We start from the raw sequence: 72,089 nt of genomic DNA, 5'->3' as shown, positions 1-72,089 counted from the left end.
TTCTTCTGATGGCACTGGCCTAGTGCCAGGACTTTGAGTCAACAGGTAATGAAGAATCTGGCCTAAGTTCTCTGCCCAATAAAAACCAATGAGCCAGCTGGCCAGCCAGCCACTGGACAAATGTTTATTGCACATGAACTCTGATCCAAGCCCTAGACTACACACAACTCACGTTGGCCCTGCACCTTGGAGTGTTATGCTCTTAGGGGAGGTAGATGTTGAGTCTAATCACACAATGGTACAAAATCCCAGTGCACCCACAGCAGGAACAATCTGTGCTGAAGGAGTCAGAAGAGGCTTCTCCAGAAAGTGCTAACTCACCCGAGATCTAGAAGATGAGGAATTAAACAAGAGAAAGGACATTCTCGAGAGTTTACACAGAGCATGTGCAAAGGCCCTGAGGTGAGAGAGCATGTGGGTTGAGATGGCAGTTGCCAGAATGAGCTAAATGTGTGAGTCTCAATTAGGGAGCTTCACCTTTAAGAGTGATGGCAGCCAGGCCCTGGACAGTGGCTCAGTTGGTTAGGGCATCATCACATACACTAAAAGTTTGCAGGCTCGATTCCCATTCAGGGCACAAACCTCAGTCCTGAATGGGAACAACACCCACTCAAAGGGCAAATAAGAGGCAACTGATCAGTGGTTCTCACATTGATGTTCTTTCTTTCTCCCTCTAAAATTAATAAAAAAACAAATAAACATATCCTTGGGTGAGGATTTAAAAAAAAACTGAAGGCAGCCAGGTATGGGCTTAGAGCAAGGGTGAAATGGAGACTCTCCCCTTCAAAGTCTAACTCCCGTCTACCTCCTGTTCCCATTCTTCTCACCAAGACTTGGGCTTCCACCATCCCACCAGGAACAGCAGCCTCCACCCATCCCTTCTGCCTTCCGCTAATCTCACGCCCACGCTCCAATTTTCTATGCAGCAGCCAGAATGATCTTTCAGATACAACCATTTCTAATGAAGACATTACTCATGACACCAATTAACACAGTAAGGCAGACTTTATTCAGGGCCGTCACCATAGGGGTAAGGAGCCCAACAATGGGGTTTTGCAGTAAGGGACAGAAATTGCACTCAGCTCCAAGTGCAACAAGGGAAAGTGGGAATTTAGATCCATGGAGCAGGGTACAGGGGGATTACTAAGCCCCCCCCCCTTAGTAATGGTCAGGGAGCATCAATGGTCAGGGAAGATTCTGGCTGAACTGGCCTAACAGGATTCTTGCAGAAGGCAGGTCAGAGTGATCAGACATCACCTGGGGGTTGGTGGAGATGAGGCATTTGGTCAAATGTCGAGGGTGAGGTGATCAGATACTGAAGGTGAGGGATTCTGGCCAAACCAACTTGATAGGATTCCTGCTAAAACTGGATTCAGCAAGGACAAAGACAGGAGCCCAAGGCCAAATCCAGTCAAGCAAAGGATTTGGAAGAGACTGCCTAAAGTTCAGTCACACAGAAAAAGAAAATCTTTGTCACCATGTCACTCCCATGCTCAAACCACCATTGACTCCTTATTGCTTTTTAAATAATATCCCCAGTCTTCTGCTTGTAATACTTCAGATTTGGCTTCACTGAATAGAAGAAAATCCAACAAGAAGCTTATGCAAGTTGGAGGTTTATATCTCTGTCATGTAAGAAAAAAAAAAGCCTGGGGTTGCCATGTCTGGGGTTGATGCAGCAGGTTGACAATCCTCAATGACTTGGATGCCTCCTATATCCTTGCTCCATCATACTGTAACAGTTGGCTTCTAGCCTCAGGGTTGTCTTATAGGCTAAAACAGCTGCCTGAGCTCCAGCCATCACACATCAGTGTGTTTATTTAGTGAGGAGAGGCAAAGAGCACCTTCCCATCTCTCAAGTCTCCACACTGTTATCTAGAGGAGCCCCACCACTCTCTGGGTGCCCCTTAGAGTTCTTACTTAAACCTCTCATTTTCTCTACCAGTTAATTTTCACTAGACCATAACTCTGGGAACACAAAACACTGTCTATTGGGCTTAGCAGGTACCTCCAGTGGCTAGCCCTGCACAGAGTCCCCGTAAGCAGTCTTGAAGAGTGACTGAGTACACAGATGTGTGCATAAAGTTGTTTCTTGCAGAGCTCCTTCCCTCATCTTCTCCAAACACAGAAATGCTGACCTGGGGAAATTCAGCAAATCTCTTCCTAGGTCCTTCCCCAGGAAATGTCCCTGTTGGAAATGTCAACTGGAGTCTTGACAGGTGGGAAAAGCATTCCAGGCAGGGCATCAGCATCACTGAAGGCCATTCCTCCTCCCTCCATTCCTCCCAGCTTAGGGAAGTGCTGCCATCCCCAAAGAGGTGTTTTGGGGATGTGGTACTGTCTCCAGACTCAGCCAAATAACTCAGGGACACTCCCTGCATGGAGAAAAAGAGACCATGGTTATGCAGGTGATGCAGTGCTGAGCAGTCTTACTTACTAGAGAATCCCCCACATATAAACAGCTCCCAGCACCCCTTCTTACACTTGTCAGTGGAACATCCCTGGCATTGTCCCCCTGCCCCCTTGCAGACACAGGTTCCCATACAATCAAACATCCCCACCAGGTGGGAACAGGTTACAAGGGTGAACCCTCACAGACACATCATTACCACCCACCACCCACAGGCAAGCCCACCTGCTCCATCTGTCCCTGCTCAGCTTCTAGGGTTATGGCCCTGCTGCTAGGTCAAGCAAATATTGTGTGGCATTCTCTGTTTCATTCTAACTCTTTCTCCATTTTGAGAAGCCACTGTATATCTTCTGGAACATCCTTTGCTGAGTGGGGTGAGGAGGGGCCACACCTGGCTGTGTTGGGCTAGGTGTGCAGACTCTGGGGACAGGTGGTGAGTGACTAGAGTCTGCCGACAGGCAGATCTGGGGGAACTCTTCCCAGGATGCCTCTTTCTGGTCATTGCACCAAATGAGGGGAACCTCTGCCCACCCCGAACAAAAGGTGGTGTCCCTCCAATCAGTCTGTCCCATCCATTCCCTGTCATTGTCATTATACCCTCCCCCCCCCATATGATCTTGTCTGGCTGGCACCTGCTTCCCTCACTAAAATGTGAACTCCCCAGGGCAGGCACCTCATCTGCTTTGCTTGGTTTCCTATGCCCCTGACACATAGTAGGTGCTCAATAAACACATGTTGAAGAAACAAAGGTCTGTCACTGATGAGGGGCCAGGCAGATGACTCAGTTTCCCCTGCTGTAAAATGGTGCTGAAAGAGCATACAGTTTTGAGGGAACTGGAAAGCTTCATCCTGGGCCCAGTGAGGAGGCCAGTGGAGGCAGGGATCCTGTCCTCTGCCCTGCTTTACCAGGGCTGACCCCTCTGGGAAGCTCTTGAACCTGCAACCTGCTCAGGGTGAGTTCCAAGGGCAGTTGGCTGAAAGGGGGAAAGATGGACCCAGGAGCCTGCTCTGTGGACATACCTCACACCCAGATACCCCATCCGCACATCCCTCCCCATGGACGCAGGCAGACACACTGCTCACCAAGTTACACATACATGTACAGATACCTCCATATACATATCTGCATCACAGACAAACATCCTATGCAGAGATGGTGATGAACGCACACACCTGAGCAGACAAGACACACACACAACATCTCCCCACACAGGTACCCACTCCATTCAAGCACCGCAGATGGAAACGTGCATAATCACACACCCTCCCTGTGGGAGGGGCTCTGCCCACAGGGCCCCCCCCCCACCTCTGCCATGGATGAGAATAGGTCTACCAAGACATGATCTGCTTGGGGAGGAAAGATGGCCAATCTCCCAAAGGAGAAGGGCCTTCAGCCTATTCCTTAATAGGCTTTTATTGGGCTCAATTTGCACAGGAATACAGGTAAAGCTGATCAGTCACTGTCAGGCAGGAGTGATCAAGGAATAGGTAGCATTCAAAGAACTATGAGGGCTTATTCTGAGTCAGGGTCAGAGAGCCAAAGGGCCATAAAACTTTGGGAAACTAACTCATTTTATGCTTGGACCCATATCATTTAAATCAAGGGCATTATTAGCAAAGCAGGTTTCATAGGATTTTATGCATGCTTTTCTAGGTCTGATTGCCCCCAGAAACCACCCATTCCAGCACAGGGCCACACCTGCCTCTGGCATTGTTTTAGCTTTAAGTCAGGTGGGGGATTCGGGCAGCCAAGAGATTAGGAGACTTCTTACAGACAGAATGAGGATCGGCCTATGTCAAAGCCAAGGGGTGAGGGTCCATCACCCCCATTTTCTATAGCCCCCTAAGCCCTTCCCTGATGGCCCTTTGGCAACCATGCCTGTCTTAGGTCGTCCCTTTCTTGTGGAATCTTACCTGTCATTGGCTGACCAGTCATCCCCCTGGGGCCAAGCAGGGTGAAGTAAAAGAGGGCAAAGGCTGCACCCCTACCAGGAAGATAAGCTTTGTCTCCTTAGTGGCTTTTGGTCCCAAGGTCTTTTACTCAGCCTTGGCTTGGGGGGGGGAGGGGGGTAGAGCTTCTGAAACCAGGCAGGGCGGTTCCCAACACCACCCATCACACAGTTTCTCAGGTTCTCCCCAGGCCCCAAGAACTTCCTAGTCTAGAAACAGTCCCCCCACTCCTCCAGGGAGGCTTCGGGGGCCCTTCCAAGAGCTCTGAGGGCAGGGGGTAGACAGCAGATGCCGGGAAAGAGGTAACTCTGTCTCCCTCTGCTATCCAGAGTGCCTGCTCTCCAGAGAGATGGCCTCCACTGGACAGTGCCCAGGAGATGAGAACAGCTCCCTTCTCCTTCTCCCTGAGTGAGCAGAGGGGCTTGGATGGGGTGCCTACAGCAGCCCACATGCTTCACACACCTCCACTCCCAGCTCACCAGAAACTCAGAGGAAGAGGAAGCAGACAGGGTGGTTGGCAGAGCTGGAAATTCTACCCAGAGAGATTCGAGGATGTGACCTAGCAGTTCCCCAGCCAGGGCTCCAGGCTCCCCATCACCTGGAACACATGGTCCTCACTGATGAGCAGGGGGAAAGGATGGGTGGGCTCTCAGGAAAGCCCAGGACCCTCGGCAACCCAGCCCCCCTCCCTACACACTTGCTCAATAATTTCTGTTACAATTCATTCTTCTGGATTCCTTCCTCCTCATTATATTGCCCCTCTGGGAGCTGGGCTCTTCTCGGAAGAGAGGTTGATTAAGAAGGAAAAACATGTCCCATCGCATTTTGCCCTAAAGCAGCCCCGGCTTCAGAGTCTTCCTTATTTCTCAAGAAGAAAGTATAGCCCAGAGAGGGTGAATAAAGTGCTCAAAATCACACAGCAGGAAGAATGAGGGGGTGCTGCCTAAGTCCAGGTTCATTCCATTGCCAGGATAGCCTGCCCCCGTCCAAGCTTTCATGACTCTGGTTATTTGTTACTGTCATGTTTATTTCTATTAATTGCTAACTCTTGCAAGCTTTCTACAAGCCAGGCATAGGGCTAAACTCTGCACATGTATTGCTTTCATTCATTGTTCACTCAACATATCTTTATTGAGCATCTTCTCTGTTCCAGGCACTGTGCTAGGTACTGGGGAGAGGGCTATGGACAAAATTGATGAGGATCCTGTCCTCAAGGAGCTGGCGTTCTGAAGGGCAATGGACAGTGACCAAGTAAACTAATAGATGAGCCAGTTGGTTCCACACGGAGGTAACTGTTGTCAAAAGTGGACCAGGTGGTATGGTAGTGTGTAGCTGGCCAAGGGATCTATGGCAGCCCCCCCAGGAGGAATGGCCCGTGAGCTGAGGGTCTGATGATGAAAATGAAAAGGGATATCTCAGGAAAGAGCATTTTGGGTACAGAAACAGAAAGTGCAGATGCCCTGGGGCAGGATGGAATGAAGAGAGAATAGGCACATGTGAAGGATCAGCCAGCAAAGTAAGACTGTCTCACTGCATTTTCATAACATTCTCAGCAGGAAGGATTATTGTTATTAGATCCATTTTGCAGAGGAGGAAACTGAGACCTCCCTGGGGTCACACAGCTGGAAGTGACAGAGCCCATGCTCTGACCACCTTCTCTCTCCTCTATGCCAAGCCTTATTCAGGGGATGCAAAGATTTAATACAATAAACATCAAAACAGACTTCCAGGGATCCTGAGCCTCCAAGAGAACTAATCCTCACAGAAGAAGCCCTGGAAGAGCCCAGCCAGGACTCATGGCTCCCCCAAGGGCCCTGTGTCTGTGTGCAGAGAGACTGGGGTCTCACCTGGCTCCCAGACAGCCCTATGGTGTGGCATGGCATTGCGCTGGCCTCAAGCCCTCTTTTATGACTCCTAACTCCTTCCAGTATGGCCTGAAGGAGAAAGGGTGGGATAGGATTCCTCTGCCTCAGGACACAGTGGGGACACCCTTAAAGGGAGGGTGGCAGGGGTGGCCTTGCTGCCTCGGTTCCTGCCCCAGATAGAACCTCTCAACCCAACAAAGCCCAAAGGGAAGAGACGAGGCTGACTCACACGGGTTGGTGCTGTCCCCTGGTGGTCATGTCTGGTATGGTCAGGGCCCCCTGCACATCGCTCATCAGCCCCTTCTTGTTCACCCTCAGAGTGTCCCATTCAGGCCTGGCAGTCAGGTTCCCAGCCCTGGATTAGCAGGATGGCTGTCCTCAAAATCCCCGAGGAAGGCAGTCTCCCACCCCATCCCAAGATGTGTAACCTCCAGTCTATAGAAAAACCTTGAGTGCTGAGGTGTAATACTCGGGATTTTAAGCTAAATGGGGTGGGGTGTGATGAGTGTGGATCCTGCAGGTCATTCATTCACACACCGCACCTATGTTTATTGAGCACCTCTTCCTGCCAGTGGTGGAGGCTGCAATAGGCACTAAATCTCAGACACCAATATATGTAGGGCTTGGACTCCATGGATTTGGTAAGGACTAGGAGGGGAATGTTAGCCAAGAAGGGTGCTGCTGGGGCCAGGCATTTCATCTGTCCAGGAGGACAGTGCCTTTGTGGGAATCAGGAAAGAGCTTCCTCAGGACACGTTTTTCCCCTTCAGCTGAAAAACAGTTGTAACAGTGCGCAAATCCACAGCGCCCGGAGACCCAAGTAGAACTTGCTAAGTCAGGCACACCTGTCTACACGCTGATTCTTTCCTTTCGCTGATGCACTTTCCCTTCTATCAGATCGCATAGCTTAGCCTGTGCTAGAACTCCTAATGAATGGAAGCACAGAAGATGTGGTCTTTCGGGTCAGGTTTCTTTTGCTTAAAATCATCTTTTGAGATATAGTCATCTTGCTGAGTACATCAACAATTCATTCTGTTTATTGTTGCACAGTAATCTTACCTTTGAATACACACAATCTGTATATTCACCTGTTGACAAATATTTGGATGGTTTCTAAGTTTTGGCTATTATGAATTTTCTCATATGGGTCTGTTTTTGAACATAAGTTTTAAATCTCCTGGGTAAAAATCTGGGAGTGAAATTGGTGGTCACAGGTGAGTGTATGTTTCCCTTTATAAGAAACTGCCAGTTTTCCAAAGCAATTCACTGTTTTACACTCACACCTGCAGTGTATGGGGTGGTACTTGCTCCATACGCTTGTCAACACTTGAAATGATGGGTTTTTTTCCATTTAAACCAGTGGTACCTATGGGTTTTTGTTTCTTTTTGTATATTGGTTATTCCTATGTTTCCTTTGTGAAGTGTATGTTCAGGTGTTTTTCCATGTTAATATTGCATTTTTAAATAACTATTATTGAGTGGAAGAAGCTCTTTTATATCTGGATACAAGTGCTTTGTCACACGTGGACTGCAGATGGTTTCTCCAGCCATGAGTTGCCTTTTGTTTTGTCTTCATGCCTTTTAAAGAGCTGGCCCTCTCAGGTCTGATAAAGTTATTTTTCTTTTTTTTTCAAGTTTAAATTTATTTATTTTAATTTTTGTTCAAGTAGAGTTTTCTGTCTTTTACTCCCATCCCAGCTCACCGCCCCCAGTGCTCCCCACCTCCCTCCCATTTCCACCCCCCCTTAGTTTTTGTCCATGTGTCCTTTATACTTGTTCCTGTAAACCCTTCCCCTTTCGCCCTGAAATTCCCTCCCCTCTCCCCTCTGGTCCCTGTCCCACTGTTCTCTATTTCAGTGTCTTTGGTCATATTTTGCCTGCTTGTTTGTTTTGTTGTTTAGGTTCCTGTTAAAGGTGAGATCATATGGTATTTGTCTTCAACCGCCTAGCTTATTTCACTCAGCATGCTTTCCAGTTCCATCCATGCTGTTGCAAAGGGTAGGAGCTCCTTCTTTCTCTCTGCTGCTTAGAATTCCATTGTGTAAAGATACCATAATTTTTTGATCCATTCATTTACTGATGGGCACCTAGGTTGCTTCCAGCTCTTGGCTATTGTAAATTGCGCTGCTATGGACATTGGGTTGCATAAGTTCTTTTGGATTGGTGTTTTAGGGTTCTTAGGATATAATCCTAGCAGTGGAATTGCTGGGTCAAAAGGCAGATCCATTTTTAGTTTTTCTGAGAAAATTCCACACTGTTTTCCATAGTGGTTCTACCAGTCTGCAATGCCACCAACAGTGAACTAGAGTCCCCTTTTCCCCACAACCTCTCCAACACTTGTTGTTTGTTTCTTTGTTTATGATGGCCATTCTGACCAGTGTAAAGTGGTATCTCATTGTGGTTTTAATTTGCATCTCTCTGATAGCTAGCAATACAGAGCATTTTTTCATGTGTCTCTGGATCCTCTGTATGTCCTCCTTGGAGAAGTGCCTGTTCAAGTCCTTTGCCCACTTTTTAATTGGGTTGCATGTCTTCTTAGAGTGCTCATGTAAGTTCTTTGTATATTTTGGGGATTAAACCCTTGTCTGAGGTACCGTTGACAAATGTTTTCCTATACAGTTGGTTCTCCTTTTATTTTAATACTGTTTTCTTTAGCTGTGCAGAAGCTTTTTATTTTGATGAGATCCCATTTGTTTATTCCTTTCTTTATGTCCCTTGCTGTAGGGGACATATCAGTAAAAATGTTGCTGCTTGAAACATCTGAGATTTCCCTGCCTATGTTCTCCTCTAGGACTTTAATGGTGTCACAGCTTATATTTAAGTCTTTTATTCACCTTGAACTTATTTTGGTGTATGGTGTAAATTGGTGATCGAGTTTCATTTTTTTGCATGTAGCTGTCCAGTTCTCCCAATGCCATTTGTTGAGAGGCTATTTTTACTCCATTTTATGTTGCTGCTCCCTATGTCGAATATTAATTGACCATAGAGTCTTGGCTTTATTTCTGGGTTCTCTGTTCTGTTCCATTGGTCTATGTGCCTCTTTTTATGCCAGTACCAGGCTGTTTTGATTACAGTTTGGTAATACAATTTCGTATGAGATATTGTGATCCCTCCTACTTTGCTCTTCTTTCTCAAACTTGCAGCTGCTATTCGGGGTTGTTTATGATTCCATATAAATTTTTGAAGTGTTTGTTCTATGTCTGTGAAATATGCCATTGGTATTTTAGTAGGTATTGCATTGAATCTGTAAATTGCTTTGGGTAGTATGGACATTTTGATGATGTTAATTCTTCCAATCCATGAGCACAGTATATGTGTCCATTTGTTTGTCTCTTACTTGATTTTTTTTCTTCAGTGTTGTGTAGTTTTCTGCATACAGGTCTTTTACCTCCTTAGGTAAAAGGAGGTAGGTTTTAATTTAATTAAGTGAAAAAACCTCCTTAGGTTTATTTCTAGGTATCTTATTTTTCTTTTTGCTATATCAAATGGGATTTTTTTTTCTTGATTGATAAAGTCATTTTTCAAGTTTTTCTTCTATGGCTTGTCCTTTGTGCCTCCTGTAAGAAATCTTTGGACTTCTGGCCAAGATGGAGATGAGGTAGACACACTGTACCTACTCGCACAATGAAAAGAAGGACAACAACAATTTAAGAACAAAAAACAATTAGAACTGACAGAAAATCAAACTGTATGAAAGTCTGACAGCCAAGGAGTTAAAGAAGAAATATCCATCAAGATCGGTAGGAGGGGCAGAGACAGACAGCTGGGCAGAGAAGACTTGTGGCAAAGTGGCAGTAGAGGACCGGGGCAGGCAAGGCTGCAGCCAACCAGCAATGCAGCAGCTGGTGGACCCGTGAGTTGGTGGCTGGTGGAGTGGGCAGTCTCACATTCACATGCGGATAAACCGGGAGGAACACCTGTGAAGCGAGACAGACCTTGCAACCCAAGGCCCTAGCACGGGGAAAGAAAGCCTCAAACCACTGATTGAAAATGACAGGAGACTTAAGAGTTGGAAAATTTTAGTTTAAGTAATAGCCAATAAGCTTAGTAATCAATGCATATAACAGCTTTTTTCCCAGGAACTGAATTTATGACCCACCCCGACTCCAGGAGACTGTAAGCAGTTCCACCTTTTTTCCTCAGAGGGACTGCAAGTGACTCAGGATGATACCTGAGCCATTGTACTTGAGGGTGAGGTGACGACCACCCAGGAACAGCTAAAAACCACTGCCTGGGGTGCAGCTTAAGACCACAGGACAACAATGCTGAAGTTGTCTTTTTAATCCAATTAACATTTCCCTGAATTTCAAAACCCCTCCCCACACCTTGTTTATTCCCTGGTATAAAAACCTTGGCCTGGAGAGAAAAGACAAGATGGTCTGTTGGGGTATGAATTAGCCACCTTGTCAGATCACTGGCCATCTGAGCAAAGTGGCCATAAAGGTGCAGTCTTTGTCTCTGCTGATTGGGTTTGGTGGTGATAGGCAGCCTGAACTCTGGTGTCTTTGCCAGTTTCAAAAACACCTGTGGGGATTGAGGTGGCAGTTGGAGAAACTCCCAGCCTCACGGGAGAGTTTGCTGGAGAGACACACAGGGTCCTAGAACATACACAAGCCAACCCACCTGGAAATCATTACCAGAAGGGCCCACTTTGCTTGTGGGTATCAGGGGAAGTGACTAAAAACCAGCAGAGACTAGAGGAAGTGCCATTGGTCCCTCTTGGACTCCTTCCCCACATACAGCATCACAACACAGAAACATAGGTTGCCCCACCCTGGTGAACACCTAAGATTCTGCCCCTCATATGTAGCAGGTACACCAAAACAAAAAAAATGGCCCAAATGAAAGAACAGTTCAAAGCTCCAGAAAAAATACAACTAAGTGGTGAACAAATAGCCAACCTATCAGATGTAGAGTTCAAAACACTGGTGATCAGGATGCTCAAAGAATTGGTTGATTTTGGCTACAAATTAAATGAAAAAAATGAAGGCTATGCTAAGTGAAATAAACAAAAATGCACAGGAAACCAATAGTGATGGAAAGGAAACTGGGACTCAAATCAATGGAGTGCACCTAAAGGAAGAAAGAAACAACCAAACAGAAAAGAATGAAGAAACAAGAACTTAAAAAAATGAGGAGAGGCTTAGGAACCTTCAGGACATCTTTAAACGTCCCAACATCTGAATTTTAGGGGTACCAGAAAAAGAAGAGGAAGAGTAAGAAATTGAAAACTTATTTGAACAAATAATGAAGGAAAACGTCCCCAGTCTGGCAAAGGAAATAGAATTCCAGGAAGTCCAGGAAGCTCAGAGAGTCCCAAAGAAGTTGGACCCAAGAAGGAACACACCAAGGCACATCATAATTACATTACCCAAGATTAAAAATAAGGAGAGAATCTTAGAAGCAGCAAGAGAAGTAGTTACCTACAAAGGAGTTCCCATAAAACTGTCGGCTGATTTCTTAAAAGAGACTTATAGGCAAGAAGGGGCTGGAAAGAAGTATTCCAAGTCATGAAAGAACCTACATCCAAGATTGCTCTATCCAGCAAAGCTTTCATTTAGAATGGAAGGGCAGATAAAGTGCTTCTCAGGTAAGGTCAGCATCACCAAACCCTCATTACCATATTTTTGGACTATAAGATGCACCCCCCAAATTCAGAAGGAAAATGGGGGTGCATTATAGTGTGCATATAGCTTACCTGGTTTGCTGAGGTGGGGGGGCAGTGGGTGAGGTCACAGGTTATTAAATATTCTACCACATTTTTTGCTTCAAAAATTTTTTTTCCTATTTTCCTCCTCTAAAACCTAGGTGCATCTTACAGTTAGGTGTGTCTTATAGTCCTAAAATATGGTATATGAAATGTTAAAAGTATTTAACTAAGAAAAAGAAGATAAAAATAAGAACAGTAAAATGACAGCAAATTCACAGTTATTAACAACCACACTTAAAACAAAAACAAAAGCAAACAACCAGAACAGTAACAGAACCACAGAAATGGAGATCACATGGAGGATTATCAACAGGGGAGTGGGAGTGGGAGAGAGGGGGAAAAGGTACAGAGAATAAGTAGCATAAATGGTATGTAGAAAATAGACAGGGGGAGGGCAAGAATAGTATAGAAAATGGAGACGCCAAAGAAGTCATATGTACAGCCCATGGACATGAACTAAAGGGAGTGTGGGTGGGAGGGGGTGTGCAGGGTGGAGGGTAATAAAGGGGGGAGGAATGGGACAACTGTAATAGCATAATCAATAAAATATATTTTAAAATAAAATATAAACAAACTAGCTTTGCTGATTTTCTCTATTGTAAGTTAGTTTTCTTAAAAAAAGAAATCTTGATACATATTCACATTTATTTTTGCCTGCTTTTCATATTTCAGCATTGTTTTTATTTTTTACTTCCTTAGTAATTAGAAATAAATAATGATACAGTTCCTAAGTCAAAGCAATAAAGCAAAGTATACTCAGAGAAAGCCTGCTTTCACCCGTGTCCCTCAATGTCAGCCACTTTATTTCTTTGTGGAAATTATTTAGCTCCATACAGAAAGTGATGAAATACACATCTGTTTTTCTTAACAACATGTCAATATATCCTTCAGAGACTACATTATAGCAATATATGGAGATTTTCCTCTTTTATCTTTTCTTCTCTTCTTTGCTTCCTCTCCCTAACCTCCACCTCTTTCTCCCTTCCTCACTCCCCTCCTTCCCTCTATTTTTCGTAGCTGAAGAGTAGATAAGTGGATGGACATTTGTGTTATGTCTAGTTTTTGCTGCCGCATTGCAGAGCCTTGTGACTACATCATTTGATATTTTTGCTAGACTATCTTGGGCACGGATTCCTAGCAAGAGTAGTGCTGGGTCCACAAGTCCCACATCTGTACCTGTGCTAGATACCACCAAATCCTGTTTCCCGCCAGCCTCGCCATAACTTCTGGGTGCTGCCAGACTGAACGACGAGCAGGCTCTCCTGGATGTTAGCCCAAATTCTGCAGCATCCTGAGAAGCCATACAGAATACTGGCCAGGCACCTGCCCTTGTAGGCAAGATCCTGGCCAGGGCCCCCACTATGGCACTGAGCCTGCCTGCACCCACAGGCCACCCTCTACGTCAGGGGCATCCACTCTGGGTTATTCAGGTGGCTCATCACTTCACAGGGACAATGGTGGCTTCATTTGCTGCACCGGTCTGAACCCCCTGCCTGGGTTATATCATTTGATCTCATAGCAGCCCTCTAAGGTAGCTATTAGTACCCCATTTTACAGATGAGTAAGCCAGGCAATGGAGGGTTAGAGAAAGTGAGGATCTTGCCCAAACTCAAACAGCTACATAAGCAGGAGAGGCAGTTGAACTTGTGATACACATACATCACACAAATGTGTATACACCTGTAGTCCATGTGTTCATATGTGTGTATATACATGTGTTTATGTACATCTGTATTTGCAATCTCCACACATATAGACACATGTGTATATACATATGATGTGTGCTTATACAGCCTGTCCAGAAAGTATCCAGCCATGTACTGAGGAGAATAGAGACATTTATCAAAGAAGATACAAGATATGGGAAACATTGTACATAGGACAATGACACCTCTGTCCCCTTCAAAGTAGGCATCTTGGAACCTCGCGCGGTTCTTCCAGAGTCTCTTCCACTGTTCAAAACACTGCATAATCCCGTGTTGGAATCACTATCAGCTGCCCCATCATATTTTCCTGAATCTCACTGAGGTCTGAAATCTCTTCCCTTTCAAAGGTGATTTTAGTTTTGGGAAAAGTCACAAGTTGCAGGGCACCAAGCTGGAGGGCAAGGTAACCTGGGTGATTTTTCACCAAAAATCTCTGCACAAGATGTGATGTGTGAGCAGGCGTATTGTCATGAGGAAGCTGCGAATCGCCAGTTCCCCATAGCTGCTGCCATTTTTGACTTTTTGCATTGCTCAACCAATAAAGATCATTGAGGTAGTACTCCTTATTAATTGTTCAGCCTGGAGGGATGTACTCATGATAGACAACACCTTCCCAACCATAAAACACAGATAACACAGCCTGACTTCTTCAGGCGTGGAGAACCAGGCGACTTCTTTGGGATGACTGGGCCTTTGTTTCTGAATCATAGCCATAGACCCATGATTTATCTTGGGTTATAAGCTTCTGGAGGAAATCTGGTTCATTGGTAGCTATTTGAATCAAATCATTAGCAACTGCAGCACGATGTTCCTTCTGGTCTGGTGGCAGAAGCCATGGAACAAATTTTGCAGCAACATGTTTCATGCACAGATCCTGTGTCAAAATGTGGGACATGGTTGTTTTGGGAATCCCCAGATCAGCTTCTAGTTCTCGCACTGTCAGTCACCAGTCTTTATTGATTGCAGCCCATACGCATTCCACATTCTCAGGTGTTCTGCTTGTTGCAGGCCTTCCAGAATGTAGATCACTTTCAGCAGATTCTTGACCATCTTTAAAGCATTTACACCACACTTTCATGCACACTGCACTCATGGCATCATCCCTGAAAGCCTTGTGACCCATCTGAATACTTTCTACAGGGGAATGTTCAAGCTCAATGCAAGATTTGATGCAGATTTTCTGCTCTCCTCAGTCAGTCATTTTGATGTGACAGCCACACAGTACAGATGCTCACTCAGTACCATCCCCACTGACTAGTACAGTGAAGTCACCATTGTTCACGCATGTGCATTCCAGTCTACTGACTTGGCTTCCAGGTTACTTGATGTTGTGCATTCCATACTTGTTTTATTAATAAAGGCTGGACTTTTCTTAGAAAAACCTCATACATATATACATGTGTAAATGTATAAACACCCACCTACAAATAAGAGACATGAACATCCTCACAGCTAGATCTTTGCGTGGAGCAGGACAAAATTCCTCAAAGCAGAATCACTAGCCCTAATCAGATTGGTACCTTTAAGGCTCCAGATAGGGTCTGCCACCATGTCCTGTGAAGCTCGGTGCCAGCTCCCTCACTGTGCACAGATGGGGCTGTGGGCAGTGGTGAAGAGCCATCCTCAAAGGTCCCCTAGGCTGGGCCCCTGGAAGGCTCCGCCCACTCCCCACCCCCAGAGGAAGGGGATGACACTCCCCCTCTGGCCATTGTGAGGACACACAATCACAATGGCTGCTCCACCTGAGCCAGGCCCAGAAAGAGGTGCTAGCGGAGGCCTGCACTCCTGTCCCTGAGCAGCCAGGCTGCAATGAAGACTGCTGGAGACAAGCGCTCAGCCACTCAGAACGTGGAACCCGATGATGCTTCGATGCCTTTGCTGGAACAAAGGACCCACAGTGCGCCAAGATGGAATCCTCCCCAGGGTGAGGGAGCCCCTCGGGTTTTGGGGCTGGGAGAGGCCAGCGACAGGCTGAAGGAGGGGCCCTCGGGAAGCAGGAGAGAAGACTGTGTGTCCCTTTGCTGAGCTGAGGGCTGATTCCAGTCCTCACCTCCCCCAAGTCCTGCTGTCCCCACAAACCTGGGACCCAGTGGGGACAAAGTGAGGTCTTCAGCATCCCATGCCCTCTCTTAAAGTGTCACAGGAAAATCATGGGACAAAGCTAATGACCACCCTATGTCTGGTATGCCCTGCCCTCCTCTGCCCCAGAGACACCTGGACTGATAGGTGGGCTGGGATGGGGTTCTGGCCACACTGATCTCAGCCTGAGTGAGTCACTGAGCCCCTTCGAATCAGTTTTCTCATCTGAAAATGGGCAAGAGGGTGAAATGATACTATCGTCACAGGTCTGGGCAGTCGCTAACTCGGTGAGACATCACAACTTTCTAGCCCACAGCCCTGGTCTATGTACTTAACTTCTGAATTTCACTTTTGTCATCTGTAAAATGGGTACAAAAGCCAGGCCCTAGTGGGGCTGCTGGGGGCACAGGGTGGGGAAGAAACCTTTTCCTGTCCCACAGGGTCTAGACCGCGTGGCAAAAAGCAGGGGCAGGGGTTCCTGTTTCTTGGTTGCTCCTCTGGGGAATGGCATTGGGTGGGGAGAGCCCAGGGGCCCCCTCAAGTCATGAAGCTCCTTTCCTGGGAGGGTCAGGTTCCCATGCAAAGTGCTTGTGAGGTTCCCAATGAAACACACGGGGATCTCCAGCCATCGCCCACACTGTTGTTCAAATTATGGGGCTCCCATCCTCCCCTCTCTCAGACCACACTCTAGGGATCCAGGATCCCAGAATCCCTTGTCCAAATAGCCTTCCACCTGCAGGCAACTTGATTCATTCTTCTAGGCCTCAGCTTTCTTTCCTGTAAAATGGGTTTCTCCCTCATGCTGACCAAGTTATCACTCAGCGCCTGGCACATAGAGGGCTGCCATATCTGAGAGTTTATTTCCTTTCTCTCTCCCAAAGAGGCCTCACCACCACGGCCACCTCCTCCTTCACCTCCTCCTCCTCTTCCTCCTCCACCACTTCCTCTTCGACCTCCAGGAATTCAACCACCTCCTCCAATGTACTCCCAAGGCCCCCGAGTTGTTCATACAGGTGAGCAATCCTGCCTGCCTTCCCTCCTTGCCCTGACCACTCACCAAGACTCTGCCCAATCAGCATCTCCTCTGGGAAGCCCTCCTTCCCTGCCCCACAGCCACCAGTGGCCCTTCGCCCATGGCCATGAGCACTTCTCTCCAATGGAAATCACTGGTGCAGGGGGGCTGGTACACAGTAGATGCTCAGGAGTAAAATCCTCTTCTCTCTCCTGCAAAGACCCTAACTCCAACCACAGGTGAGGGGGGTGCAGGCCCCCAGGGTGGGGCCTGGCCCTTTTGGAGTGTTAAGCAAGGATCTCAGGAACTGGCCAGGGAACTCGGGAACCCTCTGAGGGCTGAGAGCTGCTGGGCTGGGCTGTAAATTTCCCTTGAGCAGAATGAAGATGGTATCTTTGCTGTTGCAAAGGCCCTTAGCACGTGCGGGTCACCCCCTTCTAGCCATAGATAGTTCTTCCCTGAGTTCTGTGCCAAACCAAGGAGTCTACACCCCCACCCACCTGGCTCCCACTCTCCAGTCCAGCACACCCTCACCCTGGACCCCAGAAGAAGTCAAAGTCTGTCCCGGTCATAAGCCCTCCTCAGGACTCTGAACAGTCCACCCAGGCGAGGCCCTGAGCCCTCAGTCCAGAACCCCAGAGCTCCCTGGAATTGCCTTTTCCAGACCATAAATGCAGCCAGTAAATTCAGAGCCCATTCTTCCCTGCACACCCGAGATCGTAGACATGGCTGCAATGTTTAAAGGAGCTAAGCACACTTTTGTACAAATGCAAGAGGAAGAGATGAGAAGAATAGCTCCAAGGAGTTTTGCTGGTGGTGGGGGGGTGTATTTTGTTTTTGTTTTTAATGCAACTGTTTTACCAAGAGTGTCAGAGCTTTTAAACTGCCAGGTTAGAAACCAGCTCTGGCTCCGTTAAACAAAATCCCCAAAGGGGATGTATGGGCAGGATGTCCTGGGGAACACACTGAAGTTTGAGTTCACACCCAGAGCTGCTCCCCAACTTTTTGCGTCCCTTGGCCACTGAAGGCTAGGTGTTTTGACTGAGGCAAACCCCTGGGCCCTGATGGCTGGTGGTTGGTAGGGAAGTTGCTGTCGGGAGACATGGGGGCTCATTAGGACAACCTGAGCTGCTCAGGGGAGCCTAGGACCCCTGCAGAAAGGTATAGGCCATGCAGGGGCTGCCCAGCAGTGGACACTGGGGAGCAGGAGGAGCAGGTGTGAGGTCTGAGCTTTCCCCTCCCAGCCCCTCAAGCTGGACTCAGCAGTGTGCCTAGAATGGCATCTGTCATGCCGATGCAGTACCCTTGTCCCTACTGCGGGAACCACATCCTCACAGTGACCACCCCAGTCCCAGGGGCCCTCACCTGGCTGCTGTGTACAGGCCTCTTTGTGTTCGGGTGAGTGGGGGCCCTGACCATTGGCTGGGGAGGGCCTCCAGGGTGGGGAGGATGCCTGGCAGAGGGGGCTGGGCAGGACCAAGGATGGGGGTGTGCAGCCTTGACTTGGCCCTGGGGTGAGCCCAGTGGCCCCGGCCTGGACCCCAGCCCATGGCCCACTGCTCCCGAGGCTGCAGGTGTTTCCTGGGTTGCTGTCTCCTGCCTTTCTGCATGGAGAGCTTCATGGATGTGAGGCACACATGCCCCGTGTGCCGGCACGAACTCTTCCGCTACCATCGCCTGTGAACCTCCGGGAAATAAATGTGTATTAAAAGACCTTTACCCGCCCATGTCTGTCCTGCTGGGGTTCCCCCACCGCAAGCCCTGTCCTGGGTGTGTGAAGGGACTGATGCAGTGGCCACCTGTCCTTCCCCTGTCCTGTGCCCATGCAAGGTCAGGTTGGCTCTCAGACCCATGTCTGCACAGAGTAGGTGCTCAGTTAGCCCCAGGAGAATGAATTATGCCTAGCTCTTTCTTCTCAGGGCCCATGCTCTTCTGACCCCTTAAAAACCACAGTCTACTGATCAGCTAAAGCTCCTACATCCCTTTGTCCGTGTCTCTGCAACTCCAGCCAGGGGGGCCTGAATTTCCTGTCATCTCTTGCTACATCCCCACATGCCACTCACTCTGGGACCCACACCCAGGCCCACACCTGACCCCCTGCCCTGCCTGCTTGAACCAGTGACTTCCTGTTGCTAAACCCAATATCCACCACTTTCTCCCTTGTCTACCTGCCTGGCTTCTCTGCAGCCCCTGACCCTCACTCCGCTGTTTACCTGTACAGCAGCGGTTCCCAGCCACCAGCTGCTTGCCCCACCAGGACGCCCTGTCCTGCTGATGCCCCCCATGGTCCTGTCTTAGGTCTCTTCTCACATCACCCCTGAGGCTTCCATCCTCACCTGCATCCCAGTCCTCCCCTTGGGTGCCTAGGGGTCCAGCAAACCCAACAGGTCAAATGAAAAGTCACCTTGGCAGATAATACTGGAGAGCACCAGGCCACAACAAAATTGCTAACAGTGGCCAGAAAGAACAGAATCACCACAAAACAGACATGGGACACATGGTTTTAACTAGACAGTGTTTGTGTTTTCAGTGGGGGCAAGGCCGACCTCCAGTCATTCTGATGCACCTTCTTCCTGGTGGATGACGCTAATCAGACGGTGCCAGCCAACCAGGAATGCCCTGAAGCTGCTCCCTTTCCCTCTAGTCTGGGGCTCAGCAAACTTCCTGACTTTAGTCTGTGTTTACAAGTGAGGTGCTACCAGCTCAACCTTACCCACCCACCCAAGTGTGGTCTGCAGCCTCGTTTGGCTCCAGCGACAAAGCTGCAGGCCCACCAAGCCCACCACTAGGCCCAAGAGCCAAAAGCGTGTCGCATTCTCAAGTACACAGAGGGTTTCAAATGAGAGGCTTCAGTGAGCTGCATTTCCACACAGCACCCAACCCACAAACACCTGCCTCAAAACAAGGTGTGAACAGGTCTGCATGAGGAAAGTCCCAGTGAAGGCCTTGTTCAGAAGAGATGCATTCTGGACAGGGCTTGCTCTCACTGCAGTTACAGGACTCTGCCCCCAGGGCCTGCCTCGGAGGGGGGGCCTCTGCTGCTGCTGCTTGTCCCTTGAGCTTCATCATACACCAAAAGCCCCACCTCCCAGGGTGGTACATGGAGATGCTGGCATTTAAAACACATTAACATGGTGATGCTCGCAAATGACCCTGGAGACACGTGCCTCACTTCTTGTTGGATGTGGTGGTCCCCAGCACAGCTGACTTAAAGCTCTTGGAGAAAGGCCAGCGATTCACTTCAAAAGTGGTCCCCTGCTGCACTAGCAGGGACCTTGGGAAGGTGCTCTGGGAAAGGCTGTTGAACAGATGACAATGGCCAAGCCCTGTTCCCTACCTAGTATGAGCTCTCAGTTTTAGATAGGTGATTGTGTCTGCCAGCACACTGCTTTGATGTACAGCTGGGGTGGCCCCCTCTCCTTCCTGCTGGCTGCACCATGGTTGCCGGGGACCCATCCTTCCAGGAGTCACATCACCAACACCAGACTTCAACATCCTAGAGGGAGAGGATGGAACTTTCTCGGGGGTTCGGAGCGAGCTGTTTGAAAGGCAGTGTGTCTCCATCCCTGTCCCCCCAAATCAGTTTTGTGAACTCAGACCCTTAAAACCATAACTGGGAAGTGGATGGAAAAGAAAACGCAGCAGGTGTCATCCACGCTGCAAAAAATCTTGTATGAAGCCATTCAGTAACTTCAGGGAGAAGTCTGCCTCAGTTACCCAAGATGATAACCTACCTTTGGCCAAAACCTAAAACAAACAAAAATAAGCATGTTCACTGAAAGACAGAGGAGCGGTGCCATCCATGCACTGGCCAAGGGCAGCTCTAGGAATATGAAAGCACACCCGTCACAGCGGGAACTGGAAGGTGCCACACGCCGGGAACAGACCAGTCCAGAGACCACAAACAGTGCACGAGGCCACTGGGGAGAGCCATGCGGAGGGCCACGGCTACTCCAATGCCAACGCCCCCTCACTGCACCTTGCACCATTCCAATAATATTTCCAGTCGTCTTATTTGCACATGGTTCCCACCTGGAAACCTTTTATTTCTTAAGCTTAAATGAGACTAGTCAGAGGCGACCAAAAAGGGGAAAACCAAGAAGCCAGAACTATACATCAGCAATAATGAAATTGGGGGAAGGGTGGGAAATATCTCAGTAAACTCTTGTTTTAAATGAAAAGGTTCCCCAAGCCTCTTTCTGGGAAAGGCAGAAATCTTCCTCAACTTCCACGTCACTCACTGAATTGTAATTTTTTATAGAAAATTTTATTCAACATACAACATTTTCCAGCAAAAAGGCAATATACAGGAAGAGTTGGTGTCCACTGCTGCTACAGAAACAAACAAAAAATACTGGGGAAAGACGAAAACTAGGTGTGATTTGCTGATTCTATTTTACTGCACTCAAAACTGGACACGCGGCTGGCATTAGCTCCAAAAGAAAAGGTCGGGACTGAAATGAAACTACACACGATGAATATCAACATCAGTGAGAGTCACTTGTAGATTCACCCAACAAAAAGTCACCTCCTCCAAGCGGCAAATTGTACATGTTCATTCATTAAATATACAATTTCATTTTTATTTTTTATTTTTAACTTTTTTACAAAGTCAACAGCTTACTAACCACGAGTGAGCATGCCCTCTTTGCTAAAAGGCTTTTTGTTCCATCTGTTCCATTTTAAGACAAGTTCTATTTGTAATTTTTCACCTGCTTGTGTGAACTCTTGAGACCATGAAGTTTGCTGACAGGCAGCACAGTACACCTTAATCCTATTTAACAGTGCTTTCCACTTAGTAAAAAGCCCCCAGAATGCCTGTCAGACTGTATTCAGTGCATCCGCATTGCAAACGGGTTGCAGAACAGTAGTGGCTGAAGGAAATGAGAAGGGTTTACTCTAAGGACCCAGGCAGCTGGAGAGAGAACTGAGGAAGGGGCGACAGGACACGCAGTGAAGGAAAGAGTGCCATTTATTAGCTTGTGAGTTTCTCTGTTTTGCCTTTACAGACGCACCAAAGGGCACTGAAGGTGTAACTGAAGGAAAGAACGTTGGATGCGCCTAAACGTAAGACTGACTAGCTGCAGACAGGGTGGTGGCCTGGACCCCCAGGAAGCAGCCAGGCAGCTTATGCCAACTAGACAGAAATTAGAGACCTTTTGCCACTGCCAGGCCTTCCACTAACCTCTTCTTCCCATTACGCTGACAGTTACCTTGCATTGTGGTTACCTTGAAAACTCTCATTGGCATCCAAGCTTTATAAAAACACCTTCATTTTGCTCAAAAAGGGCAGTCAATAGATACAGAGAAGCCAAACTGAACAGCCTCAACAAAATAAAATTAACACCAACAGCAAATCTTCTTGCTGAAGACTTCGGCCAGAGAGCACATGTACCAGAGTTCTCGCTGTTAAAAGGGGGCACACACCCACACGCGGTCCTTGCACACACGGGGTGAGGAAGTCAGTTATGGATTTTAATGGCCTTTTCAAGGGAGGTGTAGCGACTTCTCTTTGGGGCGTTGTTGAAGTGGTTGAGCCCTAGCCACGGCCGATAGTGAAGCAAGATACCTGGTGGGAGAGAGGGGCAATAAGACCACAGTGCAAGTGCCAGGACCCCCAAGCCAGGAGTGGCCAACAACATGAGCAGAACCGATGCCCTGGTTTGGGGTCACCATGAGGTGGAAGCTCTGAGTTGCACGCGCACAGGAAGCCAAGGACACCCACACTCTGACCGAACGTCTCAGTGGCTTCCATGTGCAGCATCGTCAGAGCCTGCCAGTCTCATAGGGCCACTGACACCTTGGCCTCAGGTCTCATTACTTTCAGCCACTGAGCAATGCTCTAATCCTTAGGAGGATTCATGGGTTACTGCTGTTCCTCCTCTTACAGATGAGGTAAGGAAGCCCAGGCCGCCCCGCTGTGGAAATGGAAGAGGTGGCACTAGGCCCAGGGCTCTCCACCTGCAGCCTCTTACCATTTGCTGCTTAGATCCAACCCCACTAGGAAGGAAAACTGGGGGAGGGCTCTTACCAGGCTGAGGTTCAAAGTCTTTCAAGTTCACTTCATACTCATCTTCATTTATATACTGGTGCCGGCCCAACATCACAATGGCAAATTTAAACTAAAAGACAAACAAAAACTCATCCATCAGTTCTGGATGTCAGCAAAACTCACTTCTGGCAAAGTCTAGGGCGCCCTTCTAGTCCAGATTCCAGAGTGCTGCCCACTGAACGACCCCAGGGTCCAGGAAGTGCATACCTTTTCAAACTCCTTCTCCTGGATGTCTAGCAGACTCTGAATGCGCTTCATGACTTCTCTGAAATGCTCGCCCTACAAACGGGAGAGGACAGGAGTGCTCCCACATCTGTGCCACTTTGTGGCAGACGCTCATGGCCCATGGGGACACCATCAAAACCCACTTTCTGCCCACAAGGCTGGAAAGCAGCTGTAGCAACACTAATCCAAAAAGGGTGTGAGCCTTCAAGTTCTGGGTGCCTTTCAACGTGTTACTCACCTGGTGTATCCTCAGCAAAAACGGGATGCCAAATGTCCCAAACACTTCTTTGTGGAAATGTGCCACTGTGATCAGCATCTCATTTTCCTCATCAATGTCTATCTGGTCCAAAGGTATTTCCTGGGGACATATTTTGAACACAGGTCAGTAAAGCACTCAATGCAGACAAAAGGCCATGTTTTATTTCCGACTGGTCCTCCAATGATGAAATTAAGTCGCATGTTAGCCAAAATACCATGTTTGTCTCCTGTTAAAATGGTAAGAGGTCAGAGCCAGAATACAGCTAAGTTTTAAGACAGCAGGTAATGCATTCTTCCAGTTACGGTGGAAATTCCAGCCACTCCAGAAACCACTGACACCCAGTTCCGGAAGAGAGCTACCCAGTGGCCAATACTTACAACTACTTTCTAACTACATATAGCCCCTGATTCTGTTTATAGGAGGTGCCTAGTGCAGTCACATTCTGTGAAACCAGAACAGTGGGCTGGGAAGAAAAAATGTTAATGGGTGTGGAGTGTTCGGTGGAAAAGATGAAGACTATGGCAGTGGATGGAAGTGACGAGTGCTCAACAGTGTGAAATATACGTTATGTCACCGAACCGAATACTTAAAGGATGAATTTCATGTCATGTATAGTCAGTCTCAGTAAGAGAACTGAACAAGTGAGTGACAGCTGCCCTAACCACCAAGGGAGCAGAACTCTCCCTAGTGCCAAGAAGGGGATGGTTACCTCTATTCGAAATGTTCTACTTGTTGCAGATGATAAACATTCTAATAGTTCATCTTCTTGGTGCACACCAATAATTTTGTATCTTAAGATTTCTAGCAGCCTGTATAAAACAGGTTAGGGGTGAAAAATAAATTCATGTGAAAAAAAAGACTGACAAAATAGTTTTCTTATCAAAGCTATCATGAGACACTTGTCTTCTTTCTTTTTAAAAGATTTGAAACATTGAAAGCAGGCATCCAGGGGAGCAGACCCAACACTGGTCAGGCGGACCCTCCAAGCACGCGACTCAGTGGAGTGAAGGGGACCCTCCCCCCTCCCATCCAGACCTGCAAGACTCAGTGAAGCCGGGTCTCCTGGAACTGTGTGGATCTTCCCTCCAGGAATCCCATACTGGGTGGGACTTCTGTTATTTTTCTCACTTACACTTAGAGAATAAAAATCTCTTTCTTGTAATGATATCAGAGAGAAAACGTTCTGGGACCAAGGGCCATGAGGGCTCTTTTGTCCTACACCCGACTACAGTGACATGCTAAGAAGAGCATCCACCTCTCTGAAATGAAAACTGTGGCTCATCTGCTCCTCCTTCCTACAGCCTGAGTGTTGGCCACACGCATCCGTAGTGGCCCAATTTCTCAACTACCATCACAGCATTTTCCAGTTTCAGTTATCACTCTACTTGAACCACATCCTTCCTCTGCTAGTCTTTCCACCTGAATGACACCTTTTTACTATAGGCAGTTAATATCAAGAGACTAGGAAGAAAGGAGGAAAGATGGATTAACTGTGAAATACTTAAAAACTGCTGCAAAAGACAGGCTAAGGGGTGAGTCTGGCAACAATGCACAAGGGTTCTGGCAGTGTGCACGTTCCCCTAGGACAACTGCAGAGGTGGGGCTGCTACTACCGCTCCTCCCGCCCGCCCTAGGCTCCAGGAAATACTTGCCTAAGTTTCCCTGATGTCTTCTCCCCAAGCTCTACAGCCTTTTTACATTCTTCTAACAGGTCCCGGACACACCCGTGCTTGTCTGGATATAGTGTTATTTCCTAAGAAATGACAAGGTGAAAAAAATTGCTTTAAAGAAAACACAACAGGTCTACTATAGCAAACCAACTTTGCTCAAAGACAGAAAAAAAGAGCAATAGGAATCCTCAGCTGTCTCTAGCTCCCCAGCACTTCCTCATTTACATTCCCAGCAGGACTACCCAATGTATACTTCACCCAGACATCTGCCCAAACCTGGGACCCACGAAGTACTGAGGGGACGTTAAGAAATGGCACTTTCTGTACACCTGAACCCTATATAATTTTACTAACCAATATCACCCAATACATTCAATAAAAATAAAACAAAACAAAACAGAGAAATGCCACCTCACTTTAATGCAAAAAGTTTCCATTTCCAGGACAACTTCTCAGGAAATGATGCCCATGAAAGACCATCTATAAGCCTTTCCAGTTCCCAATACAGTGACGAGGCCAATTAACCTGGACCATGACCACAGGTGGGCTTTTTAATGTCAGCCTCAACTCCACACAGGATTGAATGTCTGTGGTGAGTGGCTGAAATAATCTCTCAAAACAGGCAGGGCAAGAAAGGTAAAGAGACTCGGGATCCAAGCAGAACAGACTTTCTAGAACCACCAGCTAACATGTGGCTGGGCATGTCCTTTCTTCTGTGCCCACCAAGCACGAAGGGCTGCAGCAGCCTGTGCTGCTAACGTCTGAGCTAAGTGCCCAGCACAGCCAGTGTCCTCGCCACTTGGAAGCCAGTCAGCTGCTGCACTCACTGAGGCCTGAAATGGTTTGAGAAAATACTGCCCTGGGCCAAGCAGCAGTGCAATGACCTGAGATGTGCAAACCAGCAAGAAGGAGTTCCTGGAGGATTCGGGCAGAGGATATTGTTATTCAGTCCCCGGGGTTCAGAGCTGGTAGCAGGAGGGGACTGTATCTCACAGCCACACCCACCCGGGTTCTCAAACCCTGGCCTCAGATGCTCTAACATGTTGTCACTCACTGTGCTTTCATTTGTCATTTTAGTTTTCAAGGTCCGAGCAGGCAGATACCATAGACAAGCTCCAATGAAATAGAAATTCATGCCAGTAAAAAAACTTACCTCTTCCCTAAATTGGCTGTTTAACCATATACACTTAAAACTTCGCCTGTTTTCAAAGTCTGTGATTTTCACCTTAAGCTATTAAAAAAAGAGAGGCTTATTTTAGATATGCTTCCACCAAAACCCAAGGCTTCTCTTTATTACCCAGTTACATTAATTTGGACTCATACCTGCTGATAGTAAAGTTTCTTAGGTTGTCTAGGCTTGAAGAAGTGTAGAAGTCTTGAAGTACCTTCATAATTAGGTCTAAGAGGCTTACCTGGGCCATCCCTATACACAAGAAAACAGCATATAAGTGACTTGTTTATTTGACTAAAACAAATATCTTTGAATGAGCAGAGAAGCAAATCACTGGCCTTGCATCTAGACTTGAAATTGGGACCTGGCACAGGGTTCCACTCTAATGCTCCTATTTCCCAAGTCCTTAGTCCCTCTGGCTGGCCCACCTGAACATTCTCTGCAATGGTCACACAACACAGAGAATTCTGGCTGGACTAACGACCCCAGCTGGACACACTGTGGGGGATGTATTTATTGATGACATAACTAAAGTGTGACTTTAGGTGAGGCTGCCAATTACTTTGACATCTTGGAGTAGTGTGGTCAAGGTATGACTGGTGACAATTCTACATCTGAAACTAAGAAATCGCATGTCAGGTGATGTGTCCAGCTACTCATTAAAGTTAGTTCCAAGATGTCGGAATGAACTATGGAAAGCATGTGGTAAAACCCAAACACTGAGGGTCTCTGTAAGGCTTACCCTTGAGACTTGAAAAACTGGAGCAACATCGGGTCCGTGTTGAGCCTCTGTGCAACTGTCTTTGCAACCTGAGAGAAGGGAATGGACCAGAACTCAGAAAGGTTCACATCTGGGGGAATAAACTGAAATGTGCTTATATGCTTCATCATTAATTAGCCACCTCAGGCTCTTAAAGAAATGTAATATGAGCAGCCTGAATTTAAATGCCCTAGAAATTTACTATCTAACAGGAATAAAGCCTACAACCTCGGGAGTAGCCTATCTGATGAAGATAACTTTTAAAGGGACTTTTTCACTTTAATGGTGACGTCTATGGATACTTAAATTTTCTGATTAATTTTTTAGTGCTTTACACTTGGCATGTTCTAACTGAAGTAAAGGAGCTGTTACCACTGTGGCCGTTGAAACCCACTTGTGCCAACATAGAGAAGCTTTGAAAGGACGAAAGTGCAGGTGCACATGGCAGTGGGTGTGGGAGGGGAGGCAGAGAAGAGAACGGCTTTGGCCCCACCGTGATCTTAGCACCAACCCACCTCAGTCAGCAATTTCCTCAGAAATGGCACTAACCCCTTCTCCTGAACCCAAACCATCAGTCTCATCAGCAAGCATTTTTAACAAGAACTTGGTCTTTCTGGTATGGAATCAGAAAGGAGAAGAGCATTTATCAAATACCTGAAAATAATTCATTCTATTTGACAACGTGACCACAAATCCAGGATCATTAGGGATTGTCTTATCACAGAAAATGACATAAACACGGTGGTAGAGATCTCTGAAATACTCTTTTGCGGTGGGTAATTCACTGTTATCATTTTCAGGGTCATCCCTGGGGGGAGAGAAACAATTTGTAGATGGAATCAAAGCCCAGGCCAGGGTCTTCATCTCTCAAGCAACACTGACACCAACAGCTATGGATATAAGCTCAGGGTCACATTTTAGGAGGCTAGGGGTCCTCCCAGCCATCTTGGTAAGACAGGGACAATGAAGGAAGGCAATCACTTACAGAAGGTGTGCTCTGAGCCACACACAGTGCTGTTTTCCATCCTGAATCTCAACACAAAAACCAATGCCCTCTCCTCTACACACAGGCAGAAGGACTCAGGTGAAGGGTGAGCCCACACAGTGGGCAAGTGCCAGAGCCAGTAGCTGATCCAGGAGTTGGCAGGTGGCACGTTCAGGCCCAGGCAGCAGGACCCAGTAGTCACTAAGCCCCAAATACTGACTGCCTGGCCCTTACAATAAAAGCGTGCCAGGCCCTGCTCTGGGCCACTGCATTCCTCGGCCTGCCCACAACCTGTGCCAGGACCACCCTGCTCAGATACTTGAAGAGCAAGGAATAGGCCACCCCAGGCTGCCTTTAGACTAATACCACAGACCTGCTGGTTTTACAGGCAAATTTAAATCAATTACCTAAGTAGGTGCATTCTAAGAAATGTTCTACGTTTGAGGGAAGGAATGCCATCCTGCCACTTCATAAAGACTTTTGCTGCCCTGATAACAGTTATCCTCCTCACTATAGACATTTTTAGGACACTAAGCAGTAAATGATGAAAATGCTCACCACCCCTAATTCCAAAACCCAGAGACTGCCAACGTCTGTCATCATTGTAAGGAACTTCAAACAAACTGCATCTCTGGGTCTGGACATGATTTTGTTTCCTGCTACATGACTCAAGATGAAAACCTAACATTAGTATAAGCTGATAAAATCCTTCAAAAAGTACATACCTCTGAAATACTATGATATCACCATCCATTAGTTCGAGGGCTTCATCAAGACGCGCATAATAGTTTTGAATTCTCTCTGTTAAATTTGGTTTAACTTCCTAAAGACATGAAATAGTTACAATGGAACATCTGTATATTTAATATGGCCATATACTGTATGTATTTTCTCTACATTCCATTCTATCAGCCCTATATTTTAACAAGTTAAAATGCTAATGGCAAACATTAATATCCACAAAGATGGAACCATCACTGATGGATCCTCAGTTGGTAAAATCACAAATCTACAAACGTTACACTCAACTCAAGATCACCTTGGCTATAGACATCACACGTAACAAATTCAGGACTAGCATCACAGGCAATGAAATCCCTTCCTAAACCACTAACAATAGGCTGATTATGGAAAGATAAACCATCCAAACCTCATAGAGGATAAGGCTAGTATCTTGGGCAAATCCTGCTCTGTCACACATAACTGGGAGCAAGTCACCTAGAAGAAAGGAAAAGAATCCAAAGCTGTAACACACCAAGGCTTTAGCAGAATCAACTCAGAAGGTGAATGCAGTAAACTTACGGATTTTATAGGATATCGGTGCATAGATGTGCCCACAGTAATTCAAGCTCCGTGTTTTAGGATCATACATTTTCAAAAATAATATCACATCATCTACAAGGTTCAAAAACAGGTTTTGTTAGGATCTTAGCACTCAGTACACTGTTAAAACATCAGTAATAGAGGACTTAGTAAAGCCACTGAAATGTCAGCTTACTGCACCCAGAATTACTGCATCAAACGAGGCCTGTGACTGCAGCACCACCCCAAACATCAAAGCCCTGGGGCAGACTCCATGTGACACAGTGAGGGTGAGATGAGAGGCAGTGAATTTAGGAGTCCTAGGTATACAGCCTGGTACTAGCTAGATGGCTGAGTGTTGTCATGGCAATATATATCAATGGTTGTAATTCTTTGCTACAAAAGTGACCACTTATAAACCAATAAAAATAGAATTTTTAAAAAGATTTTATTTCTTTTTAGAGAGAGGAGAAAGGAGGGAGAAAGACAGAGAAAAACATCAATGTATGGTTGCTTCTCGTACACCCCCAACTGGGGACCTGGATCACAACCCAAGCATGTGCCCTGGCTGGGAATTGAACCAGTGACCCTTTGGTTCACAGGCCAGCATTCGATCCACTGAGCCACACCAGCTAGGGCTAAAAATAGCATCTTATAGTAAACTTTGACTGATCTGAGTTTTTTCTTTTAAGATTTTACGTATTTATTTTTTTGGACAGAGGGGAAGGGAAAGAGAAGGAGAGAGAGAAATGTCAATCTACTTCCTCTCACAAGCCCCCAAGTAGGGACCTGGCCCCCCGACACAGGCATGTACCCTGACTGGGAATCAAATAAGCAACCATTTAGTTTGCCCGCTGGCTCTCAACCACTGAGCTCCACCAGCTAGTGCCTACCCATCTGTTTTGTAATCAAGTAGTGCTGGAATATAGTGAGACGGCTCACTTACATATCATCTGTGGCCAGTTTCATGCTACAATGCAGGCAGAAACCATGTGGCCCACAATGAATGAAATACAGTTGACCCTTAACAACTCAGGGATTAGGGGAACCCTCCCATGCAGTCAAAAATCCATATGTAACTTTTGACCCCCCCCAAACTTCACTAATAGTCTATTGTTGACAAAAACCTGTCAGATAACATAATTGATTGGCACATACTTTCTATGTTATATGTATCTTATACTACATTCTTCCAATAAAGCCAGAGAAAAGGTTATTAAGAAAATCATGGGGAAGAAAAAAATACAGTACTAATTTTTAAAAATCCAGGTATAAGCAGGCCCCTGCAGTTCAAGTCCATGTTACTGAGGAGTCAACTGCATTTACTGTATGGCCCTGGACAGAAAATTTTTGCAACCCTTGCTCTACGTAATCAGTTCGATATATAACAGACCAATATGATCAGCAAACCATGAGAGACAAGATGAAAGATGAAACATGACGGCTCAATAAGGCTACCTTCTCCTCTTTTCCCAGGACACGCAAACCCATGGTCAGTCCTACTTCACTTCATCAGGAAGCCTAGACCATCACAGGGGTTTAATGAGCAATTTTGGAATCAAGGAGATTGCTTTGCAAGGGATAATGCTCAACCCTTAGTGAGGAGAACGATGGCCCAGGAATCTACCTCTACTGCTCTGAAGGTGGTCGGGTGTTTGGTGGGCACTTACCATCTTTATCAAACTTGGGTAATGTTGCTCCAGTAGCAGCCAGTTCCGGATCAACTGTTTCCAGGAATATTGTCCAAGGGCTTTCATTATCACTGAGTTCAATCATCTAATTCCAAAAGAGATGACGATTTTAGAAAATTTGCATGGTGAAGTGAGGAGTGAAAATCTATACTCGTGTACTGAAGAAAATGTATCTAACTGGATGAAAAGGGAGACAGGCTGCCATGCCAACAGCAGAGTACACTGCATGTGCCACTGTCAATAACACTTATGGTTTTAGTCTGCTACTGACATAAGAATAGGCACATAGACCAATGGAACAGAACAGAAAGCCCAGAAATAAACCCAAGTCTCTATGGTCAGTTAATATTCAACAAAGGGCAGACGCATAAAATGAAGTGAAAAATAGCCTCTTCAACAAATGGTGTTTGGAGAGCACGGGGGTGGGATGGGATGGGAGTAATAGACAGAAAACTGTACTTGAAAAATAATTAAGTTAAAAAATTGGAAAAAAAAACCAAATGGTGTTTGGAGATCTGGACAGCTACATGCAAAAAAATTAAACTCAACCACCAACTTATACCATACACAAAAATAAACTCAAGATGGATAAAATACTTATAATAATTAAGTTGCAACAACCTAAAAGTCCTAAAGGAGAACACAGGGAGGAAAATCTCAGATATTCCATGCAGCAATATTTTCACCAATATGTCCAAGAGCAAAGGACATAAAGGAAAGAATAAATGGGACTTCATCAAAATAAAAAGCTTCTGCATGGCTAAAGAAAACATCAGAAAAAATGAATAGAGAACCAACCATATGGGAAAATATACTTGCAAATGATACCTCAGACAAGAGATTGATCCCCAAAATATGTAAAGAACTCACATGACTCCATTCCAGAAAGACAAACAACCCAATTGAAAATGGGCAAAGGATCTGAACAGACACTTCTCCAACACGGACATACAGAGAGCCCAGAGACATAGGAAAGAGTGCTTAGTATCACTAGCCATCAGAAAGATGCAAATTAAAACCACAATGATATACCACTTCACACCATTGAGAATGTCCATCATAAACAAAGCAACAAACAAGTGCAGGTGAGGTTGTAGAGAAAAAGGGAACCCTAGAGCACTCCAGGTAGGAATGCAGACTGATGTAGCCACTGCAAAAAACAGTATGGAGTTTCCTCAGAAAACTGAAAATGGAACTCCCTTTTGACCTGGCAATCCCACTGCTGGGACTATACCCTAAGAATCCTGAAACACCAATTCAAAAGGACCTGTGCACCTCAATATTCACAGCAGCACAATTTACAATAGCCAAGTGTTGGAAGCTACCTAAGTGCCCATTAGTAAATGAGTGGATCCAAAAACTATGGTACATTTACACAATGAAACACTATGCAGCACAGAGAAAGAAAGGAGTTCCTACCATTCATGACAGCATGGATAGAACTGGAGAGCATTATGCTATGTGAAATAAACCAGATGGTGAAAGACAAATACCACATGATCTCACTTATAAGTAGAACCTAATCCACAAAACAAACAAGCAAGCAAAATATAACCAGAGACATTAAAATAAAGAACAAACTGACAGTAACCAGAGGGGAGGGTGGAGAGGATAATGGGGGAAGGGGTGAGGGTCATCAAGGAAGTTCTGTAAAGGACACATGGACAAAGCCAAAGGAAGATAAGATCGAGGGTGGGAGGTGGGGATAGCTAAGATGGAGAATGGGGTGGGAAGGATGAAGACAACTGCATTTGAACAACCTTAAAAAAAAGAGGGAGAAAAAATAACACTTACTGTTTTATTGCTATTTGCCTCATTATCTAACATTGCTGGTCGTTTGGTTCCATTGCTCCTGGCTTGCATTGGCCATAATCGAATCTGATCTTGTGGAAATCCCTGGGGGGAAGGGGGAGTTTAAATTTAATTAAAACAAAATCAGTTTTTTTAATCCTGTTTTGTAGTAGCCATCCTGTAATTACACCAAAAAATATTATTGCACTTATGACTGCTGATTAGGCAACAGTGAAGTGACTTCAGAACCTGAAGACTCAGGTGCCCATTTTATTTTTAAAAAAGTGGAGGGGGAGCAGTTACTGAAGAGAAGACTCACACTGAACTTCCTTCACGGCATATTCAGTTGAAGGGTCAGGGCACAGGGCAAACACAGGCACGAACGTTTACCTCACTCTCAGGCAGTTACTAAACACAACACCTACCCCAAAAGGTTCTGTCTTGTCCAGTTATCAAGAACAACGGAGGAAATTGGAATCAAAAGCAACCACCAGCAGAGACACTGGCACTCACCATGGTCTGGGAGAGGTTCTGGACAAATTCAGCAAGTGAAGAATTTTTCAATACTTTGAACACAGTGTACTTCACTTTTTCTTCATCATACATATCATTGCCTTGGTGGCAACAAAACTGGTCCTCTGTGACTATCTGAAAACATGCACAAATGCAGAACTGACATACAAAATAAAATAAGACAGCAATCATCAAGAGAAAGTTAAAATAGTAAAATGCTAAAAACAACTAGTCTTGCTTTCAGGAAACTTCTTCACAAGACCCAAGGAGAAAAGTTTCAAAACAACTAACAACGAACTAAATCAAGGTATGTATTAAAGAAGACAAAAACCTTCACATTCGTGCAGCCATTCTCAACCCATCTATAAGTGTGAGCTAGAAATCCACCTGTATGCTGATCACCAAATATTATAAAGATAGGATGCACAAGGTACCTTTTCCCTGGTAACTAACTTGTTAAAACGATGCTTCTTTGTCTCCTAATATCTCAACAGAGTCATGAACCAAGACCATCTGGAAATTCACCACCCTGTTGGAGTTCTCTTGCCTTCTGCATCCCAGGGGTCAGGCTTTTCCACAGCCTGGTGTGCCACCTCCGCACACCCCATCGGGACTGTGCTCCACCTCTGGATGCTAACTCTTCCTTCTCATGCACCCTTTCACTGAGGCCTTCACCCCTCTAAACCCCTCTGTACTTTTTGTAAATACTCTCCTGTGGTGGCCTGAGTATTTCCTGCATCTTAGTCCTTACCCTGAACTGAGGCGTATATTCCAAGTGGTCAGGAAACTGGCCTGTGCAGTCACTCAGTTAAAAATGCTCAAGGGGCTGCCCAGAGCAATCCCTGATCCCTCAGCAATAAGGCTATGTTCATCCTAGCACCTGAAGCAGTGTAGCTCACAGCAGGGCTCCCTGGAGCCCCAACCACCACAGGGTCACAGGGGACTGAGGCTGACCTGCACTTGCAGGTAAAGATACGCTTCCTGCCGCTCCTGCCGCTTCTGGGCCTCGATCCTTTTCTCTTCTTGTATTCGTTCCACCAGCTGCTGAGGAATATCATGGTCGGTGACAGCTTGTAATACCTCACCTGCAGGACAAATGCACCTTCATTCACTTCTGTCAGGTTCGACTTTCCCCTCCTTAAAAAGTTCCAATTTTACATCCTCATTACTATAGCAGTCTAGTAAAGTGAAATTACTTGGTGCCATGAGTCCACATCTCAGCCCACAAGCCCAACCCATCCTGCTTCTACATGTTGTAACTAAGGCAATGCAAGTAGAAAATGTATTGGATAGGAGACACACCTTAGGTCCACTGTAATGTGGCATAAATGACACAACAGTGATTCATGATACAACTACAGAGCTCACGACAGTGTGGAGCACAACAGACACCCCTACTCACTCAGCTTGGATTCCCTGATATAAACCAACATGTACGCGTTCGTGCAGTGCTGGACAGAGAGGTCATCATCGTGGCCCCCGTAATTCAGCTCAATTGCTTCTTCCTTCGTACACCTGGACACCACGTCGTCGTCAAATTTACACCACTGGACAGGAGGCAACAAGACATCAGTGAGAGAGAGTGCTTGGAAAAGCACACAAACTCTCAGGCAGAGTTTTCCTAGAACAGATCGTCTAGTGCGGTCATGAACCAGACTCTGCCTCAGGCATCCCTCTGAGAAAACTCAACAGGCCCTCTGCCATCCTCCATCCCTGTTCTGGGGAATTGCTCATGTTCAACCACTGGCCATTTCTATAGTCTACTCAGCCTGTTTGATACTTAAATTCAATCTACTGATACTACAACCTTCTACCGAATCAAGAAAGCAATACAGAATGCACCTAACTCAGCTAGAAAAGTTCAAATGTTTCTGGTGCAATTAATACAATTAAATGGGACAGTTTGTCCCATCTTATGACATATTATCACAGCAAGTAGGGGCCTGACTAAAAAGAGGAGTCAGAACTCATATGTAGTTATTCTTTAACCTCTTCCCTGTGGATTGAGTCATTTTGGAACTCAACCTCACAGTAAAAGTTTCATGCAAGTCTGCTGCTCCAGGAGTTCTCTTAGCATGAGCTAAGCAGGCTCCATCTTTGCTGTGTTCCTCAATGGCCCTATGCTCCTGGACGCAGGCCCAGAGAACCTCATCTGCCCCCTTGGTGAATACTGTGATGAGACCCAAATGAACCAGGAAGAGATGGAGCATTACCATGTGGACAATGGGGCATGTGAATACCATGCAACTGATGCTGCCTCCCCTGACCCAGATTATTACTCTGCTATTTGTAAGTGGAAAATAAGTGCCTCATATTACATGTGAAGGGATTCTCTGGGGTCCAACATTCCATACCAACAGAGAGATACATAAAGTATAATCACTAAATTATCATTCACCTTTAAAGTATCAACAATTAATACACATGAGAACATACAGATAAATCAGAAGCTAGCAAGTAACCCTTCGCTAACTAGGCCTTTACCTAGATACAGGAAAATGCTGAGGCTGAGCATCTGTGTAAATCCCCTAGTTGAGAGCATCACATCCTACTCCGCCCCCTACCCAGCACTTACTTTGCCATCCCCTTTCGGGTTTAGATAAACCACATAATGTCCACCATGATTATCTCCACTGTGAACAAGGATGGCATGAAGAATATAATTTGCAGGGTCCTTAGGATCTGTTTTTTGCAAAAATTCATCAAGCGGTAACTGTTCGGGAAACTCAAACCTATTGAAAGAAACATGTGTAAAGAAATCCAGGTTCCATTTACACATAAAATATTTCATCTTTAGGTTTTATTTGTTCCTAGACCTTCTAATTTACTGCTTCATCCTTATTTGGAAAGGGAAGAATGCATCTGACTTGGGAGGACAGATGAACTATGTCTGAGGCAGCTCCTACTGGTTAGAGGAAATTATGTTTATATACCAATGCAAAATTTGAAGCTAGATAGGAGAAAAATGCTGATAAAGCACTGAGATAATGAATAGAATTTTAAATTCAAGGCTACGACACAACAATCTGGAGAGAAATGTGCACTGTCACTTTTCTGGGATGTAAATAATTCCAAGTGGGTGTTAATGAATGATTCTGATAGTGCACAACTGAGACCACTAAGGATGTCCTGCATGTTTGAGAAACATGGAAAAATCAAATTGGAGAAGGAACACATGTAAAAAACAACTCCTACCCTGTGACTTCTATAGATTTCCTGGGCTGCATTATTTTTAAATGACTGGCTCCACACACATTCTCATTACATGGTAATGGGGAGCACTGTCACAGGAAAGCTGGGAGGAAGATGGACAGGTGAGCACCAAGGTGGGGCATGCACACTGACCCAGAAGGGGCAGCACCTGAGCAAGCCAGCCCACTATGGGAATTCAGGCCCAGTGGCACCAAATGTTCTGAACTCCCAAAGGATGACAGAAATTTGAACTTTTGTTTGAAAAGATAGATATTTGAAATGTTGGAAACTAGTTCCAACAAAAATAGAAGAAGACCAAGGTAAGGACCCAACAAAGCACACCAGCAGGGCGGACTCAGCCTGCAGGCTGTGTCTGTGAGGTCTAGTGGACATGATTTCTTAGCGAGTCCACAGTAAAGGGCAACAATGGATAACCAAAGACCCAGCTGGCGGCAAGTAATTGGGTTGGGTTACATTTCCCCCTCAAGTCTCAAGGGTGACTGTCCAACCTCTATCCTCTATAAAGTTGGTGCTCAAATGAATCAGAATAAAAATTCTATATTCTAAACCAGAGAAAGTAGTGTATAGTATCATCCTTGTATTTAGTACTTTAAGAATCTAGAAGACACATGAAACAGGGCACGTGCACGCCTACTTCAGCATTCCTGAAAGCTGTACTATATTCTATAAGTCAACACCAACTGAGATGTTACAAAATGTGAGAGAATCCTGTTGAAACAAGTACGATAATATCAATTTCCAATTGTGAAGTGGCATCTACACTCCAGTGACAGCAGAGTCGCTGGAGCAGGAAGCACCCTCTTCTCACAGACTTAAGTGGCCACAGTGCAGAGGGGCTGGGGTTCCCTGCGAGAAAGATACAAAAGGAGCAGCCCCAGAATTGAAGAAAAATTGTCCCTGTCCAATTACAGTTCTTGGACACCAAGATAGAAGGAAAACCTAAATAAAAAAGAGATGAGAACAAATATATGTGTGTGTGTTTGTGTGTGTGTTTATAAAAGCTAAACAAAGCACTGAGATTAACCCACTAAATATTCACGTGGTGATTAAATCTCAACTTCCACACCCCACTCTAGATTACCTATCATTGATCTTAATATTTCGGTTTGTTTGAAGGTCATACATAAATCTCATCAGCTGCAGATGTAACACTGGTGGCAATGTTAGGAATTTCACACCTTTCTCTGCTTCCTGCACATTGAAAAAGAAATGCAAATTTAGTTCACCACTACTTCTTTCTTTTTTTAAAAAATATTTTATTTATTTTTCTTTAGAGGGAAAGGGAAGGAGAGAGGGAGAGAAATATCAGTGTATGGTTGCCTCTCATACATCCCTTGCTGGGAACTGGCCTGCAACCCAGGCATGTGCCCTGACTGGGCATCGAACCTCGATCTTTTTGTTCGTAGGCCCGCGCTCAATTCACTGAGCTACACCAGTCAGGGCATCTTTCTTGAAGCAATGAAAGCAATAGCATTTCCGTAAGACCAGACCATGTTGGGGATTTCTGGTGGGAAGAGGCAATGTTTAGGCATCGTCTAAGGTGCCTCTGAAACATTGTTGACACCCATACTTACTGCTCCTAGAATAATGCTGCAACAGCTTGTGAGAGATTTCCCCTTTGGATTTTGTTCTATCTTGGTATCTCGCCATAGGGGAATAGTTAAGTAAATGAAAGCCTGGTCAATATCTGACGTATTATATAGTCATTAAACATGGAAGAACATGAGGAACATAGTGGGGAAAAAAACACTACATGGAAAAACAGAAGACCGGTTACCAGGATGTGAGCTTAGGTGTGCTGTGGAGCACCTGGACAGAATAAGTACAGGTGAACAGTCATGACCAGGACGGTAAGTAGCCAGCTTCCTTTCCCTGCACCTTCATGTCTACTTAAGAACACACATTGTGGAGCACACACTCAGTGCTTACTGTTCAAACTTCTACAGAATGCCCTGAGGGAGTGAGTATCAGCAAGACCCTTTTACAGCCAACACGGCCTTTCCCTACTTACTGTCAGCCTCTGGGCTGCAGGACACCTCCAGCTTCCAAACTCGGCTTCTCTGGAGCAAACTGTCACTCTACAGCTCTGACACCTGTCTCCTTCTCTGCTCCACCTCACCCTACTCTTTTTCCCTCACTACGATAAGCCTCTGCCAACCTCAGCCACCACCAGACCATCAGTAACCCTGATCAGGCGTATTTCCAAGCTAGGCCTTCCCTCTGCACTATAAACCTTTAGTCAATGACCTGCACTATAAACTTTTAGAGAATGTCCAACCGGTGGCTATGACAAAGCAAACCTATTTGGCAATGTTCTGTGACATACACTGGCACACTTAAGAGGACAGGGTATCTGGAAGGAAAAACACAAATCCCAGGAACCTACTACCATACAAGGGAATGGCATGGTTTCAATGCAACCTGAAAGAATAATATAGGAATTCTCTTTCTCCACACCTGTCCACTGATTCTAAAATATATATATTCCTTGTTCAGACCCCAAATATCCAGCGTGGATAAAGACAATTCTTCTGAGTTAACAGAGGTGTCTCCTAGCACATCCAGATGCATGTTTGCCATGTGACTTCCTGATATGCAACTTGGTGCCCTAAGTGGCCTCACCAGCAGAACCAGACCAGAACTGTGGCCCACAGCAAAATGGTACTGTGAGTTATAAATGAGCAGGCTTGGAGAACACAGCATGATCTGAAAAACTGAATTGGTTGAACCTATGAGTCAAGGTTATGAGGCTCCAACAGAGACCCTGGAGGGCCAGCCCAGTGATGGGGCTGCTGATCCACCCACCAGCCTGACCAACACCCAGGAACTGGCCACAGCCCATGTCCCTCTACCTGAGGCTCACTGCTAGGCCAGAAGCCTGGAGTTCCTCAAGGGCAATGTGGAAAACAAGTGGATACCAAGTGTCATGGAATGAATAATAGAAAATGCACTCCTCATTCTAGAAGTCACATTTCTCAGAAAACTGTTAACTCCATCACAAAAAGAGCAAAACAACACCAGCCAGTACCAGACTCCGCATGACCCACAAATTCTACTTATGAGTAGAGGAAACTGAGAGAACCCCAGGCACTGAAACCAGTAAGGGGAGAAAGAGAATCATGGATGAAATGGAAAAAAGTCTTTAAACACAGGGACTGAGCTTCAATGTGCTAGGTGACCTACCTAGCCCTACCTCTGATGAACAAGCTCTACGTCCATTTCCTGCTAACACCTTCCTTAGCCCCTTCCCATTCTATCATACCAGCAACACACTTAGCGTTCGCTAAACTAAAATGCCCACACTAAGAAATAAAGTCCTTTTGAGCTCTAGATACCAGCACACTAGGGAACGATATGAGGAAATTATTAGTTCACAAGTAAGCAAAAAAATTCAGGTGGAAGTGAAAAGCTACACCAAGACACTGGCACATAATTCCCAGATTACCTGCAAGCCATGCTCCCCGGCGTCATATTTGTTGTCACCGTCTAGTTGTTCTACTGCTACATAATCCGCAAATGATTCAAATACTTTAAAGAGAGAAAGACAAAAGTCAGCTGAAGTTATCAGTAAAGCTGCGATTATAATAAAGCCAACTCAAGTACATTTAGGAAAGCCAGGGAAGGGATGTCAGTAACTGGCCTTGAGCGGTAACTCTCAGCCTCCAACACAGACCAGTTAAATGTGCCCTTCACACCTTCACCAATCCAACCAAGGTGAAAACCTTAAGGAGATTGATATGGTTTCCTGAAGGTCTTACAAATGGTAACACGCAGTAAATAAATAGAAAAGATTAAAAAATAACAAGTAAAAGTATCTTACAATTTCAGGGCAGGGGTTCTTAGGACACAAAAAGCAAAGACGGATACACTGGGGAATACTACAATTATCAGAGTCTGTGAAACAAATGCCAACATTAGAAGAGTGAAGAGGTAAGCACAGGATGATCTCAGTCTGGGGGGATGATCTCAGTAACTTCACCCAGAACTAGCGTCTAGAGTGCAGAAAGAACTCCTGCCCTAGTGGTGACAGAAGGACAGGAACTGGCCTATTCTCCTGCACTGAACAAGTGAAACACTGCACTCTATGGAAAACAACAGCGTTCATGCTCTGGACCACAGGCAGTGAAGTGGTGGTCCCAGAGGCAGCCTGTCAAGTTTCTCGGCTACTGTGTACTTTCCAGGCCACAGCACAGCAAAGAGAAACCCAAACAGGACCATCCCAGAGTGTCCCAGAGACAACGAGGGGCCCAAGGCAGCTCCCATCTGTAGGACAGAGTGCCCAAGAACAGAAAGTTGCACAGGAAGAGAGTTCCAGCAACTTGCAGAGGGTTCTCCTGGAGCCTTCTGTGACTGCTAATCATGACATTCAGCACAGTGAGGAAATCAACTGGGGCTGGAGAAAGAAGCACCACAAGGATCTGGGAACAGCCCCTGGCACTCCACCAGCCTGGGACTAATGGGTGTTCCCTCCCGCCACAGTGGAAAAGCCTCCTAAGTCAGGCACATCAGGCTCAAAACTCAGAAAGCCGTGGCCTCAGTTGTGGGCACAAATTAGCTCTCAACTAAAAACTGTTGTACTCCCACAAACTGTCATAAAATCCCACACAAAGCTTACAAAGCGAGCCTTGAAAAATACAGATCATTGCCAAGTAACTTAGCTGTGCCCCAGAACAAAGGTTAAGAATATTCTACACCCAACAAGAACACAATCACAATGGCTGGCATCCAATAACATATTACCAGATACACAAAGTAGCTGGAAAATACAGCCCATGGTAAAGACAAAGGTGACTCAACAGAAGCAGACCCAGAAGTCACCGAGGTGTCAGAGTTTGTACACAAGGACACTAAGTTATTATTAACTGTATTGCATTATGGTCAGGCAGTACCCAAACTGCCAGTAAGCACATGAAAAGGTGACCACCTCATGATCAGGGAAGTATAAGTTAAAACCAACATAGCACCATATTCCCACCAAAACGTCTAGTCTGGTAACTGACAGCTCTCACACACTGCTGGGCAGGAGGGCTGTGTCAAGCTGATAAGGTTCACACTGTGGGAAACTTGCTGGTTTTATCTACTAAATTGAACATGTGTGTCCCCTGTAAGCCAGCCATCCCACTCACTGTAAATGCAAATATATGTGCACCAGAAAGAGAAAAAACCAAGGTAGATAAGGGGCTCGTGCCTACAGCCTCACACTATAAACAGTCCACACAGCTCTCAAGAAAAGTTGGTCCCAAAATTCTTGCAATATGCTCCCAAAGTGAAATACTATCATCATTAAAAATGACCAAATTATTGTTACTCGAAACATAGATGAAATTCCACAGACACAATGCTGAGCAAAGTAAATGAGAAAGACACTACATCCTACGTAAGTATTTTCCACATGTAAATATAAGCTATAACAGGACATTAGAAACCCAAACAGTGGTCTCCTCTGAGGAGGAGGTAGCGACTGGGAAGGACTGAGGCAGGGCTGCGTTTGCCAGCAAAGTTCTGTCTCTTGACCTGGCTCTCCACTCTGTGAGCTGTGTACTCATCATTTGGCGGTTTTTTCTCTATGCTCAAGTTTAATCAGAATCACTTGCATGAGTACAGCATTAAATCACTACAAAATGATCAGACAGTCAGCAGGCAACTGTTTGCACAGAACTTACTGTTTTTCTTTCCTTTTATGCTCAGCTGGATATCATAATAATCTTCTCTTCTATCAGATCGGTAGTCCACCTCTTTACACTGGATATAAGACTGCAAATGAGGGAAAGATGGCACAAGTATTATTAATCAGCAGAATGTACACATTTCAAAATCTTTGAAAATTATCTTTTTAAAGTGATAATCACATACCACCATTTTGCCGCGGAATAATTTAGGTATGGTGCCTTCTACACATGTGCCTTTCATCTTATTTTCCACGTTATCAAGCAACTGGAAGAGAAAGTTTGGGCTTTAAGAGAATGTTATGCTTAATCAACATCCAGTAATTTGCAATGTGACTAGGAAATTGCAATGGTCCAAGACATTCTAAGACTATAAATAGTATGACCTTTAGCATGCAATTATCAAAAACATACAAAATCTTCTTTCTTTGTTGGATGGTTACAAAAATATCTACATGCAACAGTTGAGATTAACCCTCTAAACAGCCTCCAGAATAAATTAGTAATCTGTAGTGCCTTTAGAAGCATTTTTTATATTCATTTTACCTCTGTGGAAAAGCATGTAAATTGAGCACTAAATTTAACTCATATTGGTCCACACCAAGAGATTAATGAGGTTGAGCCTGTCAACAGGATTGACTGGTTTGTCCATGGATACTTAATGAACTGGATTCAATCCAGCTAGTGCTGCAAAAAAGAAAACACACCTTGCCCAGCCAATCACCTTGAATAGCCATTTCATGTTGTGTGTGTGTTTGTGCATCTTTCATCACTGCTGAAAGAATGGGAATTTGCTCGTGACTAAAGCTGGTTTTGGGGAGAATCACTCACACAGAGGTCTGCCTCAACCAGAACTTCTGTGCAAAGAAGGGGTCTGGATGCTGCAGGGTAGTAACAGAAGTCACTCTTGCAAACTGAAGCAGGGGAGTCAGAACAGCTACTCCAGCCCATAACAACTCAAGTAGATATTCCAATTAACACATTATCCTACTACAATGTTTAAATTCAAGTTTCCCCTCAGACTTCCCTCTCAAATAATTTTTTTTTCTCTTTCTGGCTTTTAAACTGTATAAATGCTTTTTTCCTTCTAGCTTAGTTTTGGGCCCGAACAAATGTGGGCTTATCTAAATTATGGTGATGTGGGTATATGCCTGAGGTATTACTTGATAAAAGCTTCTGACAGTGCTTCAAAATATTAAATGTCAGTAGTATGTAATTATAGCTGAAAACTTACCACTCGGCATAGCTCTTGAACATCATGTTGCATGAAGCTATCTAAAGTTTCCCACCTTGGAAAGATAAAGTGAACATTTAATATATCAAAACATCCAAATTTCCGATAAGAGTAAATTAATAAGAAGTATAGATTAAAAACCACACTGCATAATCATCCATTATTCTGAAGTTTATTTTCTGACATTATTTGGGGGGTTGTAATTCAAAGATAAACTGAGTTTTGTCAGGACACCCAAATACTCACAACTTTATCTTGTTCTAAACAACTTACTGCAAGAGGAGGGCATGTTTGCAAGTAAGTACACGAGGGGGAACCCAACAATATCAGAATTTCTTTTTTTAATTGTATACTTATTCTTACATGTTTAAACTTCAGTCACCTTCAAAGTACTCTCCATTTGATGCAATACACCTATCAAGACATTGTTTCCACTGCTCAAAATAGTTTTTGAGCTTGTCAGTTTTGATGCCTTTTAGCACTTCTGCCATTTTTTGTTTGTTTGTTTCACCTCTTCCACATGCTCAAAGCGTTTCCCTTCCAGGACTTTTTTCCGGAAGCAAAAAAACAAAACAAAAACACCACTTGGGGAAGGATTGGGTGAATATTGGATATGGGGCACAAGGGGTCAGGCTGTTTTTGGTCAAAAACTGCTGAACACTTAGCATGATGTGGGCAGGTGCACTTGTAAATCACCCATCATGAAATGGGTAAACATGTTGAAAGGACCTTCAAAAGAAATTCTATGATGTGGAACACAGTCTTGCACAACATCACCTAATACACTGATAGAGATGGGTTCCTAGAACACTCACCTAGAAGGGGAACCCAGTACTACAAGGGGCCTGCCCTCTAGAAGATAATTCCAATTTGGGGAGGTTGTACCCCTTTGTAATTCATTTAAAATTTGTACTTGTCCTTTTCTTTAAAAAAATTAATTTTATTGTTTTTCAATCACAGTTGTCTGCATTTCCCCACCACCACTCCCCTCCACCCCAGCCAAACCCATCTCCCTCCCATTCTTCCACCCTCCCCCTTGGTCATGTCCATGTGTCCTTCGTAACACTTCCTGAAACCCCTTCCCCACCATTGTCCCCTCCTCCCTCTCCTCTGGTTATTATTGTTAGGTTGTTCTTAATTTCAATGTCTGTGATTATATTTTGTTTGATTTTTTCTTTTTGTTGATTATGTTCCAGTTAAAGGTGAGATCATGTGGTATTTTTCCCTTACTGCCTGGCTTATTTCACTTAGCATAATGCTCTCCAGTTCCATCCATGCTGTCATAAAGGGTAGGAGCTCCTTCTTTGTCTCTGCTGCATAGTATTCCATTGTGCAAATGTACCATAGTTTTTGGATCCATTCATTTATTTAGGGCACTTAGGTTGCTTCCAACACTTGGCTGTTGTAAATTGTGCTGCTATGAACATTGGGGTGCATAGGTTCTTTTGGACTGGTGTTTCAGGGCTCTTAGGATATGATCCCAGCAGTGGAATTCCTGGGCCAAAAGGCAGTTCCATGTTTAGTTTTCTGAGGAAATTTCATACTGTTTTCCATGGTGACTGCACCAGTCTGCATTCCTACCAACAAGGCACTAGGGTTCCCTTTGCTCCACATCCTCTCCAACACTTGTTTGTTGATTTGTTTCTGAAGGTTATTCTGACCAGTGTGAAGTAGTATCTTATTGTGATTTTAATTTGCATCTCTGTGATGGCTAGTGATGCTGAGCATCTTTTCATATGTCTCTGGGCCCTCTGTATGTCCTCCTTGGAGAAGTGTCTGTTTAGGTCTTTTGACTATTTTTTAATTGGGTTTTTTGTATTCCTGGAGTGGAGTCATGTGATTTCTTCATATATTTCGGAAATCAAACCCTTGTCTGAGGTATCATTGGCAAATACGTTTTCCCATACAGTTGGTTCTCTTTTCATTTTACTACTGTTTTCTTTAGCCATGCAAAGCTTTTTAGTTTGATGAGGTCCCATTTGGTTTTTCTTTTCTTTATGTCCCTTGCTTTAGGGGACATACCAGTGAAGATGTTGCTGTGTGGAATGTCTGAGATTTTCCTGCCAATGTTTTCCTCTAGGACTTTAATGTTGTAACAACTTATATTTAAGTCTTTTGTCCACCTTAATTTTATTTTTGTGTATGGTGTAAGTTGTTGATCGAGTTTCCTTTTTTTGCATGTATCTGTCCAGATCTCCCAACACCATTTTTTGAAGAGGCTATTTTTATTCCATTTTATGCTTCTGCCCCCTTTGTCAAATGTTAATTGACCGTAGAAACTTAGGTTATGTCTGGGCTCTCTGTTCTATTCCATTGGTCTATGTGTCTGTTCTTATGTCAGAATGAGGCCGTTTTGATTATAGTGGCCTTGTAATGCATTATGAGATCAGGTATTGTGATCCCTCCTACTTTGTTCTCCTTTCTCAAAATTGCTGCAACTATTTGGGGTCATTTATGGTTCCATATAAATTTCTGAATATTCTATACCTGTGAAATATATCATTGGTATTTTAATAGGGAATGTGTTGAATCTATAAATTGCTTTGGGTAGCACGAACATTTTGATGATGTTAATTCTTCCAATCCATGAACATAATACATGTTTCCATTCATTTGTGTCTTCCTTAATTTCTTTCTTCAGTGTTGAAGTTTTCTGAGTATAGGTCTTTTACCTCCTTGGTTAGGTTTATTCCTAGGTACTTTATTTTTCCTGTTGCTATATCAAATGGGATTTTTTCCTGATTTCTAATTCTGATATTTCATTTTCAGTGTACAAAAACGCCTTTGATTTCTGAATATTGACTTTGTATACCACTGTTTTACCAAATTCACTATTAGATCAAGTAGTTTTTTGCTGGAGTCTATAGTATTTTCTATGTACACTATCATGTCATCTGCAAACAATGACAGTTTTGCTTTTGGATCATTGCTTTTACTCTTTTCCAATTTGCATACCTTTTATTTCTTTTTCTTGTTTGATTGCTCTGGCTAGGACTTCCGATACTATGTTGAATAGAAGTGGTGAAAGCAGGCATCCTTTTCTTGATTCTGATATTAGTGGGAAAGCTGTAAGTATTTACCCATTGAGTAAGATGTTAGCTGTAGGTCTCTCATATAAGGCCTTTATTAAGTTGAGGAATGTTCTCTCTATTCCCACTTACTGAGTGTTTTTATCATAAATGGGTGCTGTACCTTATCAAATGCTTTTTTTTACATCTATTGATATGATCATGTGATTTTTGACTTTCATTTTGTTTCTGTGATGTATTACATTTATTGATTTATGAATATCATACCATCCTTGCAACTCTGGGATGAATCCCACTGGATCATGGTGTATGATCTTTTTAATATATCACTGCATGCGATTTGCCAATATTTTGTTGAGCATTTTAGCATCTATGTTCATTAGCAATATAGGCCTGAAGTTTTCTTTCTTTGTTGTGTCTTTATCTGCTTTTCGGATTAGGATGATGCTGGCTTCATAATGAGTTTGTGAGTCTTCCATCTTCTTGAATTTTTTGAAATAATCTGTGAAGGATAGGGGTTAGCTCTTTCTTAAATGTTTTGTACAATTCTCCTTTGAAACTGTCTGGTCCAGGGCTTTTGTGTGTTAGGAGCTTTTTAATTACTGCTTCAATTTCATCAGTTGTTATTGGCTTACTGCTTCTTCATTCAGTTTTGGAAGACTATATTTTTGTAGAAATTTGTTCATTTCACCTGGGTTTTCAAATTTCTTGGCATATATATAGTTCTTCCAAGTAATGTCTTACAATCCTTTGTATTTCTGTGGTATTGGTTGCAATCTCTCCTCTTTCATTTATAATTGTGTATATTTGGGTCCTTTTTTTTTCTTGATGAGTCTGTTTAAAGGCTTGTCGATTTTGTTTATCTTTTCAAAAAATGGGCTCCTGGATTTTTTCATCCTGAGAATTGTGCTTTTAGTCTTTATGTCATTTAATTCCGCTCTGATCTTGGTTATTTCCTTCCTTCTAATTGCTCTGGGCTGTCTTTGTTGTTGTTCCTCGGGTTCTTGTAGGCATAGGGTTAGGTTGATTATTTGAAATGTTTCTATCTTTTTTAGATAGGCCTGTGTCACTATGAAGTTCCCTCTCAGGACTGCCTTTGCTGTGTCCCATACATTTTGGATTATTGTGACTTCATTTCCATTTATTGCCAGAAACTTTTTTATTTCTTCCCTAATCTCTTTCTTGACCCATTCTTTGTTTAATAGCATGCTATTCAATCTCCATGAGTTTGAGTGTTTTGGGTTTTTTTCCTTGAGGTTGGTTTCCAGTTTCAGTCCCTTGTGGTCGGAGAAAATGCTTGATATGATTTCAATTTTCTTGAATTTGTTGAGGCTTGTTTTGTGTCCTGTCCTGTGGTATATCTTTGAAAATAGTCCATTTGCGGACTTCCGCCAAGATGGAGGCATAGGTGGAAACACTGTGCCTTCTCCCACAACCAAGTTTGACTACAACAAAAGTTTTGGAGAACTAGGACACACCCAAAGACCAGAACATGGAATTATACAGAAGTCCGACAGCTACGTTCAACGGGGACAGTAAGAGAGGCGGAGCCAGCAATGGAGCTGGGTCGGGCAGGACAGATCCCCCAACCTAGGCAGGCAGGCAGCCCGGAACCAGTCAGGGTGCGGGGCAGACTGACCAACGTCGCACATTCGCGCACAGTGAGACAGACCACACAGGCCCCAGGGGACGAACCCAGTGGTGGAGGGCCGACACCGGTGGCACACTCCAGTGCAGTGGAACGAAACACGTGGGCCCAGTGACAGTGGTGGCTGCGGTGCCGGTGGGGGTCGTGGCAGTAGGCGGCGGAGGGAAGCCATTGTCCCTCGTTGGCCCCGCCCCCACATACAACGTCACAACCCAGCGACTGAGTTGCCCTGCTCTGGTGAAAACCTAGGGCTCCGATCCTGCTACTTAACAGGCACAAACAGCCCAAAAGATGGCGCAAGAAGAACTCAAAGTCCCAGAGCCAATAACCCTAAGCGACCAACAGATTGCCAGCCTCTCAGAAGCCCAATTTAAGACACTATTTATCAGGATGCTCACAGAATTGGTAGAATATAGCCACAAATTAGAGGAACACATGAAGGCTAAACTAATTGAAATGAAGGGAGATGTCCAGGAAACCAATAGTGATGGAAAGGAAACTGGGACTCAAATCAATGGAATGGACCAGAAGGAAGAACAAAACATCCAACCAGAAAGGAATGAAGAAATGAGAATTCAAAAAAATGAGGAGAGGCTTAGGAACCTCCAGGACATCTTTAAACGTTCCAACATCCGGATTATAGGGGTACCAGAAGGGGGAAAGAAACAGCCACGAGTGGAAAACTTATTTGAACAAATAATAAAGGAGAACTTCCCCAGTCTGGCAAAGGAAATAGACTTCCAGGAAATCCAGGAAGCTCAGAGAGTCCCAAAGAAGTTGGACCCAAGAAGGAACACACCAAGGCACATCATAATTACATTAGCCAAGACTAAAATGAAGGAGAGAATCCTAGAAGCAGCAAGGGATAAGGGGACAGTCACCTACAAAGGAGTACCCATCAGACTGTCAGCGGATTTCTCAAAAGAGACCTTACAGGCAAGAAGGGGCTGGAAACAAGTATTCCAAGTCATGAAAGGCAAGGAGTTACATCCAAGATTGCTCTATCCAGCAAAGCTACCATTTAGAATGGAAGAGCAGATAAAGTGCTTCTCAGATAAGGTCAAGTTCAAGGAGTTCATCATCAACAAGCCCTTATTATACGAAATGTTAAAGGGACTTATCTAAGAAAAAGAAGATAAAAAAATATGAACAATGAAAGGACAGAAAATTCACAGATATTAACAACCACACCTAAAACAAAAGCAAATTAAGTGGACAGCTAGATCAGGAGCAGAATCATAGAAATGGAGATCACAAGGAGGATTAGCAACAGGGAAATGGGAGGAGGAGAAGGGGGGAGAAGGTACGGAGAATAAGTAGCATAGATGGTAGGTAGAAAATAGATAGGGGGGAGGGCAAGAATAGTGGGGGAAATATAGAATCTAAAGAAATTGAGACACGTGGTTATAAACTAAGGGGGGGAGAATAGTGGGGGGGGAGGGAATGTGTGGGTGGAGGGGAATGAAGGGGGGGAATAGAACAACTGTAATGGTATAATCAATAAAATATATTTAAAAATACATAAATAAATACCAAAAAAGAAAAAAAAGAAAATAGTCCATTTGCATTTGAAAAGAATGTATATTTTGCTTCTTTGGGATGTAGGGCTCTATATATATCAGTCAAGTCCATTTCATCTAGGGTGTTGTTTAATGCTGCAATATCTTTGTTGATATTTTGTTTGGAAGATCTGTCCATTTTTGAGAGTGGGGTGTTAAAATCCCCTACTATAATTGTGTTGCTGTCAATATCTTTCCTGAAGTCCTCCAAGATTTTCTTTATGTATTTGGGTGCTCCTATGTTGGATGCATATATATATTTACAATCTTTATGTCTCCTTGATGGATTTTTCCCTTGAGTATTGTGAATTGACCTTCTGGGTCTCTTTTTATGGCTCTTTTTTGAAGTCTGTTTTGTTGGATATGAGAATTGCTACCCTGGATTTTTTTTCCTGTCCATTTGCTTGGAATATTTGTTTCCAGCCCTTCACTTTTAGTCTGTGTAGGTCTTTTGTTCTGAGGTGGGTCTCTTGTAGGCAGCATATGTGTGGGTCATGATTCCTTACTCAGCTATTCAGAGGGTAATTCAGGTATTCTATGCCTTTTGATTGGGGCATTTAATCCATTTACATTTAAGGTTATTAATAGGTGCTTATTCATTGCCATTTTTTCATACCTGTGTTCCTCTCTCTCTATTTTTCTTCCTGTTCTTAAAGCAGACCCTTTAGCATCTCTTGCAGTGGTGGCTTGGAGGAAGTATATTCTTTGAGGCTTCTTTTGTCTGGGAAGCTCTTTATTGGCCTTCCATTTTAATTGAGAGCCTTGCTGGATGAAGTAGTTTTGGTTGCAGGCCTCTGGTTCACATTACTTGGAATATTTCTTGCCATTCCCTTCTGGCTTGGAGCCTTTCCATTAAGAAGTCATCTGCTAGTTTTTATTCATCTACAAGCAACTTGTATGTTGCTTCCTGTTTTTCCCTTGCTGCCTTTAAGATTCTTTGTTTTGGAATTTTGCCATTTTAATTATGATGTGTCTTGAAGTGGGCCTCTTTGAGTTCTTCCTGATTGGGACTCTCTGTGCTTCCTGGATTTGTGTGACATTTTCTCTCAGAAATAGGGGGAGTTTTCTGTCATTACTTTTTCAAACAGGTTTTCTATCCCTTGCTCTTCCTTTTCTCCTTCTGGTATCCCTATTATACAGATATTATTATGTTTCATTTTCTTCTGCATTTCCCTTAACCCCTCTTCATTCTTTCTGAGTCTGTTTTGCTTTTCTTGTTCTTTCTGGGTGTTTTTTCCCCTACCTTGTCTTTCAGCTCACTGATCCGATCCTCTGCTTCATCGATCCTGTTTTAAATTCCTTCTACTGTGTTCTTCAGTTCAGAAATTGTATTCTTCATTTCCTCTCGGCCCTTGTTGATAGTTTCTATATCCTTTTCCATGTTGATATAGTTTTCAGTGAGTTCATTGTTGTTTCCCTGTAGTTTTTGGTAATTCTCTGTTAGCCCATTGAGCTTACTGATAACCATGGCTTTGAACTCAATATCTGATAGTTGACTTGCCTCTAGTTCATTTAGCATTCTTTCTGAGGCTTCCTCCTTTTCTTTCACTTGGGGATTTCTTTGTCTTCCAATTGTTTGTGGCGCTCTTCTTGTTAGCCTCTGCTTCTTAAATTGATCTGTTCTGAGTCCCTGGGTTTATGGCATGAACTTCTATGGTAGAATACCTGTGAGATTCAATGGTGCAGTCTCCTTGATCTACTGAGCTCACTGGTCTTGGGCTGTCATTTATGTTGGCTCTCTGTATGTCTTTGAGTTTTGATTGTTGTTGAGTCTTTCTTTGGTGGGTCCTTCCTCCAGCTGGTTAACTGAGAGTTATTCCATCCACCACATCTTGTATTCTGTTGTGCAGGTGTAGACAGGTTGTGTTGAAGCTGGTTCTTCTGTCTGTATGAGGTTTTGAGGCTTTTCTCTCACTCTTGTTCAGTTTTTTGTTCTGGATAATTTCTCCACCATTCAGCTATATTTCCAGATCAGTCCTGGGATGATGTTAGTGTGGCTTCCACTCCCTCCTTCACCTTCTTCCATTGTTATCTGTTGGTGGGTCCTTGGTTGGTGGGTTTCCTCTTCCAGCAGGTATCCTGGTGTTCACAGCCATCACCTACTCTTTTTTGTGATCAGTTGGAGGGGGAGGGCAAAATGGTTTAAGACAGTGGGAGTGTATTCCATGGTATTTAAAGTACCAATCCACAGAGAAGAGATAGGAGATCCTTTGGATATATACACATCCTTTTCTTGACAGGTAAAGCTTTAAGTTGTAAATTATTTCTCAAGCAAAATTCTAAAACCAAGCTGTTCTTTCCAAAATGGTCAAATAAAATACAATGGTAAGTACAATCTGACATAATTAAATGCCTACACAGTGACTACAATTCTTCTGTCACCTCATTCATTCTTAAAGGAGCAGCATAGGGAAAGGTAGCTTTCCAATACATACCCAAATGATTTTGTTAGCTTTTTTGTCCCTACGGGCTTATCGCTGTGCTGCAGTTCATAGAACACTCTCTGCAACGCTAAAGGGACACTTTTGGATGAGTCATCACCCTCTGTTGGCATCATGTAAATGGCCTAAAAGGATTAAGAGATAAAAATGAAATTTGACATGAAAGTATCATTTCTAATATCACAACGGCAATCGTACTTTAATTAACACTTTTAATTATTCCCTACATAGGTCAGAAAGTTTTCTTTTTTACATTTGAAATCATAAAAGTCTTTAGAATCAGTCTAGAAAATACAAGGCAGAAAAATAATAATATAATAACTTTTCCTCTTTTACCTATAGCTCACCAACCGAAGACAAACACTTTCATTTTAGACTTCTCAGAGCAACATTTTAAAACAAAATTACTTATAAACAGAAGACTTAATGGAACAAATGCTACTGACATTACCCACACTCAGCTATCCCCAGGATATGTCCTCCCACAGTAACTCACCAGAAGAACAGTGAACACATGAAAGGAAAGCAGCAGACCAGCCAGTACTGCCCCACAACCAGGAGTCCGTGTTGTCTGCACTGCTCCATGCTGCTCACGTGACTTCCCTAAAGTACACATGGCTGGCTCACCTGCATTACATTCTAGGGAAGTCTATTCTGGTTTAAATAGTCTTACAAAAATAAATTTTTTCACCCTGGCTGGTGTGGCTCAGTGGATTGAGTGCCAGCTTGTACATCAAAAGGTCACTGGTTCCATTCCCAGTCAGGGCACCTTCCTGGGATGTGGGCCTGGTCCCCAGTAGGGGTGCTCTACAGGCAACCACGCATTGATGTTTCTCTCCCTCTCTCCCTCCCCTCCCCTCTGTATAAAAATAAACATTTTTAAAATATCGATAAATTTGTCTATAATATGTGAAAACTACATTTTGCAGCTAGTTTTCCAACTGATCAATTTTTCATATAAAACTTTTTCAAATGTTGTTAAATGGCTTTCATATTGAAAAAATACCCATATTATTTCTAGCTTAAAGTTAGGATCATTAGCTGTAGTGAACTTTTGACTACCCCAGTCAGCTTTAAGTGTCCAAACACTGAGGACTAAAGATATCCACAAGCATAAAATAGGGGCCTCTCTGGAGACAGCACTGTAGTAAGAGAAGACAAGGCAAAGTTTGGCAAGAGGACTTTACTTGTCCCTCACTATTTGAGAAAAAAGGGTGGGTGGAAGGTTGAGGAGAGAAATGCCATCCACTTACCTTTCGTAGTTGATTTGTGAAAAATAAAGTCTGCAGCAGGCTGTTCATGTAACAGGTCGCTCCCTGATTCTTCAAACCAACATAGCCAGTGTGCTTCTTTGAATCCCACCTGCAAGATCAGTTTGAGGTTGACGGAAAACTACACAGGACACCTCCTTGCTTCTGCAACGTGTGTGCAGCGATTCAACCAGATGCCAGCCTGGTGGCTGACATTTCATCACTGCTATTTCCCAACACCCTGACACAGGAATGAAGGCTGAGCACCCCTCCAAGTTAATAACTCATCACCAGGCCCATGGCACTAAGGACACCAAGGCCAAGAGTCCTTATCACAGGGCTCCCTTTAATGATCATTGATTCTGCCACCCAAGTACATGGACCAGTGCTAATTCAACCCTAGCATTCAAGAAGGAGCTTAAAAACTGTCTGCTGAGAGCAACATGACCATCACTTACCAAAATCAGCACTCACAGATGCAAATTACATTCTATAAACTCGTAGCAAACTGACCCCCGCTATAGTTCTATTACATTCATACTAGGTCACATGTACTCAGCAAGAAATGCAAACAGGTGGGACCTTTCTTTTCTCTTGTCATACACACAAGGAAAGACAAGCATGTATACTGGCAAGTTATAATGCACCCTTTCAAACATCTACAACCTTTTCTTCTTAGTCTTCTATAATGCAAAGAAATAAATAAACGTGATTGCCATGAAGTGTGACCAATCCTTTTGTGACATCAAGGTCAACAGTACTGTATTGCCAGAGGTTAGTCCATGGCCTTGCAAACACACTCACGTGTGTCAAAAGGTCCCAGTTAAAATTCATGTGTGTGTCAAAATAATTTGTTAATAAATAGGAAAAATACACTAAAAATAATTTTTTAATTATTTTTAAATTGTCAAGAAAATGCAAGAATCCTGACTTACAGATGATTATTTGAAAAAGCATAATCATAAAGATTTAGGGAAAAAAAGATTTAGGAGACAAAGTTGGATAAGTTTTGACAAGTGTGGCTGAACCAAAAAATCTCCTTTGATTGATAATGCTGAAAACTCAATCTACTTTTATAAGTCAAGAGATACAGTGAACAGTTTTTAAATAAAGGGGGAAAAACACAACAATTTTAATTAAAACTTGCTTGTTTCAGGCCCCTATTTCAGGTCTTTCAATACAACATAAGTGCGTATTTGGAAAAGGTGACTTAAGAAAAGCCTGATTCCTCTGGTATCAGTTCAATTAACATAAAGCGAATAAATGTTATTAGCGTTTCTTAAAAAAGTACCCAGCATCGCCCAGGGTACTTTAGCCAGGATCTGGACTAACTAATACTCCTTCATGGCCACCCTACTGCTCCATGCCCACTTCCATTGAGGGTCAAACAATGCACTCTCGCCCAAGAGTAAATCCACCTGGAAACAAAGTATGGCAAGAAAGAGATTGGGACCTGTCACTTAACTTCTTCCTCAACAGAATTTTACCCAGGTTTCACTCTGGGTCTTCAAAGTCTGGTATTCTTCTATAACCTGCTCCCAATTTACCATCTCAGCCTTCAGATCCATTTTTCAATGTAAGAGACCATTCTGCACTGCATGAGCCCAGCTCCCACATGGAGATGCACAGGACCCATGCCCACCGGATGGGTTCTTTTGTGGGGAATTAGGCCTGCTATATACCTAGGTCACTTAGAGTCTTGCTTTTTGCTATAAACTCCGTCACCCAGATTTGTGGCAAACATTTACTGCAAAATAACTTCCTAAAATCCATGCTAAACCTTCCTAGGACCAGTGTAACCAGTCCAATCACTTTTCCCTTTTCATTTGCAAATATCCTTCTTCTGTGATGTGATTAGCTCCTTTGTTTTATGTAAAAGGTAACCACCTAAAGCAACCTGTGCATAATAAATGAGGACCATCATATAATGTGCAGAGAAACCTAATAACAGCCGGTCATGGCAAGAGCTGAGGCTTTTGCTCCCCTTGAGAGAAAAGCCATGCTGTCCCTTTTCCTCCACCGAATTCAATAATCCATGTGAATGTCTCATTTCATCCATCATGACACGAACACGGCGGGCCACTGTCCACATCACTTCAACTTCCCTCATATTCTGCCCAATCCCAAACGTTCTTGCTGGTGTGTCTTTATGCATGTCCTTCTCCCTACCCTGAATTCCACTTCCCCACCTTACCAACCAATAATCCAATACACTCTGTAAGGCCAAAACTTCTTGCACACAGACCTTCCTGGACTGAGTGACAGAAGTAGAAGCATCTCCTTGCAGGCCCTCCGCTAAGCTCTACGGTGCCCCCACTCACTACCTCATTCCCTCAGCAAGGCCACCAGAACACTTGGACATCCCCCACCTCTTCAAAATAAAAACACAGCACCTCCTGCTGCAGTTATTTATGTATTGGTCTTGCTCCTTTGCCTGACCAGCCCGTACCTTCTTTGTGAACAGAAACCCAAGGCTGTCTGGTCTTCTTGACCGCCTGATTATATTAGTAGTGGGCAGCAGGGTCTGGCGTACAGCATCTTGTTCAATAAATCTGCTAAACGAAGCAGTGAATGTGAAGCTGGCATGCATGTCTATATGTTCCATGTGTGCCAAGGGGCAAGCACAGAGAGGGAGCTTCTCTGTGGAACCATGCATTCCTGATCATGTGCAAGTGTTGCCCTCACTACAGCACAAAACACATCTCGTCATAGCACACAAGTAAGGAAAAACTTACGCAACTCCATGGGGAGCATCCGCCTGTACAAAGACTTCAAAAGTCACTTTGTCGTCATCTATAAATCCTTTCTCAGGATCCGTCACTTCCTAAAAAAATAAATAATAATAAGCATATCCAACTTCTATAAGATCATGCAAATGTTCACTTCATTCCAAAGTGATAATTACCCTAGTGTCATGAACTTCAATACATTAAAATACTACTTTTTCAAACACCCAAATTATGCTTGTGGTTTTGCAGCATTTTGATTTGTTGTGAACAGTGTTATCTGAACAAGAAGAGGCATCCCAGAGGCACTGGGGGTGCCAGGCCATAGCGTGGAAAATGAGGGATGAGGGCATGCTCATCGCAGCAGGGTGGGGGAGGTCCCACAGAACCCATGGCAGGAGACAGAGCAGGACATTCCTAAGCACGTTTCCACCTCTGCCAACACAGCCAACATGAACTGACTTGAGAATTCATGAAGCCACCCTGCACTATGTCTGACTTATGGATGGATCCCAGTTGATATTATTGCTTTTAAAGGAAGTGTATACCTATCAGGAATGCTATTGACTAGGTTACAATGTCTGACAAAATGGTGAGACTTTAGTCCTGCTGGCTCATAAAAGCTCAGGTAGGAAGACAACACATAGATAGCTGCCCAACTTATAAATCAAACACTTTGATTCTAAAATGAATGACGGTGCCCTAGCAGGGTAGCTCAGGTGCTTAGAGTGTCATTCCAATATAACAAGGCTGCACGGTCAATATCTAGTCAGGATACATATGAAAATCAACCAATGAATGTATAAATAAGTATAACAACAAGCTGATAACTCCCCGTTCTCTTTCTCTCCAAAATCAATAATAAAGGAATAAATAAATAAATAAATAAATAGCAGGCTATGAGTAATAAAAGATTTAGGAAAATACAATAATCCTCAGATTATTACTGAGTCTAAATTCACTGTTACTTACACTCCATGCCATAAAATTGGAAAATCCCCAATCATTTTCTTTGTGGAAGAATAAATGACTAATACGACGACTGAATGACTTCTCCTCATCTCTGTAATTTGTAATCTTCAGCACTGCTTGTGCATGACAAGACCATGACCTGTTTGAAGAAAATAATCTAAGCCTTAGGTGAAGTATTTCGTTGACGTTTATATATTTTTAAAAACACAGCAAAAAATCCCATATTTATCTTGTTTGTGTGTAGGCGGGGTGGGTGGTTGGCAAGCATATTTACCTTGAGAGGAGAAAAGGCTCAGAAGGACTGAGGGTGCCCTTACCTACTGGTTTAACTCGTGGCTTTATTTACTTTTTAATTTTTCAAAAGTTAAAGTCACATTTTTATTGCTATCTTTAAAATACATGTTGAAATTTTGTAAGAGACTACAGTTTTGGGGTCAAATTACAATTTTATGGATAGCATTTTAAAAGAATAGGAAAACAAGAATGATGATAATACCTTTTTTTAGTAGACTAGAACCTCTAGGTTCTACTAATGAAGGTGTCCTTGTCAGCGTCACACCTGCCCCTGGTAGCTTACAGGTACTGTCAGGTTCTCAAGAGCACCTCTGACTCAGGCCTATGGGCAGGGCTGTAACAGGGGGCCCCTGACAAACCCTGAGCATGGTGCTGAATCACAACCACAAGTGACAGGACCATAGATGCCGTCCGTCACGTTTGGGGCAGATCTCAAAGGGCCTCTGGATCAGTGTTTAAAAACCAAAAGCTATGCCACTTTAAAAGTCCACCGAAGGTTCACAGTGCTGCAAACTCACTGAAACGCCAAAAAGAGCAGAGCCAGCACGCTGGCACTTCCACTTGCTCAGGGTCCTTACGCTGGATGTGAACCACTCACTGTTTCCAAACTACTGTTCAGACTGCGGCTATTAAGACTAAAATCGCCCAATACTCATCAGATCAGACCATCATTTGACCATAGGAATAAAAATCTTAACCTACATACAGTCTTAAGTGCACTATAAAATGGGCTTGGCACTTCTTAAAACTTCTAGTAAAAAGAAACATAAAATGAGTTGTACTTCCTGGAGCTTTGACAGAACAGCTAGAGCCAGGAGGTTGTGTTCCCTGGGGAACAACCTGCTCTGAGAGCACCAAAGGGCCACAGTCTGCAGGTGGCAGAGAGACGGGGCAGATGCAATTTAGGGAAGTGGCTTGGCGGTAAAAAGTGGTCTAGATGCCATGCAAAAACTGTCTCCTTGGGGTTCTGCTAAATGTTGAAAAGTGGACAATTTTTAATTAAGGGGAAGCCGAGTCAATCACCTTTGTGTTTATCTGAAAAGAGGGACCATGAAGAAATGTCTTAATTTGTAACAACATTTTATAATATACCTCGGTGTATAAATTACATGAATAAAAAAATTTATTTTCTTAAATAAGTAAAACAGGCTAATATTGTAAACCCCTTGAATGTTTTATTTTGAATTGTCTGAATAACCTATAAGAACTGATTGACAAAGAATGAGAAGAATATTAGCCTAAGGAATTTTTGTTAGCTACAGCTTTTTCCTCATAAAGTTACTGGATAACAATTAGGCCTGGTGAACCAATAGTCAGCTAGTCTACTGGTCCCTGATTCCATGTTCATATGAACTTCAGTCTTTTATTTGCAAGAAAAAATGTGTATCTTTTCTACTTTGGACAAAGTACCTACTGATGAGTTTAAAAGAGGGAAATGTATGCAGTCTTATTTAAAATCAAAGGCTATGTACAAGCAGCAAGAAAATTCCAAAAAGTTTTTCAGAATGCAAAAGGGCTGATCAAATTTGGCTTCCAATGTATTGTCCTATCTGTGGATTTGTAATTGCATCATTTAAACTGTCTTACGTGGAATCAGATTCAGCATTGCACTGGAGAAAGAATCCTACGCTTTTTTGGTGAGGTCTGTCTGGATAAAAGCGTGGCATCACCATAATCTTCCATGGTAGATTTCGCACAAAACACGGAGGGCTAAGGACCGACTCACTCAGTCTGCTGAAGCGCTCGACAGTGAACTGAAAGGTTGCCTCGGAGCGCCAACTCGTGTCTGCAAGAAAACAGGTTGAAATCAGAGCCTGTGCACTGGGAAAAAAGCCCTGAAAGCACCGGCAAGCGGGGATGAACTATTCTACACAACCCCAACCTAGCTGCTAAAAACCAGCTCTCTGGGAAAATGATAGTATGAGTTCCAAGTTACTAAATAACCTAAAGCAGTACAATGACATACACTTTCAGTGTCAATGAAACCCAAACTCAGAAGGCTAACAACACACACCTGCCTTCCCTCCTAGATTTAAGAGTTCTGTGTGATAAGAACATCTGTTCTACCCTATCTTAATTCCCACATAATCCTCAGTGCATGGAGGGGCTGTGGAGAGAACGGATGAAAGATGTAAAATGTTCAAGAACAGGACTTGTAGAAGAAAAGAAAAAGTTTCAGAAATGAGCTGAGCTGGAGGGAAAAAAATGAAGGGGGCACTGAACTTGCAATAACAAAGGAGGCCCTCTGGGGGGACTGGGAAATGACCAAACCCAAGGAAGAGCAGTGCTGTTTACAGCCAAAAACATTGCTATAAAGTTAGGCTAAAAATAAAAGTTAACATCGTAGTTAACAGTTACTGTGAAACAACAGCCTGGATTCCATATGGAGAATAACTATTAAAATACAACCAGAAAATGATAATGTTTATTACTCAATGAGACTGAAGGCCAATTAAAGGAATTGTGGTTTTCCCCAATAAAAAGCAAAGCATTGATATAGTGCCTCTTAGTAGACTTTTACTAATGCCACACACTTCAGATTTCCACCTTTTACTCATGGTGGCTATTCATTTAAGTGGCACAGGCCCCAGTTAGCTTTGACAAACCCAGCAGTGTCCACAGTGATGCTTCTCAGACTCCTCACGTGAAGAAGTGGTCCTCTCAAGGCCACCGTGCCAATCTGTCACTGCCAGCACTTCCTAATAAAACATCATAAAACTGCCACAGCAGGATACACATTTCTAAATGCTTTCTCTTGCTTTCTATATCTATCTCTTTGCAGAATGGGAACAGTTCACAGACAGGCAGGGAACCAAGGGCCACCCCTGAGGAGATACAAATTGGTCTACAGAATAGCAGGAGCCTGGAAGGATTTTTAAGAATCAGGTGCTATTTTCACATCCATTCCCACTGGCTCCTGAGGCACCAATGAGACTGGAGCCTTAGGGAAAGAAGAGCATGTCAAGACCACACTCCCTTCCTTCATCCTTCAATCTCCAAGGAGATGGCTGAGTGCTCAGGCTGCAGACATCTCAGCATACACAAACTGCTTATTTGTGACTAACTGAATTTGTTCTTAGGAAAACATGTCCATCAGTCCTCATGAGAGGGCAATATTCTTCACCAAAGAAAAGAAAATCCCAAAGAATGGGTGAGTTTTTTTTTTTTACCTTCTTTAAAACTATTTCTTCATCCTTAATTTTTTTCCTACATGTAACACTGCTTGGCAGTTTACAAAGAAGCCCTCTGAAACGAGAGCAACTGAGCAAGGGGTGAGTCACACTAAGAGGTGCATTCTGTATTTGAGCCTCTCCCAGTGACAGGCAACTCTAATCCCTTGGGGGAAAATAAAAGCCCACTGAGAAGAAAAGAAACTTGCTCAAGAGAATGATGTCTAGAACAGTTTAGACAAAAAAAAATAGACCACTTTTTTATAGATACACAGATCACATCTGAGTGGAATTTAACTCCTGCAAGGTAGGCAAGGGAAGCTTTTACATAATTCCCAACTTATTGACGAGGAAACAGGCTTGCTAAAGGTAAATGGTTCATCTTATCCAAAGTGTTTTACAAAGTGACCATAGGGGTTCCAATACCCGAAATTCGTGAACACTAAGCACAGTGATCCTGCCTCTGATTTGCAGAGTGGCATTCTAATGCTCAGCTCACAGTACTAAGTTCACACTGGCTTACAGTACACCACCCTGGCTTACAGTACTAAGTTCACACTGGCTTAATTATACACTAGATGTGAGATTCTGCCTCACATTTAAAGAAAGCACATCCTTAGAACAGATTTAACATCCCAAAACACGCTAATCACGAAATTAAACATGAGATTTCATATGTATAGAAATCTCACCCCATGGCTCGAAACTCTTTATACTAATTCAATGACTGAAAAATTATATCAAATATAAAGAAAAATTATATCAAAAACAAAAATTATATCAAATACAAAGGTCAAAATTGAAGAGTCTACAAGTAAGAGAAGTTGACTTGAAACCCATCTTTGGCAGACAGAGCTGGCCTGATAGCCCCCTATGAGCAAATACAAGAGGCTAATGTAAGTCCTTCCCCAAGAAACCCAGGAAAAGGTACTCAGGATCCTATGCACTGTTTTTGCAAATTTCTCTGTCTGTAATCACTTCAAAATTAACAATGTTTTCAAAGGCAGTATACTTGGTATTAGGAAGGGTACCCCATATCCCTCAGTATTAATATTTCAACCAAAGAGAAAATGTAAGCTGTCACGATGCCACAGAGCACCTATTTCATTACTCCATTACTCGTTTTATTGTAAATAATAGGATGATGATGGGGTTCGTGTTTAACTGCTGTCATCACACATTCTCAGTCAGAAAACCTGATAACTCACTTCCTTCCCATCCTGTCCTCAAGGAGCAGCACCGGCTCCTGCAGTCCACAGATACCAATGTCCATTCTTACAACAATCTTACCTTCATAGGGCAAAGGGTTTGGTTGCATGAAAAAGTGGAGAAGATTAATACTTTGGTTTTCTGAATCAGAGAGGTTAGCCTGAAGTTTTTCCAAATGGCACCCTTGCAGTTAATTTTAATAAATCTCAATTACTTGTCTGAATATGAGTCTTTACAAGTCCTAGTTAATTCCCAGAAATTACTTTTATAGGTACCAACAATCTCAATCTAGATCCACCCACATGTACAGATTCACCAAGCTCTTCGTAGGCTCCATTTGCTCTAAAACTTCCCATAATCACACCAGGCAGAACAGTTAGAAACTAAAATCAAAGTATAGTAAGTAAGCACAACTAGACAATGATTTGGTTACTTGCCCACATTCCTATGTTAACAGGATTTGTAAACGCTCTCTACCTCACAGACATCTTTCTAATCTGTGCTATTAGCTACTTAACTTTTCTGTGGGAAATATGCCCTATGTCTCTCTGCACAGTTAGGGCATTGATCATTGTAATCCAGTGTTTTCCAGAACAAGATGCTAAAAGGAGATTGGGGAAAAAGAAGTTCTAAACTCCAGAGTCTTTTGGAGAAAGATGTTCAGAAACTGGTGACCTAAAAAAGTACTATAGTACAGAAACCTGTTTAACCTAGCAGTCCTCAGACTTCCTAGATTCACAGCACACTTAGGTCCTGCTGAAGAGTGTTTTTGAAATACACATCATGACTGCAGAAACGCTGCCCTTCAGTAAGGCTTCTAACTCCTAGAACCAGAACCACCTCCCTCCTGACCTCTTTGCTAGCAAATAGAAATGAACTTGGTCACTCTCTTACTCCTGGGCCTTTCAAAAGGCACCTAAAATCCAAACCAGGGAGACAGTGCTATTGAAGACCACTCTACTTCCTCCTATACTATGCTTTTTCCAATTGGTAATTCCCAACAGGAGCATCCCCACTTTTAGTTTCTGGGGTTCAGCACCATTATTTACCACTAATAATTTAGCAGAATTGCCTCTAGAGAGGAAAGGGATTTTACATACATTATGACCGCATAACTCTGGTCGACAAAGGAGGGAACTACAGCTCCCAAGATACTTCAGGCAATGTCTAGATATTTGGTTGTCACAACTGGGGCGGGGGTGGGGGCATGGGAGTCAGGTGGGAAATAGGGGTGGAATGACACTGTGTCCTCAAATGCACAGGACAGCCCCCTACAACAAAGAATGGCCCACCCAGAAAGGGAACACAGCCGAGGCTGAGACACCCTGCCCTTTCATCTGCACCTGTGCCTTCTCCCAAGCACTCCACCCAAAAACACAAAGGGAACTATCAGTATGAAATTGCTCTGTGAGAACTAGACTGCGAGAGTTGTGACTGGATTGGACCACCCACTGCTCCACAAGTGGCTAAAGTTGGCCCTTAACTCAAACCTGGCACATGAGACCTGACTGTGCTTTCCCACTGCATTATCTGAATCACTTTTGGCATCTCCGGTGTCTAAAATAAAACCAAAAGCCCAGCAACCAAAGAGACCACACCCATACCATTGCCCTTGGTCTAGAGTGGAAAGCACACTCCACAGGTAACAAAGCAGCGGGGTTTAAACCACGCCTCTTTACCTTCCTCAGATATTGCCTCAGCCAGCTGCCAGGGGGTAAACCGCACTGTGAGAGAACTCTCAACTACGGCTGCAGTTTCTCATGGAGGCTGAACTTTTGGCAGGAGGTCTGAACAGCAGTCCTTCTGGTGGTGCAGCCCGTGGCTGATGAGGTTTCTTTCAACTGCCCCGTTACACCCCTGGGAAGGACACAACCCTCATGAGGATTGATGGACATGCTTTTGACAGAACATGGTTTCATATTACACTGCAAGATTCCAGGGGCTGCATAAAGTTTTTACTGGCTGCTACCTGCTCATGATTGTGACCTTGCAAATGTACAGGTCACATAATCCAATAAATTACAAGGAAGAAACTGCCTCAAAAGAAAGTGATTCCTTAGGCACACAATGGCCATGCATGTACACATGCACATGTTTTTTGCACAGAAGGTATAGACCAAAAGTTAGTGTGGGAGAATGAAGCCCAAAGCTTGGTCTGATTTCATATCTAATGGGAGTGGGGAACAGACAACTGATATACACACTACAAGAATGCAATGGAAAGCCAAGTTCCAATGTCTAGAAGTATCTTGCTGGAAACAAGAAGGAAAAGGAGAGTAATGTGTATTCATTCTGGATACTAACAATGGCAGGAAAGTTGCACACCAAGTAAACAACCATCTATTATAAACCTCCTCACCTAGGCTGGGGGCAACAGACTCACCTTAAAATTTGTGAGTTATCTTGAAATTCAACAACAAAGCATCCTAATTTTTCTTCAGGTAGAACCTCCTAAAAAACTAGCTGCTTTTAAGAAACTCAGAAGCATGTGAGGAAGAAACGTACATCACACCTCTTTGTGTTTCTGACAGTTTTCTGCCCAATCAAAGTAAGCAACCCACAGGTACTTACCATCCTCCATATCTTCTTCTGTGTTGTTGTGCCCATCACTCATGGCTACATTCCCGTTGATAATAGGATTTTGAGTAATTCTTGGTGGGTCATCTGTATCTCCCGCTTTAAAGAAAACAAAGAAATCCCATGGTTTTTACCTTCAAGGCTTACATTAAACAAACAAAAACATTCAGTACTTTTTAACATTTCAAGGCACTATTAAGTTCCAGCTGTGCCATAATAAATGCACTCTGACCCAAAAAGTACTTACTAGTATATTTACTAAACATAAACTTGGGCTGTTACCAAAATGTTAAGTGTACTTGAACACAACACAGTAATCTACTCCATCTGCAATGACATTTATTTTGAAGTAGGTGTCCTACTCATTCAAACTCAATCAATCCTAGAGAAAATACCATTGAGCATTTGCTAAATTTTTACAAAAGAGTGTACATTAGATGTTTCTACCGCAGACACATATAAATTATCATTCTCAAAGTATCTCTGGACAATCACAGTATAATTGAAGTATAACTCCATGCAAAAACCAGAACTGGTATTTTGGGGGACACAGGGAGTTTGGAAGGAGATGCCTGGGAAGACTGGCATGTACAGAATCCAGAAAGGCCTGCAGAACTAATAAACCGGTTTTGTATTTCTGAATGCTCGCTGAAATCTGGCTTTAAAATATTTACATATAATCAAAAGCGTAGATACAAAACTTTTAAGCAATGGCCCTGACTGGTGTGTGGCCACTTGAGTGGCTTGGACTGCTGGGCATCACTCCACAGATGCTAAGTTGCAGCTTCAAATGCCAGTCAGGGTCCATGACTGCATGACACCCAGTTGGGGGAATGCAAGAAACACTGATTGCAGTTTATCTCGCACAATGATGTATCTCTCTCTCCCTCTCTTTCTCCCTCCTTCCCCCACCTAAAAATAAATAAAATCTTTTTAAAAAACTTTTTAACCAATGACTACCAATCATAAGGTGTTATTCTGTTACATTCTCATCATTATTTCATTAATTTAAGGAAAAATCTTGTTACACTAGCAAAAAGCTATTTTTTTAAAATATGGCAAGAAAGGATTGAAATAGCCTCTATTGGCCAAAAGGGCCATACTTTACGTTTTTAGATTCTTTCCTTGTTCCAGGTATCAGAACAGCCCACTGCAGCTAATGCTTGCCCCCATGTTGCCTGCACACTCAGCTTTCCCTGCGGCATATGACACTTCAAGAGAAATTAAAGAGTCTCAGCTACAGATGAGAGGTGTGGCCTTAAAAATATCTACATGGGTGTGTCCTTTGCCTCCAATATTTCAGAGCTTTCCCAGCATACAGTCAGTTTCAGTACCACGGATAGCGCCCCTCTCTCAAACCCCCAGCTACTGGGTTCCATCTCACATAATCCCTGAATATAAACTGCTCTTTATCCTTCTTGAGTATCTTGCACACACACCTTAGGAATCCTTGGAAGCCAAAAAACAGATATTACCACCCGCATTTAGAAAGACCGTTCCCAATCTTAATACTCCTTTTATTAAATAACAATATATACACTTAGCAATGTGTTAAAAAGTGATTTTTAAAAATAAACATAGATATTTCTTACACTGGTCCCTCAACCAGCACACCCTGACAGAGAAATTGGGGGAAGGAAATAAGGCAAGGAGAAATTCTTCTTACTACTGATTAAGTGGCCCAAACTCTAAACTCTAAACCGTATGTGCTTAAAAGGCACTGAAAAAACAGGCACCTTGCTTGACTGAAATGTCTTTCATACACATTTAGCTTCATAAATTAACTACATGAAAACACTATAAAATATTTTATGATAAAAAAAAACCTCTGGCCTATGAAATAAATGACACACAGCCCAAATGGAATAGTTAAGCAACACTTCTTTTTAGGTACCTATATGAAAAATACTCTAACTCATGTTAAGTTAAAAAAAATTAGGACACTGAGCAGTAAGTGCCACCTTTGTTATAAAAAAGATAAATTATGTTGAAGAATATATAAATTGTTATTTCCCTTTAGTCTATACATAGCACTACTAAGAGGTTCTATAGAAGCAGAAGAGTATTCACCATATCCATACATTCACATCACAGGAATGTACTTTAAATCTTAAAGTAATTTGCTTGATGCAAGCCCAGTACTTTTAATTGTTTCTTGGTTTAAGTCCATCCAGTCCACTGCAATGTCTTTAAAATAGGGCTTGTGATGCAGAAACACAAAAATGACAAATAATTCTCTGTGCACCAAACAAAGCATTGCTCCTAAACTGGCGATGTTATTTAAGTGTAAGCAGTCTAAATTGTGGCAAGTCGTAACTTGACTGATCCATGATTCTGAAGATTCTGAGATCCAGGTGAATTCAGATTATTGCTGAAAGAAAGTATCTTTAAAGGTCTGTTTTGGTGACTCGAGATACAGAGTACTTTTTCACCAGGAGTTACATTAGTAATAAAAGCCAAGATCAAATTCAAGAGATCTTATGGATCACCACCCACAACACCTTATTGTGTGGAGTGGATAAATGAATAAATTGGACCACAGTTTTTCAGCAGTAGAATTAACTGCAAGTTGGTGAATGAAGAAAGCCTTATATTTTATAAAATGAGAGATCCTATTCTGATGTTAATGAAGACAGAATTTCTCTGCAGTTTGCCCCAGGAGACAAGGCAGGCAGAATTCTGCAGTTGAATAGGGTTCTCCTGAGCAAAACCCCACATTTACACATCAAGGAACACATTTCTGCTGGGCTGACCACTTTGCTCTTTCCCACCCTTCATAAGCATGGAGATGGTGATCAAGGCCAATGGCTGTGAAATGGCACCACATCCCTGGTTGGACCGCCAAGTACATGAGAAACCAGAACAACGGGCTCCATGAAGTTCCCAAACAACTGCCAATGGGACCTTTGTAAAAAGTTAGTGATTCAAATCTATTCCTGAGGGACTGAATATCCAGTTTTTAAAAGCTCCTCATGAATGAGTTACATCAACAAGAGGATTAAATTTCATTAAGACAGTGAATCCCCAAGCCATAATTAAATGATGAAAGTACCCAAAACTCACAAAACATCTATACTAGGCTTCCAGAAATATCCTAAAAGATAAACTGCCTTCTTTAGCATCAAAGAAGTGCACAGCTGGTGTATCATGTATTGGTCACTGTATATAGTAATCCTGTTCCTGACTTGTATGGACTGTCTAACTGGAATTTTCCCAGATGTGTCACCTCTCATTTGGCCTATATGGGCAACACTGATTTTCTGATACACAATGATCTCAAATAAGACTGGAGACATGTTTGGCAAATGCCAATGACAATATGGAATGACTCAAAAAAAGAAAAAAAAAATGTCCCTGATAGGACAAATGTCTGCAGGGTGAAAAAAGCAGCTATCAATGTAAAATATCACATGACACTCAAAAAAGTTACAAAAGACTGTTTCCATTGTTTATGATTGGTAAGCCTTTTGACAACAGACCTGGTGGTAAGTATCCAAAGCATAATTTTAATATGTATGTAAAAAGGTACAAAATCTTTTTTTAAAGAGTGACTTTAGAAACATACAAGAGACTACCTTGGCTCAGTGCTAATCCTCTATACCGTCCTCTTTTACTGAGGATGCCTATGTTTATGTTCTGCTTTTCTCACTGCTGATTTTCATTTGTGATGTCATAACAGAACTACTAACCCAGAGAACATCACCGACTGGTATGGAAATGCTGCAGCACTCAGTAAGCAACTGAATGTCACTCCTGGATGAGCTAACAGGTGAAGAACATTATTCCAATTTGTTGGCTTTGACACTGTCTGTGGCTTCATAAAGATTTCTCAAACCTCTCCCAGAAAGACTGGGGTTGGGGAAACCAAACACCACCGCAAAACTTCATAGCCTTCTACAAAGATCCTGGTACACAAAGAGCCAGCCATGTCTCACATTAACTCCCCACTCAGCCCCCAGGGACATCCTCAAATTTCCCAAGTAGTGGCACAACACAGTGAGCAGAGCCACAACTCAGTTAACATTTCAAAATGCAGATTACCAACTTAGTCCCCAAATTGGTCGGGCAGAGCCTTTAACGGCACATCTGAATCTCAGCTCGACCAGTTCATGTTGAATTCCAGCTCAGACACCTCCCCCATGCTCTCCCCTCCCCTCACCCTTCTGCTTGGTCTTCCTCCTTTCAGCCCTCTCCCAGCCCCAAACCCATTTTAAAGAGTACTACATAAAACAGAGAGTATCAAAATAGAACACTGGTATCTTTCTGCATTTTCATGTCTTAATTGGCAATCCCAAATATATCTCAGAAACAGTCCAGAAATTTCACTACTGGCTCTGGAAACCCATCAAGCAGCATAAAGACCCCAATCTGAACTCCGGAGTCACCTTCATGTCCAAGCCTCTGGTTCCCCGCCATGTCTGCATGGCTCTGCAGCAGAACTACTGGGCTGGGGGAGGGGAGAGTTCTCTCGGCCACATCAGAGTGACTGCATGGAATCTCTAGGAGCACTATACCCCAACATGCTTTTTTTAAATCTCACACAAAATTAGGGCCAGAAACAGATTTAAGTAACTTCAATCGTTTTTAAATACCTTCAAAAGGCAAAGTATCTGGCTGTGCGGGGTGGCCTTTAGGGCAGAATACTACTGTGTTAGGTCCTCTCTGTGTGTATTTAACAAGAACCATTCCTTTCTAAAATGTGTGTATATGCCTGTGTGCATGTATTCCTATTGTGAACCTGTACATTGCAAAGAAGTAGTCTGGAAACTTGTAAAGCACTATAGCACACCCACAAAAGAAATGATGTGCTGTTATTAAACTTGATGTAACTGTAACATTTAGTTTATAAAGGTTCTTTCTATTTTCCATGCAAAGTCTTTAACACTAGAAAAACAAAAGCAATGCTTGATTTGTCTTTGTAAATATTTAGGACATTTTAAATAAATGATTGTCCAATACCAGGTTTTTAAAAATATCAAAGTAGTCTAGAATCAGAAAGAAAATGTTAACGGTAGGGGAAAAGACTTGGTTATTAGTTGCTTAGTTGATTTAAGTTATCAATGGGAAACCCAGTGAGGGGTACATGGAGACAAGCTGCACTAGCTTTCCAGCATTCTTTTAAATCTAAAGTTTAACCCTTTTTAATTGATTTAGAGAGAGCAACAATCATTTGCGTTCTGCTGATTTATGTAATCATTGGTCTTCTTTCGAAACCTCACCAGAGTACATTCCTTAAATTGCTTTTAGAAAGAGAGGAAGGGGAAACAAGCAAGGATTGCTTGCCTTCTCATAGATGCCCAGGTAGGGATGGAACTGGCAACCTGGGAATTATGTGCTCTGACTGGGAATCAAACCCATGACCTTCTAGTCTCCAGGATAATGCTCCAACCCACTGAGCCACACCAGCCAGGACTCAGGGGTTGATTCTTGTATGTGCCCAGACCAGGGATAGAATCTGCAACCCGCAACCCTGGCACATCTAGATGCTCCAACCAAGTGAACTACCCAGCTAGGTCTACTTTTCACTTTAAAAAAAGACAACATAGCAAACCCTAATGCCTCAGAAGAACCATATCATTAAATTTGTGCTTGAAAAACTTCACAAGAGATCTAAAGAAGCATGTCTGAAATTCTCAGTCAATAATAACTTAACAGTCTCAACACAGGGACCCTCAGGGTGTACACTTGCATGGCCACACCCATGCCCCTTGGGTGGGCCCCACTTGACCCCTCAAAATAAGCTCCAACAGTGTCTAATCTCCATATTCATAATTTATCACTGCAATCAAATTACAGAAAAACTGTCCTGGCTTGTGTGGCTCAAGAACTGAGTGCAGGCCTCTGAACCGAAGGGTTGCAGATTCCATTCCCTGTCAGGGCACATGCCTGGGTTGCATATCAGGTCCCCTGTTGGGGATGTGCAAGAGGCAACTAACTCATGTTTCTCTCCCTCTTTCTCTCCCTCCCTTGCTCCCTCTCTAAAGATAAATAAAATCTTTAAAAAAAAAACAAATTACAGGAAAAAAGCAATAGGTGGGTAACCTTTTGAAAGGCCTCTGACACTCAGCTAACCTCCTTTGAGATTTACACTGTGAACACCTGGGATGTTTCCAATTTGGGAATGGTATGATGAGAGCTGCTATAAATACTTTTGTACAGTTCCTGGATTCATACTTATTTCTACTTTTAGATTTTAAAGAATGAAATGCTCAGTATCGTGGCAAGGGGTTCAAAGATGCATCAGAGGAAATAATGACCTTCCCTCTCTGAAGACACTGTTTGATGTGTCACCTTGTAGGCTTTCTCAATGTTCACATGTAGACACAGATGCACAAGGTACATGCACTTTTTTCTCAGGAACAGAAAAATGGCACCCCAATCACACTACATGGATAGCTTACAGCTATCTTGAGTCAGCGTACATACACATATGAATGAACTTGTATGTGGATTTTATTTAGAATAGTACCGTAACACTTCATCATGATTTGCTCAACCATTCCCTTACAGACAACTGTTTCCAGGTTGGGGAGATTTGGGGGGGGGGGGGGGAACTGCATGATGCACAGCAAACATCTCCGCACTATAATTTTTGCTGTGCTGCACATTCTGTAAACACGTCTGGTCCCCCAAAGTAGCTTGCCATGCTCTTTCCAATAGTATTTATTAACAATGCATCCAAGAATTCAGAACACTACCAAATGGGTCCCAACAGCCAAATCACAAGACCCTTGTCTACACGAAATTCACATGCTATTCAAGAGAACTCTTCCAACTCTCATGCACAACTCCATTAACTCTTACTTGAAGGCAGTCAAATACAACCAATTTTCTGACTTTCCAGCCCACCCAGAACAAATCCTAAATGTATAAAACCTAGCTCTAAGCTCACGGAGAAGCAAAAAGGCAGCTGACCACCCAGTAGATAAAGACACAAGGTACACTAAGGATGACTGAGAAGCAGGGAGCAGCCATTGGGCCAGTTATAAAGGGAGGGAGGGCATACAGAAGAAACAAGGCAGCACTGGCCTGGAGGACACAGAAGGGACAGAGCAACTAGGAGGGAGATAGGCAGTCATGAGGGACATGAGGCTGGGAGCTGCCACACTCAGAAAGAAACCAGAGCCTCTTGAGAGCTGAGAAACAACTTCCCAACACTTGGAGAAAATATGCAATTCTGTGGGAAAACTCAGTGACTGTGGAGTCAATTAAGGCAACACTGGGCCTGAGATGAGACCATGGAATACAGTCAGTCCTTGGACAGAACCTGGAGCTAATCAGGGACTGAAGTTCTTACAAGGGTACCAATATGGTGAGGACTCGCAGGTCTGAGTTACTCTACTCTCAGCACAGGTCTGACAGTAAGTCTGTTCTCCTTTCCAGGACTCAGTGGTACCCAAAGTATACCACCCTCGTAGCAAGTGGAGAGAAAGTGCCAATCAGGCAACATGGTCCCTGCTGGCCAACAAGCTCACTCTCCCAGTCAGAAATACCACACTGCCCAGTGGCAACAAAATCACTTCCCAACTCTAACTCTCTGTGTTCCTGACTAGTAAAGTGAAACCTCCAGGAAGCACTCAAGATCTGAATGTGGCCCTCACTTCAAAAAGATCACTTCTCATCCATTATGATTCCATTACCAACGACTTCAAGCATCCCCCTAAATGCTGGACATGCCTAGCGTGCCTGCAATTACAATAATAACAAAGAAGACATTCTACTCCATTCTAACATGTCTTTCCCAACAGGAACAATTTGGGAGGCAAAGGCACCCATCTCATCTCTGGCCGGGGCTGGGTAAAGCCCACACCCTTCTCTCAGAAGTTAGTCAACCTACGTGTCAAGCTTCTCAAGTGGGCGAAGAGCTGGGCTGGGTCCTAGGGCTCAGCAGGGAACAGACAGATTAGCTCCCTGTTCTCCTGCAGCTTACTTTCTTACGGGAGGAGATGA

The 72,089-nt window shown here is 43.6% G+C and overlaps 1 protein-coding gene across 1 annotated transcript; it reads right to left on the bottom strand.

Annotated features, from left to right (window-relative positions):
- Positions 1 to 20,984: 20,984 nt before the first annotated feature.
- LOC118992721 (ubiquitin carboxyl-terminal hydrolase 7-like) lies at positions 20,985 to 64,260 on the bottom strand. The gene is made up of 30 exons (XM_037054680.1): positions 64,134 to 64,260; positions 58,771 to 58,969; positions 56,890 to 57,028; positions 55,927 to 56,015; positions 53,195 to 53,303; positions 51,936 to 52,066; positions 43,265 to 43,319; positions 42,218 to 42,298; positions 42,028 to 42,118; positions 39,810 to 39,892; positions 37,446 to 37,555; positions 35,727 to 35,883; positions 34,554 to 34,698; positions 34,106 to 34,236; positions 33,152 to 33,286; positions 32,642 to 32,743; positions 30,827 to 30,932; positions 29,157 to 29,249; positions 29,005 to 29,072; positions 28,580 to 28,677; positions 27,524 to 27,677; positions 26,852 to 26,919; positions 26,262 to 26,361; positions 26,092 to 26,169; positions 24,921 to 25,021; positions 23,978 to 24,077; positions 23,248 to 23,367; positions 22,992 to 23,063; positions 22,764 to 22,854; positions 20,985 to 22,301 (listed from the first exon to the last, which is right to left on the bottom strand). Exons 1-30 carry the CDS (start codon positions 64,174 to 64,176, stop codon positions 22,195 to 22,197), a joined length of 3,156 nt encoding a protein of 1,051 aa, XP_036910575.1. The 5' UTR covers positions 64,177 to 64,260; the 3' UTR covers positions 20,985 to 22,194.
- Between the last annotated feature and the right edge of the window lie 7,829 nt (positions 64,261 to 72,089).

The sequence above is a fragment of the Sturnira hondurensis genome, unplaced genomic scaffold, assembly GCF_014824575.4.
Source record: "Sturnira hondurensis isolate 20B ecotype Veracruz unplaced genomic scaffold, ASM1482457v3 Scaffold0008281, whole genome shotgun sequence".
NCBI classification, from domain to species: Eukaryota; Metazoa; Chordata; class Mammalia; order Chiroptera; family Phyllostomidae; genus Sturnira; species Sturnira hondurensis.
Note: the sequence above shows the minus strand (reverse complement) of the source record. Positions and strands in the feature narration are given on the sequence as shown.

Excerpts from the sequence above, each read along its gene's own strand:
- LOC118992721 (XM_037054680.1), bottom strand. The coding sequence starts at position 64,176 with ATGAGTGATGGGCACAACAACACAGAAGAAGATATGGAGGATG. Across the intron at positions 56,016-56,889 it reads CCAATTTTATGGCATGGAGT|GAAGTGACGGATCCTGAGAA; the intron begins GTAAGTAACAGT and ends TTATTTTTTTAG. Across the intron at positions 35,884-37,445 it reads AATATTAAGATCAATGATAG|GTTTGAGTTTCCCGAACAGT; the intron begins GTAATCTAGAGT and ends TTCTTTCAATAG.